Source organism: Hyperolius riggenbachi, chromosome 6 (assembly GCF_040937935.1).
Source record: "Hyperolius riggenbachi isolate aHypRig1 chromosome 6, aHypRig1.pri, whole genome shotgun sequence".
Classification (NCBI taxonomy): domain Eukaryota; kingdom Metazoa; phylum Chordata; class Amphibia; order Anura; family Hyperoliidae; genus Hyperolius; species Hyperolius riggenbachi.
Window position 1 is genome coordinate 157,257,034 of NC_090651.1, and position 72,089 is coordinate 157,329,122.

Sequence of the window (72,089 nt, forward strand, 5' to 3'; positions counted from 1 at the left end):
CAGATTTGGGGAGGGGAGCTGCCTTTTGTCACCCACCCTCTAGTTGTTGCCTCCCTGAAGCATGTGATTATTGTTGCTTCATGGAAGTACCACCCCTGCCCATACCACTCTAGATACTAACAAAATACCCTCTGAAACCTTAGTGACAGATACCAATTTCAATAACTCCTAATTGTAATTTTGACACATTTCTTCACTTCTATCATTCACTGCTAGAGTAAATGTAGATATGAATCACTTGTTCAAAAAATGTCAAAGTACCTGAAGTAAGAGGGGTTTGCAAGCTGACCTATTTATTTTCTTTTAAATAATGCAAATTAACTAGCTGTCCTACTGTTCCACTACCTCTACTACTTTTATCAACGGACCCAGAACGAGTATGCAGGTCAGATGCCTGTGACTGAAATCTGATTGGATAAGTCGCATGCTTTTTTCAGGTGTGTTATTCAGATGGTTATAAATGGTGAATTAAAAAATCACATCAATCATAACACAGATTTTCAATGGACCAAAGTGATGTAAATCTATACCCTGTTTTGATGGTTACCTAGCTGGCAGGGCATAGATTTCAATCACCGCCGCAGTGCGCATCCGCCATTTTCGTCACTCCAACTGACCTCGCAGCTGTCTCCCCACCATGTCCCGTCGCAGCTCATTTGCTCTGCCTGTCTTTATTGTGGCAGAGCTCTTTGAGCCGGTCAGGAGCTGATTTCATTGGCCCCCAGCCGTGTCTACCAATGTAAGCAACTCCTATAGGCTTACATTGATAGACACGGTCAGGAGTCTAACCGTGAATGACTCTGCCGTCATAGAGACGGCGGAGTGGCTGTCATGAGGATCCCGGTGTGCGTCGGTGATGGTGGTTGCGGTGGGTATATGCGCCGATTTGTCGGTATTCCGTCGTTATTGTACCAGCGGTCTCTGGTCCATAAGGGGGCAGAGACCGCTTCTACATAAGTGGTTAAGGCTGGCTTCTAACTAACAGCAAAATCAGTTAACCATTTGCACACTTGCATACAAAAGCTTTCATGCAAATCAATCATCCAGGAACCTGGGGTCATAGTTACAAAATAATTCATATTTTTGCATAGTCATATGCACCGTGCAGAGGTTCCCTAGAATTCATATGTGTCCCAACTGTAGCCCTATAACATGTATAGTGCAAACATGCACAAATTAGTACATCAAACCAATTTAAAGATTAGGGCCCGTATGCAATTCATTTTTTCTCTTGAGTTTTCTCCTAAGTGATATTTTCAAACATGTCAATAAAATGCCTTTTAAATCACCAGCAGGCAAGGAAATTCTTAAAATAGTTTTATAGTACTTTCTTTCCACCTACTTTTTAGTACCTTTTCATTTGCAAAGTGCAGATAAGTTATTCTAAATATAATATAAAAAATTATGCCCTAGCAGAAACCTTTAATTATATATAGGCCTAGGAGCACACATCCTGACATCTTCTCCTGCGACAGATAGTGCAACAGACTAAACTCACAAGGGAGCTAATAAAATACACCCATGCGCACCATACACACACCAGCATAAGCTGTGTGCATGCTTAACATGGTCACAGACCATACAGCTATACATTGTCAGTGCATACCTTGCTCAATCACTCCCCCTTCCCTTTAATGTAATACTAGGTGCCCTAAGCCTGTTTAAAAATGTAACAATCCAAAAACAGTGAGATGATATTAAGAGTAGGTATGACCCGATTGAGCAAAAATCACACAAAGTAATTATTTCTGTTTAAAAATGGGCTCTAGGTCTGTCACTGCTGCATGTCAGCGCGCATGTGCTTCCTGCGCGTGCACATGTCTGCTGCGCATGCCCTTCCCGTGCATGCACACGCCCGCCCCTTGGCCCCGTTCTCCCCTGCAAGCCGTGCGTCACTTCCCCTCAGTGTCTCTGCATCCCTGCACATGCGCAGAGAGAAAATACACACACACACACAGGGACATGGGACGCAGAGACACTTAGGTTTTAATAGGTAGGATACCTATTCTTCTCTATTTAGTAGGAGGTGTTTGTGAAGGACATAACAAATTTAAAGACAAAGATCCATTAGTGTCGTATGTCTGGGTACCAGGTAAGTGTTAGTATGTTTATGGGTACACACACACCCTGGTTATTAAATAGCCTTTCTCAGCTACAGTATTTGATTTACTTGCTTTACTTGCTGAAAGGAAGTTCAAGCTCAGTTTATGACCCTTCATCCCAGCAGAAATGCTTTGATTCAAATGTATCAGAGAGTGTTTCTATCCTGGGGGAATGAGCTTAATTATTGGACTGTTTCATCAACCTCCTACTATGCTGCTGCCAAGTGAAACTGGGCTGAATTGAGTTCGCATGAAATATAGCGATATCATTTTTGTTAATTACCATTTTTTTTATGAAATGAAAGGAGGCATTGTACCCCATGTAACCCTTTTTCTGCTCAAAGTTGGGGGGGGGGGGGGTTACTTAACCTTGCTGTCACTAAATTATTGACAAACACAGTTGAATTATTAGGAACATGCTTTATGGTTCACTTATAAATGGAACATAATTATTTAAATTGTCATGGCATTCTAAAACACAAGCCTAAATACAGAACTGCACTAATAACTGACAGAAAAATCTTTTTTTTTTTTGGCTCATTCAATCTCATACAATGGTAAAACAGTAAACATATGAATAATATGTATAGGACCTAGCAACAACAATTAAAGTATGATTGTTTTCAGTAGAAAACCTTTTGCTAAATGTATGTGAAAGTCTATCTTGAAACACAACCCTGACAGAAACTGAAATCTTCAGTGCCTTTGCTATTTAGCCTCTATAATTACCATAGCACTGCTCTTTCAGATATATTGATTAATAAAGCAAATCAGGAAAAGCAAGGCTCAGCTAAATTATGCTCCAGGAGCTGTGGTGTGAATTTTAATTGAACATTGATATTTTTGTTTTGTGCTGGAAGCCAGATGATCTGCCAGAGGGCTGAGGTATGTTTGCCTTGTTCAGAAAGGTCTCAAATGTGAGGCATAGCAAAAGGTTACCCAGCACAAGCCAGTCTTATGAGACCAACAGTATAGATAAGGAAAGAGCGACGCTAATCTCTTTGGAAGATTCCTACAGAGACTTTGCAAGCATAGCTTTGCAGTATTACCTAGAAAAGCCATCAGCATTTGCTATATTAAGGGAATACTATCACAAAAAAAACTGTAACATTTAAAATACATGTGCACCTATACTTATAAAGTACATTTATCCCAGATAAACATGCACTATAAATTACTGTTCATCAGAAAAGAGAAAATAATGGATCATCAGCATTGCCTGTTGTATAAATGTAAAACAATATATGTTAACAAAATCAAACACATAAAATCACTTCAAATGTCAATAAACCATATCCTCCCCTGATATATAATGTGTATAATTTAATAGCAAGTAAGGACCTCTATAAAATTATATACAAAGAAGTTGCAGTGCATGCTGGGTTGTCCTTTTTTGCTTCTGTACTTCCCCTCAGACTTAACTAATGCAGCCTGATTGACTAAAGCTTCTTTCCTTCCTGTTTTCCCCTCACACACCTCTGTTCCTCTCTGATTGGCCAATATTTCTCATGCTGAGACAATGCACTTTCTATAGTGAAGGGCAGGCAAATCAGACAGATGAGACTAAGGGAGAAAATGACATCAGAATTGGCTTCAAAATAGCCACACTTAAAATGGGAAATGCTAAAAAGGATTTTCTTTTACTGTAGAAAAATCACTAAAATCAAAACACAGACAGTGCAATACATATGTTAATGTAATTAGAGCAAGTATTTTTCTACTTATATGTGTTTTTTTCTGAGACAGTATGGCTGACCGCTCCTCTTTATAGGATTTTATGATAGGTTTGCCTATATACCGCATTTTTTGGACCATAGGACACACATTTTTTACCCCAAAAGCGTGTGTTTGTGTGTGTGTGTGGGGGGGGGGGGGGGGGTCGTCAGTGCATCTTATGGTCCAGATACTACAATTTGGCCGCTCCATCCACATTGCAATCCCTGCTGTAACTGCTGCAGTGGCCCCCATCCTCTCTTATAACTCACCAAAAAGCACAATTTTCACCTGCTCCTCCATGTTATATTTACTAATAACTAAAAGCAAAGCCCTCACCTAATTCTCCCATCACGCTCCTCAGACTTCTGTACCCTTTTGCTGGTATTATATACTCGTTGCTACGCATGTGCATCCTCACAGCATGACCCCAGCACATGTGTGGTGCACAGGTCACGCAGGAGAGAATCAGGTGCGTGCAGTGCTTTTACCAGTAGTTATATAGGAGACCGGGCCACTGCAGCAGCTAAAAATTGCAATGTGGGGCAGTGGCAGTATATCCAGGGCTGTATTGTGTATGTCCAACAATGTAGAAAAAGGCACTCCACAGGCTTCAAACTATTAGGCATGGTCACATACATGTTACGGGTCACTTGACCCTTCCTCAAGTGTACCACCACCCACAACTCCACCCCATATATAGGACTGCCCAGACAGGAAGTCCTGCCCAAGTGTATGACATTACATCAATAACATACAAAAATAAACAGTATATACAATTCCTGTACAGGGAAACTACTATACCGTCTATCCTGCAACAGTGGAGGGGTCATCAATATTTCCCACGGCAATTGCCATCCCACCAATTATTCTTTCCTGTAATAAATCACAGAAAACACACAACTTACATGTTCATTCAAACCCCTAGGGTTAACACAATCAAGTTTTCTTATCCACTCCACTTCTTTGCGGAGCAGCACCTATTCTCTATCGCCTTCCCTTTGCAGAGGGGGGACAGAATCCAACACCATCCATCTCAATTGAGATGCAGTATGTCCAGCCTGGAAAAAATGTCAGCCCACAGGGACATTCTGTTTCTCAAGATTTTTTTTCAAGATTTTCTTGAACATCTGCAATGCTTTGTTTATGTCCCTGGATGCAGACCTTCACATTGCGAGTTGTCTCACCCACTGGATTGTACCATTGTAGTCCCTTACACACTCCAATAAGTTCTGGTTCACCATGAGCTTTCTGGTTAGTCTGTACCACTGGATTGTGTATGCTAGGACTGATGACAGACCCAATCCCCCCCAGTATGGACAATTGATCCTTGTGCACTACTGATGGTGGTGGCCAGTGCCGCAGAGTCACGCAAGGTCACACAGGAGAGCAGGAGAGGATACAAAACAGAGGATCAGGTGACGTGAGGGGTGTGCTTTTTGTGGGACGTATAGGAGAGGGGGCACCACCAGCATAGCAATAGGGGCTGCAGAGGTTGCAAATGCATCAGGGCCCTTGGGAGAGAGGACCCCAGTGCTCAACCACAGTATTAGCTATTTATTGGTCTTGTGTTGATAATAATCACTTCTATAGATGCTTTGGATAATAGTAATCATTGGCAATTTCCCATCCCCTTCTTGCACCTCTGACATTGTGGTTGTCCTTGGCAGGTCTTGGTGGGCCATATAAATTGTAATGTACAGAGTGCTGGGGGGGGGGGGCGGGGGCCCAATGTAAAACTTGCACTGGGGACCAGCGCTCCTTAGCTACAGTACACCACTGGGCACCACAGCAGCTATATTGGGGATTGCAATGTGGGGAGAGGAGCAGTTAGTATAGCCATGGCTGAATTGGGTATGGTTGGGCTTTGTATACCCCCAATCTACCCCGGGATGGACATATGATCTTTGGGTACTTCTGATGCTGGTGAAGGCAGCCTGTACTGCGGGTCAAACTCACCTTCAGATATATCCAGCCATGGCCAGCCAGCCTGTGCCAGCCAGTCTCTTCAGCCACCCCAAAGGATTAACCTAATTAATCTTGCATAAAATGTTTCAAAATAGGGCCTTGTCAAGTGTGCAACACGTTATACTTACATTATTGATTTTAGTCTATTTTAGTATATTTACCTAGGCCTTGAAACTTAAATAGAGACAGCATGGGGGGAATCAAGCTCCACAAGACACTCCAGCATCATGGATGCACCAGGTTTAGTATGTTTTTTTATTCCCTGTTTTTTGTCCTCTAAACCTAAGTGTGTCTTGTGGTCAGGAGCGTCTTATGGTCCAAAAGTACAATATTTATCTCGAGCTGAAGTTTGGGTAAAAGATAAGGCTTACCTGTCCTGATGTAAGGTACATGTTGTGGATCAGTATTGCATTACTTATCAAGCACTAGGCCGGCTGGGATCCTGATGTGGCTTACATCTGGGGAGAGTCCCCAGTGTGGGGGTGTGCAGTGTGGGGTACAATGAGTTATGTACTTTTTTTTACACTACAATGCTTTTTTCTGGCTATGAACTTTTAAAGATATATTAACAGTGTTTCACCATACATAGCTTTTGTTTCTACATGCAGAATTTACTGCAGTGGTGAGTGCAAATGAGATTTGACTATGAATAGCCATTTGCAGACAAATAACAAAGGCCTCAATTCATAAAAGGCTGTGCAATAAAATATTCTGGTTGTTAAAATACAGCAGTCGGTATTTTAGACCCTTGTGTGCTAATTCATTAACATTTTCCCAGCTGCCTTTGAAGTTCGGTAAATTACCGCAGCCCACTGAGCGGTACAGCAGAAGTGTGACATTATCTCGCTTTTGTTACAAGCTGTAATTACTTGCAGTGAGGATGTTACAAAAGATGCATCCCCGACATCCCTTTAGAATGCTTTCGAATGTTTGTTTGTTATACTGCCACTGCTCCCTTTGAATTTCTGTCCATTAGTCTTTCCTAACACTGGTCCACATGACAGCCCAGGGGCCCCAGGTCTCTCTCACTCACTGGGACCCCCAAACCACCATGCGACACCTAGAGGGAAGTGCGGGCAAGCCCTGGACCTCTCACCTCCAGGGAACTCACCCCACCACCTCTAAACTGAATGCCAACTGCAACAAACACAATTGCTAACTTCCAGTCAGAGCAATATCCTGCCTCTATCTGGCCAGCAGACGCTAGTCAGCCAATCAGGTGCACTGTCATACACCCTTTGCCTGCTGTACCATACCTAGCAGGAGTTACATAGATTAGCATTCAGGTGGGAGGCTTCGGTTGGACGCAATCGTGAATTGCGTCATTTACAGGGATGACCCGTGTAGGCACATCTCCCACACGGTCCCCTCCCTAACCACTCACCTGTCAACCACATCCTAGAAGCTGCAAAAAATAAATATAAAATCACAAACACTGGTCCACATGACAGCCCAGGGGCCCCAGGTCCCCAGGATATTTTATATTTATTTTTTGCAGCTTCTAGGATGCGGTTGACAGGTGAGTGGTTAGGGAGGGGACCGTGTGGGAGATGTGCCTACACGGGGCATCCCTGTAAACGACGCAATTCACGATTGCGTCCAACCGAAGCCTCCCACCTGAATGCTAATCTATGTAATTCCTGCTAGGTATGGTACAGCAGGCAAAGGGTGTATGACAGTGCACCTGATTGGCTGACTAGCGTCTGCTGGCCAGATAGAGGCAGGATATTGCTCTGACTGGAAGTTAGCAATTGTGTTTGTGTCATTAGTCTTTCCTAACATTTTATTTAATTGCCACAGCTTAGATGTACTCCAAGAGACTTTTACATATGTCATAATTATGTGATTTTACCCACTAGTTCCTCGCATATTCAATCAGGAACTGAATGGGTTACACCACTGAAGGGATTCTGGGGAAAATTTGTTTTGTTCTGGCTTGTGTGAGTCATGCTTCCCTGCACAGACTCACAGAGACTTCGCAAAGAGATCCAGAGACTAACTAACAGTTTTGTACATACCTTGGGCTTTCTCCAGACCCATCATGCTGGATCGCTCCCACGCCACCGTCCTCCGCTGCCTCTATCCGCCGGTACCGGGTCCCAACATTTCGGCCAGTCGGGCCAGTTGACGCAAGCGCATTGCGCTCCCTCCATACTGTATCACACTTCTGCTGTTTTCAGCACTACCTTATGTGGTAATGCTTTATGAATTGAGGCCAAAATACAGTGCTCAGCACCGTACAGTCCCAAATAGGGCTCAAAGATACTGGTCCTGTTACCCACTTCATCCTGAGCAACTTTCATCTCCCATTCATTCACCAATAACTTTATCACTACTTATCACAATTAACTGATCTATATCTTTTTTATCCCGCCACCAATTAGACTTTCTTTGGGTGGTACATTTTGCTAAGAATTATTTTTTTCTAAATGCATTTTAACAAGAATATTAAGAAAAAAATGGAAACAATTCATTATTTCTTAGTTTTCCGCGATTATAGCTTTAAAATAATACATGTTACCATAATTAAACCCATGTATTTTATTTGCCCATTTGTCCCGGTTATTACACCATTTAAATTATGTCCCTATAACAATGTATGGTGTCAAAGCTGCATGTTTTATCAATTTGCATCCATCACTATTTACAAGCTTATAATTTAAACAATTATAGTAATATACTCTCTTGACATGAATATTAAAAAAGTTCAGACCCTTAGGTAACTGTTTATGTTGTTTTTTTTAATTGTAAGTTTTTTTTTATTTGGGGATTTTTTTGGAGTGGGGAGGTAATTTTAACAGGTAATTTTAACCACTTTGTCCTCCTTGACGTATAAAAACGTCAAGGAGGACAGGCGTGTTCCCGAGCGCTCCCGTGGCCGATCGCGCGTGTGCATGCGCACTCCCGGATGCGGATTCGGTAGCCCAGGAATCAATGTATCGGGCTATGGTGCCCGATCACTGATTCCTCTCCCCCGCTGAAAAAGCGACAGCTTCTCTCCGAAGCTACGCTTTTTCTGAGACGATGTCCCTCTAAGCGTACATTGTACGCTTAGAGTGACGTCATGTAAACAAACTCAAGCCATCTTGTGGCCAAAGAGTAAAACTACATCTAAAAGTAAAAAAAATTACATTACACACACTTTTCCCTAAATAAAACACTATTTACTTTCCCCCCTCCCAAAAATACCCACATAAAATGTTTAATAAAAAAAAAAAAAACATTACAATTTAAAAAAAAACACATATTTACCTAAGGGTTTAAACTATTTAAATATCTATGTAAAGATGAAATATTTCTATATATTTTTTTTTTATAAGCTTGCAAATAGTTTTGAGGGTCTTGGGATTCCCTCTTTGGAACTTGCAGCTTAGGTGTTCTAGTCTCCTTAGCGCCAACTTCTGCTAACAAAGCTTGCAAATAGTGATGGATGCAAAATGGGAAAAATGCTCTTTTATTTCCAAATAAAATATTGTCGCCATACATTGTGATAGGGACATAATTTAAATGGTGAAATAACCATGACAAATGGGCAATTACAATACGTGGGTTTTAATTATGGAGGCATGTATTATTTTAAAACTATAATGGCCGAAAACTAAGAAATAATGAATTGTTTCTGTTTTTTTCTTATTCTTACTGTCAAAATGCATTTACAGTAAGGTAGCTCTTAGCAAAATGTACCCCCCAAAGAAAGCCTAATTGGTGGTGGAAAAAACAAGATATAGATCAGTTCATTGTGATAAGTAGTGATAAAGTTATAGACGAATGAATGGGAGGTGAACATTGCTCGGATGCATAAAGTGAAAACGACTGAGAGCTTAAGTGGTTAAAGGTAATTGATTGTGTATATTTAAAAAAAAAATGTATATAGATGTAGTTTTACTCTTTGGCCACAAGATGGCCACAGTCATTTTTTTTTCTTTTTGTTTTTCATCCTGTAAGAGAGATCTCGCTTATAGGAACTGAAGAGATGATGTGATACTTAGAAAAATCGTGGCTTTTCATACAGCTTTTCGAACTATGTTCCCATTCATTGATCTCTGGGGCAGCGGAAGGCAGCGGAAGGCAGTGAGAGCGTGCCCGCAGGCTATCTGGATGGGTATATCCATCCAGATAGACCTAAGTGGTTAATAAGGGCAATTTTCACTATAAACAGGTTTGCAGCAATTCATTGCATGCGAGAGCGAGGGGGGGCGCTGCCTATGTTTTCAATTGAGTTGCTCAGTACAAATCTGGACAGCATGATGTGGACATCTGCAGCCAAATTCCTCAGATGTGCATAGCATAGCTTGGAGATTCAGGCTGCATCTTCATACCACAACGGGAGCCATGGGCAAGTTGGAGACAGCTGTGGATTCTAATGGAATGGGACCCTAAAGTGCATTCACGTCACGTGTGACAGCAAAATAGCAAATTTAATAGAAATAATAAAAATATAAAAATGAATCTAGGCTGCACATTCAATCTAGGACACAGTGTTGAAAGTGTAAAAACTGAACAAGCTAGGACTAGCAATGAAATATTACTAAACACGAGAAATGTCTGCTGGAGTGAGAAGAGCTCAAAGAGCAGATCAGAGTGAGCAGAGATCAAAGAGCAGATCAGGTCAATTATCGGTGAGAGACTGACTCATTGATGGCTTACCCTGAGAGTGCCTGTGTTATCTGTGCAGAGTGCAGAAGCTGTAGATCCAAGGAGTAACAGGGCAATCATGAGTGGGAGAGGAGCAGCTTCCTGTCCAATGATCATCATCATCATCTGGGAACTGCCAGGCCAGCAGAGGAGGTCAGGTGACAGTTACACAGACTGAGCAGACCCATGCCTGTCCCAATCACATCTACAGCAGCAGCACTCAGCCACAGTCTGATGCAGGCTGTGTGTGTAGTGTACAGGGGTGGCTGCAGACTGGAGACATGTGACCACTACCATATGCCTCCTAGCCATCCCTGCTCTTTCTCCGCCCTAGCCCTGGGTCTTTACGGATCTTCCCACAAACCAAGCCCTGGTTACCACACCAGTCTGCTGCATATTCATGTGATGCAGATCAGTCTTATCCACAACACAGGTAGCTCCAGCACTCTGACTGTGCATAGAATGCATACCAGGCACTTTCTGATTGTGGGGGTGATGTGAATAACGTCACTTCCATGCATCGTCCTCTGCCAGCCCTCCCTGACCATTTAAATAGATGCTGTTCAGCACATTTTATTCAAATTCAGAGTAAGCAGGACACATTGCAAGGTGTAGCCTGTCATAGGGTTTTCTTACCTCCCTGTTCCTCCCCTGCTCTGCGGACCTCAGAATTTGTGCTTGGTGTAGTATCTCCTTGCACGTTAGTTTGCACCTTATGCACCTGCATTCCATTCCATTGTAGTCAGCACTAGTTGTTGCACATGGTTTTTGAGATTTATAGATGTGTTGATGTCAAATGTTTCAGGTGGTCTTTATTTGCTATTTTTGCAGTCAATGTAAAATAATTTGATTAGATGGTCTACAGCACAAGCATGAACACTTTCTTGAGCCTGGTTTCAGTACTAGGGGGATTCAGTATTGAACCTATCCAAAGTTATAATTATACAGAGGTCTTTACTTGCTAATTGCTATTCATTTATACACATTATATATCAGGGGAGGATACAGCTTATCATCATTTTAAGTGAAGAGAATGGTGATACCGCTCAGACCCCTGGTATAGGACAGTGCTGGACCCTGGAGACTCCAATCCAAACGAAACTGTATAAAGACAAAAGGTCTGCAACTTGTTCACTGATGTGTAGACTTTATTATCGACGTATCCAGCAGCACTGCGTCCATGATAAAGTCTACACATCAGTGAACAAGTTGCGGACCATTTGTCTTTATACAATAATTTTAAGTGGCTTTGTATATGTTTGATTTTGTTGTCTTAATAAATATAAAAACAAACAAACAAACAAAAGTTCACCTTCTTAAAGGTATTTGCGATAATTCAGGTTGAAGTGAGCATAGGATGTCTCCCACGATGCATAACTGATGAATATGCAAATCATCCTTTGTGGACTCTAGGAGATCGACCCCTGGCAACATTTGCAGCTTATAGAGTTCAGCCTTTTTCCAAGAGAAAACTGTACCTGAGTGGGGATGGTTATTCTCCAAAATTGAGTTTAGTTTGTTGCCCTCTAATGCAGTCTTATCATGTGAGTACCCTACATTGTACTTTACATGTCTGAAAATACTACACTGCTGGTATCCTGCTGTCTCTGTGCTTCGTTTTTTTAAGATAGTCAATCCCTATCTATGCAGTCTAAATAGGAGGGCTGGCCAACATTTTTGCATAGATCCATTCCATAGAGTACATTTTTTTAAAGAATAAAGGAGATACTGAGAATCCCCATGAGGAGATGGAGTAGTCCAAAACATGCCAGCTCTATAAGATTTTTACTACTTACTGTAAGCAACAGCAATGCAGGAAAAAAGCAATTCATATTGCATTTCAATGTGAGAAAAATGTACTTCTTACAAGTATGTACATGTATTTTAAATTTTACATTTTTTTTACGATAGTGGTCCTTTAATGAAGCAAAAACGGATGGCTTTTTTATGTAATACTGCAAAGCTATTCTCTGTGGTAATCTTTCAAAGAGATTAGCATTACTCTTTTCTTATCCATACTGTTGGTTGCAATATTTCACGATCCCGCCCGGTTCTTTAAACTGATACAACTGTATATCAATATTGTTCTTGTATAGTTTTCTAAAATATTATCCTACTTTTATACTAGAGTATACTAACTAGAGTAAGCATACATGTTTTATATTTTTACATAGGACTTTGCATAGTAAATATATTTTCAAAAAATGAATTTTATTGTTCATAATCTAAACAAAATAATAGACTGAATGTTGTTTATTACACATTAACATTTTTCAGTACCACACAATTTAAAGATTTTGCATTTTTTTACACACGGCAAAGCAACTAAAAATAATATTCTAAGCATTATCAGTTTAAAAACATGTAGCATAGAAAAGAGACAAGGGTATGTGAATGCAAATATCCCTAGAGTGTAAATAATGTATAGGTAGCTGGTAAGCTACCCACATTTTCAGCTAAATTAGATCCCTGTGAAGTCTAGCCTCGGGTGTAAATCTTAAGATATTTCATCTTCTCCAGAAAATGTTTTCTGGGCATGGATAATAACTACAAGAAAATTCAATGTAGATAAAGGGATTCTTGAGATTTGTGACCAGGCTGATAAAGCCCCTACTTGCAAATGCACAGAGAAATAAATGTGTCAGACTGCTCAAAGCCAGGAACTTTAAATGAGCTCAGACACGGGTAGAAAATTGTAAATATTTTAAACAGTGTATAGTTGAAAATTAGTTGCAATGGTTATAATAATAAAATGTGATATTAGGTAGAAAGAATATGTGCATTATTTCAAGAACTAATAATGTGCTGTGTTTTTATTACTCAGAATCTGAGAATGTAGCATTTAGCATTGATATTTACATTATTAATCTAGGTAGCATCACTGTCCCACTCGATACAAGAGGCAGTCTTTAAATCAGATGACTAGGTATTCATTTAAACCAGGTATGTCAAACCGGCCCTACGAGGGCCGAGATCCTCACACATTTTTGATACAGCTCAAATGAATTGATGGCTCTGAATCAGGAAAGGTGTGGTCCATCAGGTAGAACACATTCCTTTCTTTCTCAGTCCATCCTCAACACTGGCATGGATCCGGCCCTCCAGGCCTGGAGTTCGACACATGTGATTTAAATAGTTACAAATCATATATTTTGTTTTATGTATATAGCGCCAACATCTTCCATAGCGCTGTACATAATACAAAACAAATATTGGGGAACATATATACATGAGAAGTTCAAGGCACTGTACATCCAGTAATTAAAGTACAAATACATACATAGTTAATGTGTGGATCAGTGATGCTCGGATACCCATTTTTATTATTCGAGTTTGGTCGAATTCGAATAGTAAATTATTCGAATTCGATCGAATATTTGAGTCGAATATTTTTTACTATTCGATTCGACCTCGGACTTCGAGCTCACTATTCGAGTCGGTATTCGAGCTCATTATTCGAGCTGACTATTCGAATTGGCCTTAAATAGCTTCCAACACTTGTTTTGAGGGTGAATGATGCAAGAAACATCTTTTTTTCCAAGTAACAACAGCAAGTGATTACGTGGGGATGTTCCTTTAAAAAAAAAAGGTGGAAAGAGAAGAGAAGTTGTGTCCAAAATTCTGTTCAGTAGTGTATATACTTCTTCTTCTTTATCTTCTATATCTTCTTCTTCTTCTATATCTTCTTCTTCTTCTTCTTCATTTTCTTCTTCTTCTTCTATATCTTCTTCTTCTATATCTTCTTCTTCTATATCTTCTTCTTCTTCTTCTTCTTCTTCTTCAATATCTTCTTCTTCTTCTTCTTCTTCTTCTTCTTCTTCTTCTTCTTCTTCTTCTTCTTCTTCTTCTTCATCTTCTTCTTCTTCATCTTCTTCTTCATCTTCTTCTTCTTCATCTTCTTCTTCTTCTTCTTCTTCTTCTTCTTCATCTTCTTTTTCTTCATCTTCTTCATCTTCTTCATCTTCATCTTCTTCATCATCTTCTTCTTCATCGTCTTCTTCTTCTTCATCTTCATCTTCTTCATCTTCTTTTTCATCTTATTTTTCTTCATCTTCTTCTTCTTCATCTTCTTCTTCTATATCTTCTTTTTCTATATCCTCTTCTTATTATTATTTTTCTATTTCGTCTTCTTCTTTTTCTATATCTTCTTCTTCTTCTCCTTCTTCTTCTTCTTTTTCTATATCTTCTTCTTCTTCTATATCGTCTTCTTCTTCTTCACTTATTTCTCTTTTATATATTTTTTTTAAAGAAATGCAGCTATTTTTGAGCGTAATAAATAGCTGGTGGCGCACGCATGTTGGAAGCGCCATTGTATGTGCTCCCTGGCAGTGGAAACACACAGACAGCAGGAGGTAAATTCAGCAGCAGCAGCAGGAGGAGGAGGATGATTGTGTGGCAGCAGGCAGTCAATGAGGCAGGCAGCGAGACATAATAGGCTGTGTGGTACCTAGCGGTGGTACCAGGCCGTAAATACACAGCATGAGGTTCCAGACAGCGGTCGTGAAGCCCGCATCATGTCCAATACACAACTGGGACAACACAGTTTTCAACCCGGACACCTCTAAAAATAATATCACAAAGTATTAATAAAAAGAATATATATTTTTTTTGTTTTTTTAAAGAAATGCAGCTATTTTTGAGCGTAACAAATAGCTGGTGGCGCATGGTGGAAGCGCCATTGTATGTGCTCCCTGGCAGTGGAAACACACAGACAGCAGGAGGTAAATTCAGCAGCAGGAGGAGGAGGATGAGTGTGTGGCAGCAGGCAGTCAGGTAGGTAGACAGCGTGACATAATAGCCCTGGTACCTAGCGGTGATACCAGGGCTGTAAATAAACACAACAGGAGGTCCCAGACAGCGGTCGTGCAGCCCACATTGTGTCCAATACACAACTGGGACAACACAGTTTTCAACCCGGGCACCTCAGAAAAATTAAACCTTTTTTTTTTTTAATGGTTTTTTTGTTTTGTTTTCACAGCAAATTACACAGATATAGCTATTGTTGGACGTAATAGCTGGTGGCAGAGTGGCAGCAGAAGGTAATTCTGTGTACCCTGGCAGTGGGAAACACAGACAGACAGCAGCAGCAGCTGGAGGAATGGAGGGGGAATGAGAGTAGCTATTGTTGGACGTAATAGCTGGTGGCAGAGTGGCAGCAGAAGGTAATTCTGTGTACCCTGGCAGTGGGAAACACAGACAGATAGCAGCAGCAGCAGGAGGAATGGAGGAGTAATGAGAGTAGCTATTGTTGGACGTAATAGCTGGTGGCAGAGTGGCAGCAGAAGGTAAATCTGTGTACCCTTGGCAGTGGGAAACACAGACAGACAGCAGCAGCAGCAGGAGGAATGGAGGAGTAGTGTGAGTGTGGCAGCAGGTAGGTAGGCAGCGTGACATAATAGCCCTGGTACCTAGCGTTGATACCAGGGCTGTAAATAAACACAACAGGAGGTCCCAGACAGCGGTCGTGCAGCCCACATCGTGTCCAATACACAACTGGGACAACACAGTTTTCAACCCGGGCACCTCAGAAAAATTAAACCTTTTTTTTTTTTTTTTTAATGGTTTACTTTTTTTTTTTTTTTTTTTACAGCAAATTACACAGATATAGCTATTGTTTGACGTAATAGCTGGTGGCAGAGTGGCAGCAGAAGGTAAAATCTGTGTACCCTTGGCAGTGGGAAACACAGACAGGCAGCAGCAGCAGCAGGAGGAATGGAGGAATAGTGTGAGTGTGGCAGCAGGTAGGTAGGCAGCGTGACATAATAGCCCTGGTACCTAGCGTTGATACCAGGGCTGTAAATAAACACAACAGAAGGTCCCAGACAGCGGTCGTGCAGCCCACATCGTGTCCAATACACAACTGGGACAACACAGTTTTCAACCCGGGCACCTCAGAAAAATTAAACCTTTTTTTACAGATATAGCTATTGTTTGACGTAATAGCTGGTGGCAGAGTGGCAGCAGAAGGTAAATCTGTGTACCCTTGGCAGTGGGAAACACAGACAGAAAGCAGCAGCAGCAGGAGGAATGGAGGAGTAATGAGAGTAGCTATTGTTGGACGTAATAGCTGGTGGCAGAGTGGCAGCAGAAGGTAAATCTGTGTACCCTGGCAGTTGGAAACACAGACAGACAGCAGCAGCAGCAGGAGGAATGGAGGAGTAGTGTGAGTGTGGCAGCAGGTAGCAGGCGCGGAGCTAGGGGGGGTCGGGGTAGGACAAGTGCCCCGGGGCGCCTGGTCCCCAAGGGCGCCCTCCGCCTGGCTGAGCTGCGGGTTTTTTTTTTTTTTTTTGGCGGGTGAGGGGAGCAGCGCAGAGAAGAGGGAGAGCTGTGCGGACGGTGGGGAAGGGGGGCCATATCCCCCCTCCTTCCCTCACCTTAGGTGCTCTCTCCCTCCCTCGCTGTCCCCTCCAATGTCCGGGTGGCTCTTGGCTGGCAGCGGCGGGCGGAACTCACCTCCGTCTCGCTCCAGCGCCGGGCGGAAGTTCGGGTGTGCAGCCGCTGCTCTGGTCTGGACCAGACCAGAGTAGTGGCAGATCCATCCGGCGCTGCGACGAGACGGAGGTAAGTTCCGCCCGCCACTGCCAGCCACCCGGACATTGGAGGGGACAGCGAGGAAGGGAGAGCAGCTCTTCTCTGCGCTGCTCCCCTCCTGCTGGGGAGGGGGACACCTGACCTGGCTACCTACTCTGGGCACATATACCCCTGCCTACATATACTGGACATATATCCCTGGCTACCTACTCTGGGCACATATACCCCTGGCTACCTACTCTGGGCACATATACCCCTGGCTACATATACTGGGGACACATACCCCTGCCTACATATACTGGGCACATATACCCCTGGCTACCTGTTCTGTGGACATCTCTACCCCTGGCTACCTGTTCTGGGGACATCTATACTGCTGGCCACCTATTCTGGGGACACCTTTAGACCTGGGGCTACCTATTTTTGGGGAAGCACTGCTGTCAGATTGAGTGTATTTTGGGGAACTGCTGTCAGGTGAGAGGTGTCTACCATATTAAGGGGGCATTCTGCCTATTTATGTGAAATGCTGTCTATTTATGTGCCTCATGACTGCTGAATTTGTCTTGTTGGGGGCCTCATGGTTACTGAATTTGTCTTGTTGGGGGCCTCAAGATCGCTGAATTTGTCTTGTTAGGGGCCTCATGATTGCTGAATTTGTCTTGTTGGGGGCCTCAGGATTGCTAAATTTGTCTTGTTGGGGGCCTCATGATTGCTGAGTTGGTCATGTTGGGGGCCTCATGTTTACTCATGATTGCGGAATTTGTCTTGATGGGGGGGGCTCATGATTGCTGAATTTGTCTTGGAACATGCTGGAAGGTACATACTGAGGGAGGGTGGGTGAGCGTGAGCCTGCTAACCTCCATGTACATTTGAAGGGGCGTGACCAAATGTGGAGCACCCATAACCACGCCCGCATTTGGTCACGACCCTTCACCTTAGGGGGCGCATTAATAGTCTTTGTCCCCGGGCGCTGAAAACCCTAGCTACGCCTCTGGCAGGTAGGTAGGCAGCGTGACATAATAGCCCTGGTACCTAGCGTTGATACCAGGGCTGTAAATAAACACAACAGGAGGTCCCAGACAGCGGTCGTGCAGTCCACATCATGTCCAATACACAACTGGGACAACACAGTTTTCAACCCGGGCACCTCAGAAAAATTAAACCTTTTTTTTTTTTTTAAAGGTAAATACAGGCAGCAGGGGCAGCTATTGTTTGACGTAATAGCTGGTGGCAGAGCGGCAGCAGAAGGTAAATCTGTGTACCCTGGCAGTGGGAAACACAGACAGACAGACAGCAGAAGGGCAGTACACAGCAGACCACTGTAGATGTAAAATGTGTGGCTGCAGGCGACGTAATAGTCAAAGTGAACCAGGCTGGCTTAGTGAGCAGGAGCCAGGAGGTGGTAAAGGGTGGTAAGGCACATTAACGATGGTTCTTCCGGCAGCCAGTTCATGTCCCCCTCTCGCCGACAACAGGGGCCAGGAACTCGCCTTCCACCCACGCCTGGTTCATCTTGAGAAACGTCAGTCTGTCCACAGACTTGTGAGACAGACGTGAGCGTTTCTCGGTGACCACGCCACCAGCTGCACTGAAGCAGCGCTCGGACAGCACGCTGGAAGGGGGGCAGGACAGCACTTCCAGGGCGTACTGCGCCAGCTCGCTCCAGATCTCCAGGCGCTTGACCCAATACTCCATGGGATCAACAGGGGCATCGCTGTCAAGCCCACTGTAGGACCCCATGTAGTCAGCCACCATTCGGGTCAGGCGCTGGCTGTGACCGGAGGAGGATGCTGCTGCATGCACCTCCTCTCTAGTCACTGCTGCCGGAGCCTCTACAGTCCTGTAAAGCTCATTGATGAGAGACAGCAGGTCTGTGGGGCGCTTGCTGCTGGATGCAGGCACCTGCTGCTGCCTCTGTGCTGGCTGGACAGTGGGGGTGGAAGGCTGGGGGAAGGCTTCCTCCAAGCGCTCAACAAGGGCCTGCTGCAAGCTCCTTATTTGTTGTGCTGGGTCTCCTCCTGCAAGCGGCAGGAACTGGCTCAACTTCCCCTTGAGGCGTGGGTCCAACATCATGCTGATCCAGATGTCCTCCCTCTGCTTCATCTGGATCACCCTGGGGTCCTTGCGCAGGCACGTCAGCATGTGCGTTGCCATTGGGAAGAGGCGGGCCACGTGTGCTGGCACATCGACGGCAGTGCTGTCCTCATCCTCCTCCTCTGCCTCCTCAGCCTCATCCTCTATCCACCCCCCCACCAACTCAGCTGCGCTGTGCTGATCCCCCTCATCAGCAGCAAGGTCAGGGACCTCCACCAAGTCCTCCTCCTCCTCCCCCTCAGAGGTGGACTGTGCAGCTGCTTGCCGCTCCTGCTGGTCCAAGGCTGCCGCTCCCTGTTCCAGCAAAGCATCGAGGGCCCTGTTCAGCAGACAAACCAGGGGCACCCACTCGCAGACCATAGCATGGTCCCTGCTCACCATGTTAGTGGCCTGCAGAAAGGGAGCCAGCACAAAGCACACCTGCTGCATGTGCCTCCAGTCATCATCGGGGACGATGGACGGGATGTTGCTGGTCTTGTCCCTTCTCTGAGCGGCGGAAACAGTGGCCAGGGCAAGGTACTGGTTGACAGCGTGCTTCTGTTCAACCAGACGCTCCAACATTGCCAGGATGGAGTTCCAGCGAGTTGGAACGTCAAGGATCAGCCGATGGCATGGCAGCTCCAGCTCCTTTTGCACGTCTTCCAGGCTCGCACAGGCTGCAGCCCAGCAGTTCGCCCATCCCCTGGTAGGTGCGCAAGAACTTCTGCACCACCAGGTTCAGCACGTGGGCAAGACAGGGGATGTGGGTCAGGTTTCCCCTGTCAATTGCGGCAACCAGATTGGCCCCATTGTCGGCCACCACCTTTCCGACTCTGAGGCCTCTGGGGGTCAGCCAAATCCTCTCCTGCTCCTGGAGTTTGGCCAACACATGGGTTGCCGTCAGTTTGGTCTTCCCAAGGCTGACCAACTGCAGCAGCGCTTGGCAGTGGCGGGCCTTCACGCTGCTGCTGAGGTGGGGGGTTTGGCCAGGTGTGCCGGAGGATGGCAGAGGATCGGAGGAACCTGCTGCAGTTCCCCTGACCCTGCGGGGTGGCACCACCCACTGTGTTGCTGCTGCTGCTGTGCCCGCTGCTGCTCTCCCATCCTCACCCCCTTCCACCAAGCTGACCCAGTGGACAGTGAAGGACAGGTAGCGGCCTGTCCCGAAGCGGCTGCTCCAGGAGTCCATGGTGACGTGGACCCTTTCACCAACCGTGTGCTCCAGCCCTCGCTCCACATTGGCCATCACAAAGCGGTGCAGTGCCGGAATGGCCTTGCGGGCGAAAAAGTGTCTGCTGGGGAGCTGCCAGTCTGGGGCTGCACAAGCAAGCAGCGCACGCATGTCGCTCCCCTCCTGCACGAGCGTGTACGGCAGGAGTTGGGAGCACATGGCCCATGCCAGCAAGCCGTTCAGCTGACGCACGCGACGGCTGCTGGGAGGCAGAGCCCTAACCACTCCCTGGAAGGACTCGCTCAAAAGGCTCTGGCGTGGCCTTTTGCTGGCACGGGAATCAGCGGACACAGCAGAGGAGGCCACTGAGGACTGGCTGCCAGAACAGGCCTCAGTGTCGGCGGCAGGAGTTGCAGAGGGGGGAGGAGCAGTGCGTTTCCGCACTCCTGCTGGTGCTGCTGGAGGAGCAGGAGGGCGGGTGGCTGCTGTTGCTGCTGCTGCTGCTGAAGGCTGTGCAGTGATGGGTGTGGTGCCACTGCCAGCTCCAGATGCCTTCAGCCTCTGGAACTCCTCATGCTGGTGGAAATGTTTCGCAGCAAGGTGGTTGATGAGCGAGCTGGTGCTGAACTTTAAGGGGTCTGCACCTCTGCTCAACTTCCACTGACAGTGGTTGCAAGTGGCGTACTTGCTGTACACTGTGGGCATGGTGAAAAATCGACAGATTGGTGACAAAAACAACCCCCTATGGCCTGGAGCCGCTGCTGCCTGTCTCCCTGTGGTGGTTGGGGCGGGGGCTTGGGTGCGGCTGGTGGTGGTACTGGCAGATGCTGCTGCTCCTGCTGCTGAGCCTGAGACACCAGCAGGCTGTGGGACCTGCCTACTGCTGCCAATGCTTGCAATGATGCGCCTCCTTGCAAGGCCCACAAGCGCATCCTCCTCCTCCTCCTCAGAGCTGCTGATGATGACATCCCCAGGTGCTGGTGGTGGCGACACCCAGTCTTTGTCTGTCACCACGTCATCATCATCATCATCATCCTCCCCCTCCTGAAACATGTCCTGCTGGGATGATGACCCCCCAAACTCCTCTCCTGATGCATGGATGGGCTGCTTGACTGTCGCCACAGTCTTGCTGTCCAATCCCTCATCCCCCAAAGTGCCCATCAGCATCTCCTCCTCCAAATCGCCAACAACAGCAGACAATACCCTGATGGTGCCTGGGGTAAAAATACTGCTGAGTGACAGGTCGCCAACTTGTGACGGTGAACTGGCCTCCTCCCCAGGCCCTGCTGGGCGGCTGCTCCGAACAGGGGTGGTGGTGGTGGTGAGGGTGGAGGCCTCGGATGCAGAGCTGATGGCGGGCTGCTCATCCTCCGTCATCAGTTGCACCACAGTGTCTGCATCCTTTTCCTCAATGGGGCGTTTCCGACCCGGCTGGAGGATAATAGGAGCAGGTACTACACGCTGCTGCTGCTGCTGCTGTGTCTCTGCAGCGTGAGTTGCTCCTGCTGGGCGGCGCCCAAGGCGTCCACGGCCAGTGGCTATAGGAGGAATGTTAGCCACTGACACAGCTGCTGCTGCTGCGGAACTGTGCATGGTGGCGCGGCCGCGGCTTGCCACAATGCTGCTCCCTCTCCTCTTGCTGCCCTTCCCCTTGCCCAAACCGCGCTGGCTGCCACTTCCAGACATCTTTGATGTTTTGGGCGTAAACAAAAAAGTTTTTTAAAAGGGTGGGTGAAAAAGTGGGGTACTTTAATGGAGTGGGTTGGTGGGTGAGGTGACACTAATCACTAAGTGATTAGATCGCTAAGTGATTACTAGTACAGTACTAATTCAAAATACAATAATTCAGTAATCAGTATAAGTGTGAACAGTGAACAGTGAGTGTGTCCCCTAGTACACTAACTAGAAAATACAATAATCAGTAGTAATCAGATTAAGTAGAAGGAAATAGAGTGTGTGTGTGTACTGAGTGCACGCACACACACACAGGAGCTAGCCTATGAACAGTGACTGAGTGTCCCTAGTAGTAAGTAGTAAGTAAGTGTACAACTAGAAATTACAATAATCAGTAGTAATCAGAAGGAAATAGAGTGTGTGTACTGACAGTGCACGCACACACACACGCAGCGCAGGAGCTAGCCTATGAACAGTGACTGAGTGTCCCTAGTAGTAAGTAGTTAGTAAGTACAACTAGAAATTACAATAATCAATAGTAATCATCAGAAGGAAATAGAGTGTGTGTACTGTGCACGCACACACGCAGGAGCTATGAACAAACAGTGACAGTGAGTGTCCTAGTACAGTTACTACAAAATACAATCACTCAGTAGTAAAGGACAGCAGAAACACTGGTATAATAAACTAACAGAGGACAGGAGGACAGCTGCCCACACAGGCAAGGCCCTGAGGCCTAAAGCAGTGTAAGCTTGCCTGCAGCAGCTGTGTCTGTCTCTATGTAACACACAAGCTACTAACTAAAATACAATCTCTATCTAACTAACAACAATATAGGTGTGTATAGGAGGTGTATGTGAGCAAAAACGCTAAGTAGTTGACCACAATAAAGCTCTTGCTAAGCCAAAGCACAAAGGAGCAGATCTCTCTCTGTACAAAGTCAGGCAAGGACGGAAAAACGGAACATGGCGGCCGCTATTTATAGGGTAGGGGCTGGCCAGGGTCCCCCTCTGTGATTGGCTGCCGTCAGAGGGCCTGGGAGCCCTCTGATTGGCTCTAAAGACATCAATCTGGGCTATGACGCCATTCAAGCTCGGTATTCGAGCTCGAATAGTGCTGGTTTGATCGAATAGCTCGAATAGTGAATGGGCTATTCGAGTTCACTCGAATAGCCCATTCGAATAGCTGCAGCTATTCGAGCTCGGTATTCGAGCTCAAATAGCTGAAAAAGAGCTCGAATATTCGAGCTACTCGAATATTCGAGCTCTGCTGAGCACCACTGGTGTGGATTGAGATATCACTAAAATTGGTACCCGTTTATATGGTAAATTGCAACAAAATAAAAAACAATAGGAGGGCCCAGCCCTTGCAAGCTTACAATCTAGAGCTGGCTTTTTTGAACTCAGTTGATAAGACTAAATTATCATAATGTAGATGCTCTCTAAAAAAATCTTGGTTAGCAGGAGGGGGATTAGTAATTTATCAGTTAGTATGAGAAGCCTACATTTTGTTTATTTTACTTGACACTAAATGCGCCTATTTATGCAGAATGCTAGAATCAATTGGCATGCTGGGGTCTACCGTTCTCACTCAATTTATTAAAAGTTGTTTTCACTTAACCACTTGAGGACCTAGGGCTTTCTACCCCTTAAGGACCGGCCACTTTTTTTCCATTCAGACCACTGCAGCTTTCACGATTTATTGCTCGCTCATACAACCTACCACCTAAATGAATCTTGGCTCCTTTTCTTGTCACTAATAAAGCTTTCTTTTGGTGCTATTTGATTGCTCCTGCGATTTTTACTTTTTATTATATTCATCAAAAAAGACATGAATTTTGGCAAAAAAAATGATTTTTTTAACTTTCTGTGCTGACATTTTTCAAATAAAGTAAAATTTCTGTATACATGCAGCGCGAAAAATGTGGACAAACATGTTTTTGATTAAAAAAAACCCATTCAGTGTATATTTATTGGTTTGGGTAAAAGTTATAGCGTTTACAAACTATGGTGCAAAAAGTGAATTTTCCCATTTTCAAGCATCTCTGACTTTTCTGACCCCCTGTCATGTTTCATGAGGGGCTAGAATTCCAGGATAGTATAAATACCCCCCAAATGACCCCATTTTGGAAAGAAGACATCCCAAAGTATTCACTGAGAGGCATAGTGAGTTCATAGAAGATATTATTTTTTGTCACAAGTAAGCGGAAAATGACACTTTGTGAGAAAAAAAAAAAAGTTTCCATTTCTTCTAACTTGCGACAAAAAAAAATGAAATCTGCCACGGACTCACCATGCCCCTCTCTGAATACCTTGAAGGGTCTACTTTCTAAAATGGGGTCATTTGTGGGGTGTGTTTACTGTCCTGACATTTTGGGGGGTGCTAAATTGTAAGCACCCCTGTAAAGCCTAAAGGTGCTCATTGGACTTTGGACCCCTTAGCGCAGTTAGGCTGCAAAAAAGTGCCACACATGTGGTATTGCCGTACTCAGGAGAAGTAGTATAATGTGTTTTGGGGTGTATTTTTACACATACCCATGCTGGGTGGGAGAAATATCTCTGTAAATGACAATTTGTTAATTTTTTTTACACACAATTGTCCATTTACAGAGATCTTTCTCCCACTCAGCATGGGTATGTGTAAAAATACACCACAAAACACATTATACTACTTCTCCTGAGTACGGCGATACCACATGTGTGGCACTTTTTTGCACCCTAACTGCGCTAAAGGGCCCAAAGTCCAATGAGTACCTTTAGGATTTCACAGGTCATTTTGAGAAATTTCGTTTCAAGACTACTCCTCACGGTTTAGGGCCCCTAAAATGCCAGGGCAGTATAGGAACCCCACAAATGACCCCATTTTAGAAAGAAGATACCCCAAGGTATTCCGTTAGGAGTATGGTGAGTTCATAGAAGATTTTATTTTTTGTCAAAAGTTAGCGGAAAATGACACTTTGTGAAAAAACACAATTAAAATCAATTTCCGCTAACTTGTGACAAAAAATAAAATCTTCTATGAACTCGCCATACTACTAACGGAATACCTTGGGGTGTCTTCTTTCTAAAATGGGGTCATTTGTGGGGTTCCTATACTGCCCTGGCATTTTAGGGGCCCTAAACCGTGAGGAGTAGTCTTGAAACGAAATTTCTCAAAATGACCTGTGAAATCCTAAAGGTACTCATTGGACTTTGGGCCCTTTAGCGCAGTTAGGGTGCAAAAAAGTGCCACACATGTGGTATCGCCATACTCGGGAGAAGTAGTACAATGTGTTTTGAGGTGTATTTTTACACATACCCATGCTGGGTGGGAGAAATACCTCTGTAAATGGACAATTGTGTGTAAAAAAATCAAAAGATTGTCATTTACAGAGGTATTTCTCCCACCCAGCATGGGTATGTGTAAAAATACACCCCAAAACACATTATACTACTTCTCCCGAGTACGGCGATACCACATGTGTGGCACTTTTTTGCACCCTAACTGCACTAAGGGGCCCAAAGTCCAATGAGTACCTTTAGGATTTCACAGGTCATTTTTGTTTCAAGACTACTCCTCGCGGTTTAGGGCCCCTAAAATGCCAGGGCAGTATAGGAACCCCACTAATGACCCCATTTTAGAAAGAAGACACCCCAAGGTATTCCGTTAGGAGTATGGTGAGTTCATAGAAGTTTTTATTTTTTTGTCACAAGTTAGCGGAAATTGATTTTAATAGTTTTTTTTCACAAAGTGTCATTTTCCGCTAACTTGTGACAAAAAATAAAATCTTCTATGAACTCACCATACTCCGTACGGAATACCTTTGGGTGTCTTCTTTCTAGAATGGGGTCATTTGTGGGGTTCCTATACTGCCCTGGCATTTTAGGGGCCCTAAACCGTGAGGAGTAGTCTTGAAACCAAATGTCGCAAAATGACCTGTGAAATCCTAAAGGTACTCATTGGACTTTGGGCCCCTTAGCGTACTTAGGGTGTAAAAAAGTGCCACACATGTGGTACCGCCGTACTCAGGAGAAGTAGTATAATGCGTTTTGGGGTGTATTTTTACACATACCCATGCTAAGTGGTAGAAATATCTCTGTAAATGACAATTGTTTGATTTTTTTACACACAATTGTCCATTTACATAGAAATTTCTCCCACCCAGCATGGGTATGTGTAAAAATACACCCCAAAACACATTATACTACTTTTCCTGAGTACGGCGGTACCACATGTGTGACACTTTTTGCAGCCTAGGTGCGCTAAGGGGCCCAACGTCCTATTCACAGATCATTTTGAAGCATTTGTTTTCTAGACTACTCCTCGCGGTTTAGGGCCCCTAAAATGCCAGGGCAGTATAGGAACCCCACAAGTGACCCCATTTTAGAAAGAAGACACCCCAAGGTATTCCGTTAGGTGTATGGTGAGTTCATAGAAGATTTTATTTTTTGTCACAAGTTAGTGAAAAATGACACTTTGTGAAAAAAAAAACAATAAAAATTAATTTCCGCTAACTTTTGACAAAAAATAAAATCTTCTATGAACTCGTCATACACCTAACAGAATACCTTGGGGTGTCTTTTTTTCTAAAATGGGGTCACTTGTGGGGTTCCTATACCGCCCTGGCATTTTACAGGCCCAAAACCGTGAGTAGTCTGGAAACCAAATGTCTCAAAATGACTGTTCAGGGGTATAAGCATCTGCAAATTTTGATGACAGGTGGTCTATGAGGGGACGAATTTTGTGGAACCGGTCATAAGCAGGGTGGCCTTTTAGATGACAGGTTGTATTGGGCCTGATCTGATGGATAGGAGTGCTAGGGGGGTGACAGGAGGTGATTGATGGGTGTCTCAGGGGGTGGTTAGAGGGGAAAATAGATGCAATCAATGCACTGGGGAGGTGATCGGAAGGGGGTCTGAGGGGGATCTGAGGGTTTGGCCGAGTGATCAGGAGCCCATACGGGGCAAATTGGGGCCTGATCTGATGGGTAGGTGTGCTAGGGGGTGACAGGAGGTGATTGATGGGTGTCTCAAGGTGTGATTAGAGGGGGGAATAGATGCAAGCAATGCACTGGCGAGGTGATCAGGGCTGGGGTCTGAGGGCATTCTGAGGGTGTGGGCGGGTGATTGAGTGCCCTAGGGGCAGATAGGGGTCTAATCTGAAAGGTAGCAGTGACAGGGGGTGATTGATGGGTAATTAGTGGGTGTTTAGGGTAGAGAATAGATGGAAACACTGCGCTTGGGTGGTGATCTGATGTCGGATCTGCGGGTGATCTATTGGTGTGGGTGGGTGATCAGTTTGCCCGCAAGGGGCAGGTTAGGGGCTGATTGATGGGTGGCAGTGACAGCGGGTGATTGATGGGTGGCAGTGACAGGGGGTGATTGATGGGTGGCAGTGACAGGGGTGATTGATGGGTGATAGGTGATTGGCAGGTGATTGACAGGTGATCAGTGGGTTATTACAGGGAAGGACAGATGTAAATATTGCACTGGCGAATTGATAAGGGGGGGTCTGAGGGCAATCTGAGTGTGTAGGCGGGTGATTGGATGCCCGCAAGGGGCAGATTAGGGTCTGATCTGATGGGTAACAGTGACAGGTGGTGATAGGGGGTGATTGATGGGTAATTAGTGGTTGTTTAGAGGAGAGAATAGATGTAAACGCTGCGCTTGGGTGGTGATCTGATGTCGGATCTGCGGGCGATCTATTGGTGTGGGTGGGTGATCAGATTGCCCGCAAGGGGCAGGTTAGGGGCTGATTGTTGGGTGGCAGTGACAGGGGGTGATTGATGGGTGATAGGTGATTGGCAGGTGATTGACAGGTGATCAGTGGGTTATTACAGGGAAGGACAGATGTAATTAATGCACTGGCAAATTGATAAGGGGGCAGGGGTCTGAGGGCAATCTGAGCGTGTGGGCGGGTGATTGGGTGCCCGCAAGGGGCAGATTAGGGTCTGATCTGATAGGTAACAGTGACAGGTGGTGATAGGGGGTGATTGATGGGTGATTGATGGGTAATTAGTGGGTGTTTAGAGAAGATAACAGATGTAAGCGATACATTTGGGAGGTAATCTGACGGCGGGTTTGCGGGCGATCTAATGGTGTGGGTGGGTGATCAGATTGCCCGCAAGGGGCAGGTTAGGGGCTGATTGATGGGTGGCAGTGACAGGGGGTGACAGGGGGTGATTGATGGGTGATAGGTGATTGGCAGGTGATTGACAGCTGATCAGTGGGTTATTACAGGGAAGAACAGATGTAATTAATGCACTGGTGAATTGATAAGGGGGGGTCAGAGGGCAATCTGAGCGTGTGGGCGGTTGATTGGGTGCCCGCAAGGGGCAGATTAGGGTCTGATCTGATAGGTAAAAGTGACAGGTGGTGATAGGGGGTGATTGATGGGTGATTGATGGGTAATTAGTGGGTGTTTAGAGGAGAGAATAGATGTAAACAATGGATTTGGGAGGTGATCTGATGTCGGATCTGTGGGCGATCTATTGGTGTGGGGGGGTGATCAGATTGCCCGCAAGGGGCAGGTTAGGGGCTGATTGATGGGTGGCAGTGACAGGGGGTGATTGACGGGTGATTGACGGGTGATTGACAGGTGATTGACAGGTGATTGACAGGTGATTGACAGGTGATCAGGGGGATAGATGCATACAGTAAACAGGGGGGGGGGTGGTCTGGGGGGGGGTCTGGGGAGAATCTGAGGGGTGGGGGGTGATCAGGAGGGGGCAGGGAGCAGGGGGGGGGGATAAAAAAAAATAGCTTTGACAGATAGTGACAGGGAGTGATTGATGGGTGATTAGGGGGGTGATTGGGTGCAAACAGGGGTCTGGGGGGTGGGCAGGGGGGGGGTCTGATGGGTGCTGTGGGCGATCTGGGGCAGGGGGGGGAGAAATCAGTGTGCTTGGGTGCAGACTAGGGTGGCTGCAGCCTGCCCTGGTGGTCCCTCGGACACTGGGACCACCAGGGCAGGAGGCAGCCTGTATAATACACTTTGTAAACATTACAAAGTGTATTATACACTTTGTATGCGGCGATCGCGGGGTTAACATCCCGCCGGCGCTTCCGTATAGCCGGCGGGATGTTGCGGCGGGCGAGCGGTGACAGGCGCCGGCGGAGGATCGCGTCACGGATGACGCGATCGCTCCGCCCATGCCCTTAGAAGGACCGCCGCCTCTGTGGGTGAGCCGGTGCTTCAGGGCTCCACTTCCCGGCCGCCTCTGTGCGTTAGGCGGTCGGGAAGTGGTTAAATAGCTATTACTGCTACTACTACTACCACCACCTACTACTACTGAACAAAAAATGAGGCCAGCATTGCCCTTTGCTTTCAGCTTAACCTTAAAGTGAACGTAAAGTGGGCCGAGAATAAAAAAAAGCCAGTTAACTTATGTTTATGTTTTAGGATGAGGGAGGAAACCCACACAGACAAATGAAGAACATACAAACTCTATGCAGATAGTGCCCTAGCAGGGATTCTAACCAGGGACCCAGTGCTGCAAGGCGAACATGCTATCCACTATGTCACCGTGCTTCCCGTAGTCCAGGTTCAAGTCACCCTGCATTATACACTCAGCTCTAGCATTCTCTTCATAAAACACAATACAACTCTCCTTGGGTGAGTTATAGCCTAGGAATCCCCCTCTCTGTAATTATGACAGAAGGTGATTGGACAACCAGAGGTCAATCTGCATGGTTTTGCATTTCTTCAATTAAGAAAGGTGAAAACTGTGCTTTATGGTGGTTAAACTCCTGCTCTTTCATGGTTAGTTGTGATCTGGCTTGAGTTTGAGTTTCATGGTTGACTAGTGAGGTTGTCTATCATAATGATTTCAATAGTGATGCTTAAAGAGACACTGAAGCGAAAAAAAAATATATGATATAATGAATTGGTTGTGTACTATGAATAATTACTAGAAGATTAGCAGCAAAGAAAATATTCTCATATTTTTATTTTCAGGTATATAGTGTTTTTTCTAACATTGCATTATTCTATAATATGTGCAGATTACACAACACTCAGCATTCAAAATGAGTCTTTCAGGGCAGTCTGTGTAGTAATGAACTCTCCTCTAGCAGAGGAAAAGTAAACAGTTCAATTACAGTTGAGATAATAAAAGTCAGATAACAGCCCTCTCCACGACTAAGTTAGTCTGAGAGCTTAATAGCTTTTTTGCATAGAGATAACAACTGGAGTTTCTCAACTCTTCCTGTACTGGAAACAATTAGACTGATGTATCTGATCTTAATGTTTTTTTTTCTTAGCTGTACTACACATACAAATCATAATATCATCATTTTTTTTCGCTTCAGTGTCTCTTTAAGAAGGCAGAATAGGATGTGCAGTAGCTAACTATAGGAGGAACATGATAAATGCCACTTTAAAGGAAACCAGAGATGAACACTTTGTCACAAAATAAACATATCCCTCAATAGATTTTACAAAATAAATACAATACCTGGTATTTTTGCCGCTCTGGGGTGCCGTTTTTGTGGGTTTTTTTGTTTTGTTTTGTTTTTTACTAAAACTCCATGCGAAACACAGTTAATCAGAAAAGCATATTATTTAGTAGGCTGTGTGCAAAATGAAATCACCATTTCTAAAAACCTCTTATGACTAACAAATACAGATATAAAAAATAGCTCCTTTCTCGGCACCAGCAGCTCCTCCCATCTCATCACAACTCTCTGTGATGCTCATGGGCATCCGCACATATGGCAAAACCGGGCATCTGCCCGACCCTGGCCGCCCGCAGCCCCCCCTACTGGCCGCATGCCCGTGCAGCCAGCAGGAGGGGAACAGCGCAGAGGGAAAGCTATGGGCACAGTGGGAAAGGGCGGACATCTCCCCTCCCTTTCCTCACCTTAGGGGGCTTTCCCTCCCTCGCTCTCCCCTCCGGAGTCCGGAACGAAGTGTGCAGCGGCTGGGCAGTGGGCGGGACTTACCTCGTCTCGCTCCTGCGCCGGAAGTTCTGGTGCCGAACTCTGGTCTGGACCAGACCAGAGTAGCGGCCAATCCATCCGGCGCCTGCGACGAGATGAGGTAAGTTCCGCCCGCTGCCCAGCCGCTGCACACTTCGGACATATACCCCTGCCTACATATACTGGGACATATACCTCTGCCTAGATATACTGGGGCATATACACCTGGCTACTTATTCTGGGGACATATACCCCTTCCTACATATACTGGGCACATATACCCCTGACTACATATACTGGGCACATATAACCCTGCCTACATATACTGGGCACATATACCCCTGACTACATATACTGGGCACATATACCCCTGCTTACATATACTGGGCACATATACCTCTGCCTACATATACTGGGACATATACACCTGGCTACTTATTCTGGGCACATGTACCCCTGCCTACATATACTGGGCACATATACCCCTGCCTACATATACTGGGCACATATACCCCTGCCTACATATACTGGGCATATATACCCCTGGTTACATATACTGGCACATATACCCCTGCCTACATATACTGGGCACATATACCACTGACTACATATACTGGGCACATATACCCCTGGCTATATATACTGGGATATATACCCCTGCCTACATATACTGGGACATATACACCTGCCTACATATACTGGGACATATACACCTGCATACTGGGACATATACACCTGCCTACATATACTGGGGACATATACACCTGCCTACATATACTGGGACATATACACCTGACTACATATACTGGGCACATATACCCCTGCCTACATATACTGGGCACATATACCTCTGCCTACATATACTGGGCACATATACCCTTGACTACATATACTGGGCACATATACCCCTGGCTACATATACTGAGGTCATCTATACCTCTGGCTACATATACTGGGGACATATACCCCTGGCTACATACACTGGGGACATATACCCCTGACTACATATACTGGGCACATATACCCCTGACTACATATACTGGGCACATATACCCCTGACTACATATACTGGGCACATATACCCCTGACTACATATACTGGACACATATACCCCTGTCTACATATACTGGGCACATATACCCCTGCCTACCTGTTCTGGGGACATCTCTACTCCTGGCTACCAGTTCTGGGGACATCTATACCGCTGGCCACCTATTCTGGGGACACCGATAGACCTGGGGCTACCTATTTTTGGGGAACCACTGCTGTCAGATTGAGTGTTATTATGGTATTATGCTACCATATTAAGGGGGCATTCTGCCTATTTATGTGAAATGCTGTTTATTTATGTGCCTCATGACTGCTGAATTTGTCTTGTTGGGGGCCTTATGATTTTTTGGGGGCCTCAAGATTGCTGAATTTCTCTTGTTGGGGGTCCTCATGATTGCTGAATTTGTCTTGTTGGGGCCTCATGATTGCTGAATTTGTCTTGTTGGGGGCCTCATGATTGCTGAATTTGTCTTGTTGGGGGGGGGGGGCTCATGATTGCTGAATTTGTCTTGATGGGGGGGCCTCATGATTGCTGAATTTGTCTTGTTGGGGGTCCCATGATTGCTAACTGCGAGACTATGGAAAAAGCTGAATCATCATCATATGAGACAATAGCATTAAACCTACTTTTTCCGCTTTTTAAAACAGAAAATTAAACTGTGAGGTTCTAAAAAAATGAATACATTTTTCAGAAGTAGGATGTATGAAATTGTTAATCTTCACAGTTTATTTTCAACTTGGATTTTCCATAATGTTCATGTATGAGTTAAAACGTTTATATTTAGTTTAAATTGCTGTTGGCACTTTGTGATAGTAAAGTGACTTTGCAGTTTGGACACTCGACCTCCAAAAGGTTCGCCACCACTGTCCTAATCTAATGTCCCACCATTGCTTAGTTCATGTAAACTTGTCTCCACCCATGACCACACCCACATTTTGGTTCATGACCACACCCATTTTTCGGTAGCCCCATTCACAACACCACCCCAAATTTTTGGCGCTTTTTCCTCCCCCCCTTTTTGCCCCCCCCCCCCGGAAAATCTTCTGCGGACGCCCATGGTGATGCTGCAGTATACAGAACAGGAAAGCATAGCCATAGGGGGCAGGCTTGGGTTTGAAAAGACATCAGAAATGACCGACTCAGCTACAATGATTCCTGAGCAAAGCCAGACTGAATGCTCAGTCAGCGATTTTATCAGAGTTGAAAACAAGCAGGCTGAGCAGTGAAGGATGAAACTGAGAGCAGGTGTTTTCTCGAATGTTCCCACTGATATATATGGTAAATATAAGAGGGTGCTTTGTCTCTGGTACACTTTAAGGGAGAATAAAGATTTTCCTATTGTACAGTACATTCTGGAAGGTATGTAACCGGGATTGCAAACAACTCTGTCTCTCTGCATAACAATAAATCTTGAAGTTTTTATAGTAAAAGTTAAACAAAGCTGAAACATTGTATTGCTTTCACTTTTTTTAATATCATATGATAATATTGCCATTTTAAAATGGACAAGCAAAACATTGCTAACTTGGAATTTTCATGTAATTAAATAGTTATATTATAATAAATCTGATAAACTCATTGTCTTATTGTCATAGTAATAAGAATCAAAAGAATGATTTTTTTAATCAGTTTGTTGGATTTTAACTCATCTTGAACTAAAATAAAATGAGAGGAAACAAAGATTTGGTTTAGCACAAACTCACTGAGCAGATCAGTTTTCCTGGCAGTGAATAGGGGATCCAAAGTGCAAATCCGTCCATTGTGGATGAGCTCAGTCTGCCGTGAATTCCACTTGCAGCGAACCAATCCTCTCATCCTTTTGCCTTTGCCAAATTTAATTTAGACTCTTAAAAAGAAAAGAGACTTGAGTTATATTTCTTGTTGAGGTAGAATTCAACGATGGTTATCTCTGTAAAACCTCCTTGTTCCTCCGTGAAAGATTTCAGAACAATTTTAATAATGCCATATTCAATTCACTGTTGCAGAAAAAGCTGTCAGAGGACTCTGGGTGTTTCTGGCTGGCATAGAAGATAACCCAATGAATTATCACATCAGACTTACTGCCATTCTACTGTTAAATCCATTGATTTTAGATGACTGAGGCTTAAAGTAAACTTCATGAAAACAAAAAGTTACCTTAGCTCAAAATCCTGCCAAGGCTTCAGAAAATGCCTGTTTCTAAAATGAAATATAACAGTGATACTAGGTGCATGTATCTGCAAAAATCAATACGATTTCTTTAAAGGGAACCCAAGGTAAGAGTGATATGGAGGCTGTCATATTTATTTCCTTTAAAACAATACCAGTTGCCTGGCAGTCCTGATGATCTTTTTGACATCAGCAGTGTCTGAATCACAACAAGCATGCGGCTAATCTAGTCAAACTTCAGTCAGTAACACCTGATCTGCATGCTTCTTAGGGTCTAAAGCTAAAAAGTATTAGAGGAACAGGGTCATCAAGAGAGCCAGGCAATTTGTTTTGTTTAAAAGAAAATAAATATGGCATCCTCCATATCCCTCTCACCTCAGATTCCTTTCAAGTAAAGTCCTCTTCTACAATTAAAATATTCAAAATTTGATGTAAATTGTGGTAAACAAATACTAGAAGCTCCTCTTCACGTGTAAAGATAATTACCAACTATTTCTGAACAACTTCCAATTACCTTGCTACTACTACATCCATTCCTGAATCTGCATAAAGTATAACATCTGAGCCAGCGTCATTTATGTCTTAAATTAACGAGAACTGTATATACAATGTGTAAGAAAGGTCTACATTGCTTAGAGCATAGTAATTACAGCACATACACCAAATATATCTTCATTTTAATATAAGCATTCATGACATTTCCTTTCATTATGCAATGCATGAAAGTGACTATTAGTGGTCAAATCTACTACTGTACTAGTGTGCTTTCAAATCCTGCGTTTGGTTCCTGGGATTTTGCATTCGGAAACCCTGATAATGCCAAACACTGTACTAATTTCACCACCCAAGCTAGTGGATATATTCATGGTGAGGTCACTTTCATATGGTTCACACTGCACAATACTCTGATCAGTGGCGTAGCTAAGGAGCTGTGGGCCCCGATGCAGGTTTTACAATGGGGCCCCCAAGCATTCTTTACATAGCAATTGATACGGCGCACCAAATCCAGCCAATGGCAACTACAGTTTCTGAGGTGCAAGAGGGGGATGGGAAACAGTTTGTTAATAATTACCATTATTCAAAGTATCTATAGAAGTAATTATTATCAGCACAGGACCAATAGAAAGTTAATACTGTAGTTGAGAGAGGGCCCTTTAGGGCCCCTCTAGCCCCAGGGCCCTGATGCGGTGGCTACCTCTGTACCCCCTATTGCTACGCCCCTGACTCTGATGCTTCCTCCTTCTGGCTTGAAAGCAGGATGAAGCATGAAAGTCACACTGTTACGAGGCGTGAACGGAGGAACAGGTGATGACCACAATGTGCAGCGATACAGACATTAAGACCAGAACATAATGTGCAAAGTAAGGTTTGAGTGTGAGCACACAGTATATAATATAATGCAAATAAATGCAACCACATGCACAGCATGCTATGTACAAAGCAGCCAGGAAATGCAGTGATACATATATACAATGATGCAACCACATGCACAGCAAGCTAAGCTATTTACTGACAACCAGGGACTGCAATGACAATAATGCAATTCAAAAATATGCAAACACTATACATATACATATATATATCCCAGACAAACAGTGTGCACACATAAAACCCCAACCCTGACTATCTGACTAACTACTTAAAAGCAAATATACAGGGGATAATATATATATATATATATATACTAGCTGGACGCCCGGCGTTGCCCGGGTATGTATTTGGCTGGTGTTGGCCCCTCCCCCTTTTCCTAACCCTAGCACACAATTACTTAATTACTTAATAACCAAGTTTGTGAGCTTTGCGGTTTTTGGCATCAATAATTTGCATTGAAATAAAATACATCTGATTGGCTGTGGCTCCACCCCTTTTCTGAATTTGAAGCCACATCACCCAATGGCCAAGTGTACCAGGTACAGGTGATTAACAATGCAAGAGGCTTGTGCCGTTAACAGTGCAAGAATGGCAGCAATTAAATATTCCCCTTAAAAATCAATAGGTGGATTTTGATTGGCTTTTGTATGCTCCACCCACCTTTTTGAATATTAATCCCAGTCACCCAGTGACCAACTGTGCAAAGTTTGAGAACCCTACCATTAACAGTGTAAGAATGGCTGCAGTTTACATTTTCCCAATGAAATTTGTATTTTTCTCCACCCACTGATTTCCTGACATTGTTCGGGTATGTATTTGGCTGGTGTTGGCTCCGCCTACTTTTTCTAACCCTAACACACAATTACTCAATGACCAAATTTGTGCGCTTTGCGGTCTTTGGCATCAATAATTTGCATTGAGATTAAACAAATCTGATTGGCTGTTTGTGGCTCCACCCCTTTGTCTAAATTTTAACCCCAGTCACCCAATAACCAACTGTACAAGGTTTAAGGCTTGTGCCATTAACAGCGCAAGAATGGCAGCAATTACATATTCCCCTTGAAAATCAATAGGTGAATTTTGATTAGCTTTTGTAGGCGCCTCCCACTTTTCTGAATATTAATCCCAGTCACCCAGTGACCAATTGTGCAAAGTTTGAGAACCCTACCATTAACAGTGTAAGAATAACTGCAGTTTACATTTTCTCAGTGAAATGTGTAATTGTCTCCGCCCACTGATGACCTGGTATTGCCCGATTATGTATTTGGATGGTGTTGGCTGCGCCCACTTTTCCTAACCCTAACACACAATTACCCAATTACTCAATGACCAAGTTTGTGAGCTTTGCGTTTTTTGGCATCCATAACCTGCATTAAAATAAAACAAATAAGATTGTTTGTTTGTGACTCCACCCCCTTTTATCAATTTAAACCCCAGTCACCCAATGATCAACTGTACCCGGTTTAAGGCTTGTGCCATTAACAGTGCAAGAATGGCAGCAATTAAATATTCCCCTGAAAAATCAATAGGTAATTTTTGATTGGCTTTTGTAGGCTCCACCCACTTTTCTGAATATTAATTCCAGTCACCCACTAACCAACTGTGCAAAGTTTGAGAACCCTACAATTAATAGTGTAGTTGCGGTTTACATTTTCCCAGTAAAATTTGTATTTGTCTCCGCCCCCTTATGACCCCATGTTGCCCGCTTATGTACTTGGCTGGTGTTGGCTGTGCCCACTTTTCTAACCCTCACACACAATTAATCAATTACTCAATTACCAAGTTTGTGAGCTTTGCGGTGTTTGGCATCAATAATTTGCATTGGAATGAAACAAATCTAATTGGCTGTTTGTGGCTCCACCCCCCTTTCTCAAATTGAACCCCAGTCACTCAATGATCAACTGTACCAGGTTTGAGGCTTGTGCCATTAACAGTGCAAGAATGGCAGCAATGTAAATATTACCCTTGAAAATCAATAGGTGAATTATGATTGGCTTTTGTAGGCTCCTCCCACCTTTCTGAATATTAATCCCAGTCACCCAACGGCCAACTGTGCAAAGTTTGAGAACCCTACCATTAACAGTGTAAGAATGGCTGCAGTTTACATTTTCTCAGTGAAATGTGTATTTGTCTCCGCCCCTTTTTGGTTAGGGGAATAAAAAGCATCCTATACTTTATTCCAGGTAATGCCAAATTATATTCAAACCAATCAGCCATTTTTGCGTGATCGAGTAACAAACATCCAAACATCCAAACATCCGACCTTTCCCATTTATTATACTAGTAGGATATATATATATATATATATATATATATATATATATATATATATATATATATATATATATATATATATATATATATATATATATATATTAGCGTGGTATCACAGGGAGCAGGCAAAGACAAGTCAAGACAGAGTATCAGGGTCAGCAGCGGTAAATCAGATATAAACAAGGTACAAAGGAATGACCAAAGACAGGACTGGCAAGGTTCAGCAACAGGTAATCAGATCAAGCAAACAGGTTACATGGATCAGGAATCAGGTAACATGAGTGACCAGGAACTCAGACCTACTTGGAACAACGTTCTGGCAATTTCTTGGAGGAAAAGGCAGTCTTAAACAGTCCATGAAACAGGAAGCAGCTGGTGGTAATTGGTCAAGGTCCCAACAGAGGCCTCTGCAGGCCAGACCAAGAATTGCAAGTCCTTTGCACAGGAAGCATAAAGCCCTCTGCTGGTGGCACAGCGAAAGTCCGGGATAGACCAAGTAAATACCGCCACCAGCAGGCAGCAGAAGGTAATGCATGATTCCTAACACACATAAAGCATGATGTTGGCCAGTACCCTGTGACCCTGTCCACTAGTTTTGGTGCTGAAGTGCAGTGTTTGCCTTTTTTCTGATTTCTGAATGCAGGATCCCAAATTCAAACACCAACACTAGTGACTACTTATTTAGCTTTTGCTTTATGAAGTAGGTCCTACCCTTTTCCGCCTCTATTCTTCACACAAGTCTTTGCAGGAATGGACAGGAAATTCTCACAGAATTCATTTTTGCGGCAAAACATTATTTCAGTTGACAGAACATTTTCACTGAAACCCTGCGATGCTCTTTTGTGTCACTTCATTCAGTGCTAGAGAGTATCTGGTTAATGCAAATGAAGGTCACCAGGAATATGTTACTGTATATAGTGGGCATAAATTAACCCAAAGTCCCATACTGAAAATGTCACTACAGATGTTAAATATCTGTAGAGTGCGGATGTGTGCTATTTATTCCCAGAACATTTTTTATTATTCTTATATTACCTTAGAAAAAATGGTATTCACCGGGAAACACGTGCTGTATATACTCATGTATAATCTATCCCATATATAGGCCAACTTACTACCAAATTTTGCCCCTGAAAAATACCTAATAATGTATGATCCGGGGATATGTCGTTTCCCCTATTTCACCCCCAGTCTCCACCTGTATTTGGGGGTGAGTGCCTCCCCCTGTATGTGTTGCAGTGTTGCAGAGTGTGGTGCATGAGATGCTTGCAGAGTGTATTCATGTGATGCAGAGTGTTGTGAAGAGTAAATATAGCTACCTCTCCTTGTTGGCCATCTTCTTATCTCCCTTGCAGCTCTGTGCTTGCTAGAGATCCAGGCTTTAGTGTCTTCTGGCACCTGGGCAGACATCTTCTTGTCTCCCTTGCAGGTTTGTACTCGCTGCTGACATCTAGTAGCCAAGTGCAGAACTGAAAGGGAAACAGGAAGTGGACTAGAAGAAAGTGAAAGCTGATCATCCAAAAAGCAGAGCTGCATGGAGATGCTGCAGGAAATGGGGAGAGGTAACTATCCCCACACACCCCACACATGACTCACATATAAGCAGCCCAAACACACACACACATATACGCTTTTGGGACTCCTTTTTTGTCCCCAAATTTAGCTTATATGCGAGTATATACGGTTTGTCAAATCTTCTCTATATTTAAATGTTTACTAATTTAGATCATGTATTATATATACAAAAATAGCCTTCCCTCTCTTTTTTTATTGAAGAATATACAAAGATTTTGTGCTTTGTATCTTGCCTGGGAGAAAAGGCCTGGTCCCCCATACATAACTGCAATGGCTTGTAATACATTTTGTTGTAAAATTGTGAATTCTACTTCTATGATATCCAACTTTGTATAACCAGGCTTACATGGCCATATGTTTATACTTGTCATACAATACTTTTGTTGAATAATACAATTAATAAAATAAGGCTTTTTTTTCTAAAATTGTATATTGTACCTATCACAGACTTACTTGGGAAAAGAAGAGATGGCGCCTTGATAAGGGGACCCTGCAAGACCCCAAAACAATTGTCAGCTTTTCTTTGTGGAAACATATGGCTCAATAAAAAGTGTGCTTTCTGAAAAGGGAGTGCTGATACATGTGTCTGCTGTATATAGAGGTGGCTTTGCCTATGCTGCAGTATCAGGCACCCAGACTTTACCACATGGAGTGCCCATCCACAACCTTTGGATTATATTAATCTGAGAAATGTCTGAGCATAAATAACATTACTCAGGTAAATAGTAGCTATTTGTTTGAGCAATGCTTCCATATGTCGGGTAATGGGGAACAATGACTTGTGCCGTGGGGCTGTCTTTCAGCACCATGGCACTGCTGCATTGCTCTCCTGGGAGATACACACACAATGTCTCTGTCACCTGTTGTTTGCCGCTAGTGCTACAAAGTTCCCTGCCACTCACCTGATGCTCACAGCTGCATCCTGGCCCTGTCACTCCAAGCTTGCTTCAACTGAACTGCCAGACCCACCGAGTTCACTGCGGAATCTCTCCTCCACTTCTGACTGGTAATAGAGTACTTCATAGCATCTTCCTAACTCCCGCCAAGGTTCCCCATTGGTCCACTAGGTAGACCAAGGAAAATCATCATAAGAATGCCTAGAATGGAGTACTTCATAGCATCTTTATAGCTCCCCACCGAGTCTCCCTATTGGTCCAATAGTGGGAACCTTTTTTTTTAAAGGTACAGGTAAGTATTTGTGGTTAATTAAGGATATTAAAGGACTTTTTGTTGTTGTGTTTTTATTTCATTTAACCCTTTGTCGGAATGGGTAAGGGATACTATGTACCCCTATACGCATTTCTCCTCAGGGGGGGGCAGACATCTGGGGGTACCCTGCTTAAATGGGATTCCCAGATGCCACCATGAACCCCCCAGGGCGTCGTTGATCCCCACTTCCTCCTGGGGCTCCGTAGGTTGAGAAGAGCCCCTTGTCCATGGATTAGAGAAGGGCTCCAGGGGAGAGGGGAAAGCTTGGCCACCCCTCTCTCTCAAAGCCTCCCCTACCATGGACCATGTGGGCTGGAATAGTTCAGGGTGCGAAGCCCCACTCATCCTGGGGTTAACAAGGGGTTAAAGAGGCTCGGACGGGGGACCCCACATCATTTTATTTTTATTTCCGACACTGAACATTAAAAAAAATGCCAAAAATAGGTAAAGTTGCCAGGGATCTGCCATATTGCATCTGTATAGCAATCCCTGGCCAAAGCTTTTCCACTTCCACAGGGTTTCCAGGAAGTCTGCACTGCGTACGGACCCCTGGAAACCCAGTCATAAAATTCATTGCTCTTTCTTTTGACATATGTAAATTTACACTACCATTAGGTTTGCTACATCATCTGTCATTTACCACATTTAAATATATTCTTTTTCCTATAAAATTTTAAAATCGATTTTCTCAAAAACTACAAGGTCTTTTTGAAAAAAAATATTTTTTTTCCTCATGTACCCACTATCCTCCTCCACATTTCCAGAAAATATGGTGTTTCATACACGTAAGGCAGCTTTGCTATTAACCGCTAAAATCCATGTGCCTGCATTTATGTCTATGGAGCCCATTGCGAATAGCAGGATCACACATTTTTGCAGAAATCGCATTTGGAATTTTCGAACCTAAAACTTGATATTTGGCCCATCACTAGATTCATAATCTATCATACGATTTCTGAACATGATTATCTAATTCCCTTCTTTTCTGAGACAAATGACCTGTACCTTCCTCTTTCAGTATTTACAATAACGAAATAAACTAGTTTCAAAAATGTTTCACTAGGGGCAGGGCTGGCACTGAGTAAATGGGTTGCTAGCTTGCCGGCTAGTGACATATTTTTTTGCAATGCAGGGGGAGGCGGGTCAATGGAGCGGTGCGCAAGTGATTTCATGCGTGAGAACAAAACTTTTGGCCATCGCTTGGCTGAAGTGATCTGCTGGTCAGATTGCTGGACAGCATTGTCAGTAGTCAGGGACTGCTGTACTCATGCTGGATTCTCGGCATAGGTGGTCATTATCAGCCTCCTCGGCTGAGTTCTATCTAGCTTGTGTATAAGCCTATAGTCACTTATCCTTCTCTGAAATGTTTTCCTCTTCTCAAAATATGAAACTTTGTATCTCTTTTACAGATAACTGATAGGAAACACTTTGCTGTAACTTAAACTAAGCTGAAAGCAGGTAAAAACGATGCAAATCTGCTCCTGTCAATATGGATGCAGAATGCCGATATAATCTGCTATTTAATCAGTCACTATAGGGGAGCAAAGGGTTTAATTTAGGCCCCTGTTATAAGCTGCTATCTAATTAGTACTGCTGCTGGCAAGGGAGCAGAGTGCTTCAACTGGATGCTTACAGAACCACTATTGCGAAAATCGTAAAAGAAAATCGTAAGCTTTGGGAGAGGAGCGATACCTGCTTGTCTCCCTGAAGCTCATGGCACATGGATAGTACAAGATAAGTACATTTACCGATATTCTACAATCAGAAATACCCCGCAAGCCTTTTTTTAAATGTACTCACATACGCTATACAATTTAATCAGGTGAGCAATCATTGTCTTCCAGATATGAACGGTTTGCCTGGTTAATTAAAGCTTGTACAACTAGCTATTAGTCAACATTTCAGCAGATGTCTTGTTGAATACGGCCGTAATGTATACATGTAATGCGCAGTAGAATATCAGTAATTTTGCAAATACAGGCCCGGATTTACCTTACAGAAGCCTTTAGGCACAGATGTCCTTGCACCTTAGATTTCGCCCCTCCATGAACCTATAAACACCCATCAAACTGCACTGCAAGTGTGCTGGCTGTCCCAGCTGCCTCTTAATATTAGGTAGCCAGAAGTACCCTCAGCTTTAAGCAGCTAGAGGTGCCCCTTAGTATTAGGCAGCTAGAAGAACCTCAGAGGTGCCCCTGACTGAAGGGAGATCTCATCAGTGGAATGCAGAGAGCAGGGTGAGTAACCTCTAATTTACACTCTCATCAGGACTTTCCATAGGGAAGCAAGGAGGCAGTCAGGGAGGGGAGTGAGCCATCTTTTCATCATCAGGTGCCTGTAGGCATGTGCCTACAATGCCTTATGGTAAATCTGGCACGGTGTAAATATATTACTGTTCCTGATTCCCGATAGTAGAATATAGGTAAATATACTGATATTCTACTATCCTCCTCTGTAACCTAATTATCTCACTAAGCTTCCTCTATCTATGTCTAATGCTGGGAACACACAATACATTTTTTGCGGTCGATTCTCCGCGCAATCGTATTACTATTCGATTCTTGAGATTCTAGGAATCTCTTATCTTTTGCTAGTTTTTCTTATCTTTTTTCCATTCACTTCTGTGAGAAATCGAGCAGAAAACAATCGAGTGGAGAATCGGACATGACGGAATCTTATCAATCGAAGGCATCTATCAGAACGATCGTACAGCAAAAAACGAAACATGTGTTCCCAGCATTACACTAACCTTCCCACCTACTCCTAACACTAACTCCCCTTCCATATATGCCCAACACTAACCTACCTCCCCCTCATGAACCCCAATAGCCCAGCACCTAAAGACCCCACCTTCCCCAATGCTCATCTATACTATAGTCAAGCACAATTATGGAAACCTGGGTACCTAAATCCTCCCTCCCCACTCAGCTATACTATAGCAAAGCTAAGCAACCAAATATAAAAATGCATTAACTCATAACCTATATGATAACCTACTACCGAAATTAAATCCCCCCACCCTGCTGCTCTGCTGATAGCCAACATTTGCCTACATTATACATGCACTCTACGCTGCTATAGCTTTGCACATCAGTCTATTGTGGCACTGATTTGTAACTGCTTTAACCCAGACTACCTGGGTTGAGATGAAAATAAGATCCAGATATCATTATTATATTTTTTTGGGCTATTATCTAATGGCCACCATAACTTAAGCGAAACGTTTTTTTAGGATTTATTGTCACAAGCAGGTTACTAACACTGTAGCTACATGTCCCAGGTAGACATCATGGTAAGGATTATTGGTGTATCATTGGATACATTTTATTGGATACATTATTGACCTATTGTCTGTCTGTCAGGTTTTTGTAAGGGCTCTTTCACATCAGAGCTTGCGTTGGAGAACGCTCAAAGCATACGTTTTGTTGTATGCCTTTTACTGCGTTTTGATATGCGTTGCACTGCAGTGAGTGTGCGTTTTTAATCCGTTTTCAATGCGTTACTGCACATAGAAAAACGCAGGTAATTTTTTTTTCTTTTAGTTGTCAACTTTCTACATTGTTCCTCTGTTGCATTCTGGGACTGATTGCCTGCGTTAACGGATTAAAAACGCGCATAGTGTGCGTTTTACATTGACTAACATTGTAACGCATAAAGCTAGCGTTGGCCAAAAAACTGCGCCTGGGTGCAGTGGAACGCAACGCACAAAAAGGCTGCGTTATATGTGAAAGCTAAAATGAAAGTCTATGGACTTTCATTTCACCTTGGGTAACGCAAACTTTATCCTTTGCGTTGAAACGCAGAAAATCTGCCCTAATGTGAAAGAGCCCTAATGAAAGCATTACATTTTATACATGCTGCTGATTAAGAATGAGTGAGAATTATTTTTTTTTAAAAAAAGAAAAATTGTGCCAGAGTATGGGGGGGGGGGGGGGGGGGGTGTGGAGCGATGGCTCTGAATGCAAGATTAACTCACCTAAGCCACTGTGTCCCTTCCAATGTACCCCATGCTACATTCCATCTCCTTGCACTTCCACCTACAGACCAGACCATACCTCCCTACTGATGGAGCATATTGGTAGGGAGGCAGTGGCTAATGGTGCCCACTAACGATCCAATCTTATTCATCCACTCTTACCATTTCTATGCAATATAAGGGACTGCCTTAAGCACCCATTCCATATATTTACTCAGTTTACCATTCTACTACATAGATTTGGTAAGATTGGATAAAAAATATTAGATCATTAATGGCCAGATTTAGGTGCATTAATCCTTGCATTCACAGACACAGCCCACGCCACCCGGAACATTCTGTGATGATTTCAATTTTTGTAAAATCCTTCTCATCCATCCTTTCTGCTGATGGTGTCTTTGTTAGATCTGCTTAAATGTATGACAAATACCTCTGCTTATTTTCAGGTTATTATGTAAAATTCAAGGGAGAAGAGAGGGGGTTGAGGGGTTTATGCAACAGATCTAATCAAAACCGTTTTCAATGTGAAAAATATATATACAAAATCTTTATTAATTATATATTCATAAATAACAACATTAAAAACACAGAGAAAGCCTCATGAAAAGGTTATTAACCACTCAACCGCAGTGATCTCTTTGTTAGATCTGCTTAAATGTATGACAAACACCTCTGTTTATTTTCATGTTACTTACCAGATACCAATAATGTTAGATGTTTTGAATAGACTGGAGACTAGAGTTTAAAATATATTGAATCTAAGGAAAATCATTTGGTTTACCATTGAATCTAATGAAAATCATTTGTTTAACCACTTGAGGACCACAGTCTTTCTACCCCTTAAGGACCGGCCACTTTTTTTCCATTCAGACCACTGCAGCTTTCACGGTTTATTGCTCGCTCATACAACCTACCACCTAAATGAATTTTGGCTCCTTTTCTTGTCACTAATAAAGCTTTCTTTTGGTGCTATTTGATTGCTCCTGCGATTTTTACTTTTTATTATATTCATCAAAAAAGACATGAATTTTGGCAAAAAAATGATTTTTTTAACTTTCTGTGCTGACAATTTTCAAATAAAGTAAAATTTCTGTATACATGCAGCGCGAAAAATGTGGACAAACATGTTTTTGATAAAAAAAAACCCATTCAGTGTATATTTATTGGTTTGGGTAAAAGTTATAGCGTTTACAAACTATGGTGCAAAAAGTGAATTTTGCCATTTTCAAGCATCTATGACTTTTCTGACCCCCTGTCATGTTTCATGAGGGGCTAGAATTCCAGGATAGTATAAATACCCCCCAAATGACCCCATTTTGGAAAGAAGACATCCCAAAGTATTCACTGAGAGGCATAGTGAGTTCATAGAAGATATTATTTTTTGTCACAAGTAAGCGGAAAATGACACTTTGTGACAAAAAAAAAGAAAAAAAAAAGAATCCATTTCTTCTAACTTGCGACAAAAAAAAATGAAATCTGCCACGGACTCACCATGCCCCTCTCTGAATACCTTGAAGTGTCTACTTTCCAAAATGGGGTCATTTGTGGGGTGTGTTTACTGTCCTCGCATTTTGGGGGGTGCTAATTTGTAAGCACCCCTGTAAAGCCTAAAGGTGCTCATTGGACTTTGGGCCCCTTAGCGCAGTTAGGCTGCAAAAAAGTGCCACACATGTGGTATTGCCGTACTCAAGAGAAGTAGTAGAATGTGTTTTGGGGTGTATTTTTACACATACCCATGCTGGGTGGGAGAAATATCTCTGTAAATGACAATTTTTTCATTTTTTTTACACACAATTGTCCATTTACAGAGTTATTTCTCCCACCCAGCATGGGTATGTGTAAAAATACACCCCAAAACACATTGTACTACTTCTCCCGAGTACGGCGATACCACATGTGTGGCACTTTTTTGCACCCTAACTGCGCTAAAGGGCCCAAAGTCCAATGAGTACCTTTAGGATTTCACAAGTCATTTTGCGGAATTTGATTTCCAGACTACTCCTCACGGTTTAGGGCCCCTAAAATGGCAGGGCAGTATAGGAACCCCACAATTGACCCCATTTTAGAAAGAAGACACCCCAAGGTATTCCGTTAGGAGTATGGTGAGTTCATAAAAGATTTTATTTTTTGTCAAAAGTTAGCGGAAAATTGATTTTTATTGTTTTTTTCACAAAGTGTCATTTTCCACTAACTTGTGACAAAAAATAAAATCTTCTATGAACTCACCATACTCCTAACGGAATACCTTGAGGTGTCTTCTTTCTAAAATGGGGTCATTTGAGGGGTTCCTATACTGCCCTGGCATTTTAGGGGCCCTAAACCGTGAGGAGTAGTCTGGAAATCAAATTCCGCAAAATGACCTGTGAAATCCTAAAGGTACTCATTGGACTTTGGGCCCTTTAGCGCAGTTAGGGTGCAAAAAAGTGCCACACATGTGGTATTGACGTACTCGGGAGAAGTAGTACAATGTGTTTTGGGGTGTATTTTTACACATACCCATGCTGGGTGGGAGAAATAACTCTGTAAATGGACAATTGTGTGTAAAAAAATCAAAAGATTGTCATTTACAGAGGTATTTCTCCCACCCAGCATGGGTATGTGTAAAAATACACCCCAAAACACATTGTACTACTTCTCCCGAGTATGGCAATACCACATGTGTGGCACTTTTTTGCACCCTAACTGCGCTAAAGGGCCCAAAGTCCAATGAGTACCTTTAGGATTTCACAGGTCATTTTGCGAAATTTGATTTCCAGACTACTCCTCACGGTTTAGGGCCCCTAAAATGCCAGTTCAGTATAGGAACCCCACAAATGACCCCATTTTAGAAAGAAGACACCCCAAGGTATTCCGTTAGGAGTATGGTGAGTTCATAGAAGATTTTATTTTTTGTCACAAGTTAGTGGAAAATGACACTTTGTGAAAAAAACAATAAAAATCAATTTTCCGCTAACTTTTGACAAAAAATAAAATCTTCTATGAACTCACCATACTCCTAACGGAATACCTTTGGGTGTCTTCTTTCTAGAATGGGGTCATTTGTGGGGTTACTATACTGCCCTGGCATTTTAGGGGCCCTAAACCGTGAGGAGTAGTCTTGAAACCAAATGTCGCAAAATGACCTGTGAAATCCTAAAGGTACTCATTGGACTTTGGGCCCCTTAGCGTACTTAGGGTGTAAAAAAGTGCCACACATGTGGTACTGCCGTACTCAGGAGAAGTAGTATAATGTGTTTTGGGGTGTATTTTTACACATACCCATGCTAAGTGGGAGAAATATCTCTGTAAATGACAATTGTTTGATTTGTTTTACACACAATTGACCATTTACATAGAAATTTCTCCCACCCAGCAAGGGTATGTGTAAAAATACACCCCAAAACACATTATACTACTTTTCCTGAGTACGGCGGTACCACATGTGTGACACTTTTTTGCAGCCTAGGTGCGCTAAGGGGCCCAACGTCCTATTCACGGGTCATTTTGAGGCATTTGTTTTCTAGACTACTCCTCGCGGTTTAGGGCCCCTAAAATGCCAGGGCAGTATAGGAACCCCACAAGTGACCCCATTTTAGAAAGAAGACACCCCAAGGTATTCCGTTAGGTGTATGGCGAGTTCATAGAATTTATTTTTTGTCACAAGTTAGTGAAAAATGACACTTTGTGAAAAAAAACCAATAAAAATCAATTTCCGCTAACTTTTGACAAAAAATAAAATCTTCTATGAACTCGTCATACACCTAACAGAATACCTTGGGGTGTCTTTTTTTCTAAAATGGGGTCACTTGTGGGGTTCCTATACCGCCCTGGCATTTTACGGGCCCAAAACCGTGAGTAGTCTGGAAACCAAATGTCTCAAAATGACTGTTCAGGGGTATAAGCATCTGCAAATTTTGATGACAGGTGGTCTATGAGGGGGCGAATTTTGTGGAACCGGTCATAAGCAGGCAGGGCCGGCCCTAGACTTTTTGCCACCTGAGGCAAATTTAGAAAAAAATTGCCGCCGGTCGGACCCCCCCTCCCTCGCCTCGGTCCCCCGATCTGCGCTCCCCTCCAGCTGTAAATAGGAAGTAGCCGATGCCCGATAGTAAGAGGAACGGGCGGGGAGGACTCACCTTTTCCGCATACCAGTGTGCGCTCCACTGACGTCACTTCCTGCATCGCCGCCCACTGTATTGTAAGTGGACGGCGATGCAGGAAGTGACGTCAGTGGAGCGCACGCTGGAACGCGGAAAAGGTGAGTCCTCCCCGCCCGTTCCTCTTACTATCGGGCATCGGCTACTTCCTATTTACAGCTGGAGGGGAGCGCAGATCGGGGGACCCAGGCGAGGGAGGGGGGGTCCGACCCCCCTCCCCACCGCTAGGCCCAATACCCCCGTCCTGCCCGCTACCCCTCCGGCTCGGCGCCCCCCCCCCCCCCCCCGCACCCACGGATGGGCGGGTGCCGCCCCTAGAAGTTTGCCGCCTGAGGCAAATGTTTCACCCCGCCTCATGAGCGGGCCGGCCCTGTAAGCAGGGTGGCCTTTTAGATGACAGGTTGTATTGGGCCTGATCTGATGGATAGGAGTGCTAGGGGGGTGAAAGGAGGTGATTGATGGGTGTCTCAGGGGGTGGTTAGAGGGGAAAATAGATGCAATCAATGCACTGGGGAGGTGATCGGAAGGGGGTCTGAGGGGGATCTGAGGGTTTGGCCGAGTGATCAGGAGCCCACACGGGGCAAATTAGGGCCTGATCTGATGGGTAGGTGTGCTAGGGGGTGACAGGAGGTGATTGATGGGTGTCTCAAGGTGTGATTAGAGGGGGGAATAGATGCAAGCAATGCACTGGCGAGGTGATCAGGGCTGGGGTCTGAGGGCATTCTGAGGGTGTGGGCGGGTGATTGAGTGCCCTAGGGGCAGATAGGGGTCTAATCTGATAGGTAGCAGTGACAGGGGGTGATTGATGGGTAATTAGTGGGTGTTTAGGGTAGAGAACAGATGTGAACACTGCACTTGGGAGGTGATCGGACGTCGGATCTGCGGGCGATCTATTGGTGTGGGTGGGTGATCAGATTGCCCGCAAGGGGCAGGTTAGGGGCTGATTGATGGGTGGCAGTGACAGCGGGTGATTGATGGGTGGCAGTGACAGGGGGTGATTGATGGGTGATTGATAGGTGATTGACAGGTGATCAGTGGGTTATTACAGGGAAGGACAGATGTAAATAATGCCCTGGCGAATTGATAAGGGGGGGTCTGAGGGCAATCTGAGCGTGTAGGCGGGTGATTGGGTGCCCGCAAGGGGCAGATTAGGGTCTGATCTGATGGGTAACAGTGACAGGTGGTGATAGGGGGTGATTGATGGGTGATTGATGGGTAATTAGTGAGTGTTTAGAGGAGAGAATAGATGGAAACACTGCGCTTGGGTGGTGATCTGATGTCGGATCTGCGGGCGATCTATTGGTGTGGGTGGGTGATCAGTTTGCCCGCAAGGGGCAGGTTAGGGGCTGATTGTTGGGTGGCAGTGACAGGGGGTGATTGATGGGTGATAGGTGATTGGCAGGTGATTGACAGGTGATCAGTGGGTTATTACAGGGAAGGACAGATGTAATTAATGCACTGGTGAATTGATAAGGTGGGGGGGTCTGAGGGCAATCTGAGCGTGTGGGCGGGTGATTGGGTGCCCGCAAGGGGCAGCTTAGGGTCTGATCTGATAGGTAACAGTGACAGGTGGTGATAGGGGGTGATTGATGGGTGATTGATGGGTAATTAGTGGGTGTTTAGAGAAGATAACAGATGTAAACAATACATTTGGGAGGTAATCTGACGGCGCGTTTGCGGGCGATCTAATGGTGTGGGTGGGTGATCAGATTGCCCGCAAGGGGCAGGTTAGGGGCTGATTGATGGGTGGCAGTGACAGGGGGTGACAGGGGGTGATTGATGGGTGATAGGTGATTGGCAGGTGATTGACAGGTGATCAGTGGGTTATTACAGGGAAGAACAGATGTAATTAATGCACTGGCGAATTGATAAGGGGGGTCAGAGGGCAATCTGAGCGTGTTGGCGGGTGATTGGGTGCCCACAAGGGGCAGATTAGGGTCTGATCTGATAGGTAAAAGTGACAGGTGGTGATAGGGGGTGATTGATGGGTGATTGATGGGTAATTAGTGGGTGTTTAGAGGAGAGAATAGATGTAAACAATGGATTTGGGAGGTGATCTGATGTCGGATCTGCGGGCGATCTATTGGTGTGGGTGGGTGATCAGATTGCCCGCACGGGGCAGGTTAGGGGCTGATTGTTGGGTGGCAGTGACAGGGGGTGATTGATGGGTGATTGATGGGTGATTGATGGGTGATTGACGGGTGATTGACAGGTTATCAGGGAAGATAGATGCATACAGTACACAGGGGGGGGGGGGGGGTCTGGGGGGGGGTCTGGGGACAACCTGAGGGGTGGGGGGGTGATCAGGAGGGGGCAGGGGGCAGGGGGGGGGATAAAAAAAAAAATAGCGTTGACAGATAGTGACAGGGAGTGATTGATGGGTTATTAGGGGGGTGATTGGGTGCAAACAGGGGTCTGGGGGGTGGGCAGGGGGGGGTCTGAGGGGTGCTGTGGGCGATCAGTGGGCAGGGGGGGCAGATCAGTGTGTTTGGGTGCAGACTAGGGTGGCTGCAGCCTGCCCTGGTGGTCCCTCGGACACTGGGACCACCAGGGCAGGAGGCAGCCTGTATAATACACTTTGTATACATTACAAAGTGTATTATACACTTTGTATGCGGCGATCGCGGGGTTAACATCCCGCCGGCGCTTCCGTATGGCCGGCGGGATGTTACGGCGGGTGGGCGGAGCCAGTTGCCGGGGGAAGCGCGCGTCATCAATGACGCGATCGCTCCCCCGGCATGCCTAAAGGACGCGCCGCCTGAAGGCGTATTGCGGTCCTTTAGGCGTCCACTTTGCCGCCGCCCATGGGCTGTGGGCGGTCGGCAAGTGGTTAAACATTGATCTGGATACATGATACATCTAACCTTTACACAAAATCACTCAATATCCAAGTTTGTGAGCTTTGGGGTCCTTGGCATGAACCATTTAAATTTCCCCACTTAAATGAAACAAATCTAATTTGGGCTGTTGTCGGCTCTGCCCCCTTTTGTAAATTTGAACCCCAGTCACCCAATGACAGACTATACCAGGTTTGAGGCCTCTGCCATTAACAGTGTCAGAATGGCAGCAATTTAAATATTCTTGTTGAAAATCAATAAGTGAATTCTGATTGGCTATTGAAGGCTCCACCCACTTCCCTGAATACAAATCCCAGTCATCCAGTGACCAACTGCGCCAAGTTTGAGTCCCCTGAGATTAACAGACTAAGAATGGCTGCAGTTTACATATTCCCATTTAAAATGAATGTCTGAAATTTGATTGGCTGTTTTATGCTCCACCCATTTTCCCTGAATTTTTCACCCTATTTACCAAGTGACCAGCTGTGCCAAGTTTGGAGACTCTGAGAGAATGCCAGCTTTTTCCATTTTTTCCATTGACATTAACCTCCTTGCCGTTCTAAAAAATCCGGCAAGGAGGCAGCGCCGCACTTTTTTTTTTTTAAATCATGTAGCGAGCCCAGGGCTCGCTACATGATAGCCGCTGAGTGGCGGCATCTCCCCACCCACTCCGATCGCCTTCGGCGATCAGAGTATGCAGGAAATCCCGTTGAGAACGGGATTTCCTGCAGGGCTTCCTCGGTCACCATGGCGACCGGGCGGGATGACGTCACCAACGTCATGGACATCGTGACGTCAGAGGGAATCCCGATCCGCCCCAGGCTGCGCAGAAGTCTGGGGCGGGGGGGGGGGGGGCGGCTCGGCGCGGCGGGTGGCGGCGAGTGGCGGCGATCGCGTACTACACGCAGCTAGCAAAGTGCTAGCTGCGTGTAGGAAAAAAAAATTATGCAAATCGGCCGAGCGGGGCCTGAGAAATCCTCCTGCGCAGGTTACCCCGAACTGTGTTCGGGATAACCGGCAAGGAGGTTAATGGGTGAAATGATTGGCTGTTTGTGGTTCCACCCAGATGTACAGGGAGGACATGAGACCTCCAGAACACATCTTCCCAGGCAGTAAGGAATCTGTATACCAAGTTTCATTGAAATCGGTCACATCTTATTTTATATATATAGATTGTCTCGTACTGTATTGAGAATCTCAACAAATGTAAGTGAATGTAAGTTTTTTCATTTTTCTTACCACTCGGTCTTTGCGTGAGTACCAGCCAGAGTTGTACTTCAGCTTTTTATACTGAGGTATGTCTACCCCAAAACCCTGTTATTAAGTCCAGTACACTAGCATGATCTATTGTTGTTATGGGGTTTGGGCTACCAGGCTTCTTGATTTTACTTTTGGCAGAGCTGGCACTACTACTGGTGCAAAGGAGGCAATAGCCCCAGGCCTCCCGAGTGCTGCCAGGTCCCACCAGGTTTGCGTATGCCCCGATACAAAAATATCCCCCAGACAGACCCTTAGATCTCAGCAGCCACACAGCATCAGTTAGCAGAGGAGAAACAAGTGTGCAGTGCACATGTCATCAGCACGACTTTCCCCAGTAAGTGCCTTCCATCCTTTACTTGCTCGCTTAGTATCAGACCTTTTGATCCCCATCACAACTGGCATCAGAGGGCAGTGGAGAAAAAATGAGCAGCTCCATCAACCACCTGTCACCAGTGGCGGCTCTTCACTGGGGCTTACTGGGGCTCAAGCCCCAGCAGACATGTAGTCAGCCCCTCTGAAAGCCTCCCCCCTGGCCCCCATACTTGCAGACAGCCACAGTAGGACGAAATTCAGCCTGAAGAACGGGCAGAGATGGATCCCCGACCACTGAGCCGTAAGGGTGCTTAAGATAAGCGCTGTCCCCGCTGCCTTCCTGTCAACAGTGTCATTGACCACTTGCATTGGGTGCAGGGGACGCACCACTTTTACCAGCCGGGAGGGGGGGGGGGGGGGAGCTGCAACAAGCTGCTACTTCTGAAAATAAATATACTTTTAGATCAATTTGGATTCAATTTAAAAGCACTACACAGTCCTGTTACTGAAGGAGGAATACCTCTCTCTCATATAAAGTTCTTCTATATTGTGATTGCAGACTTGATTCTCACAACCACCACACCAAATATTGGAAAGGGAATCACCCTCTTCCAAGACCCCCAATTAGGTCTTAATCACGCCTTGGGGTTATTCCCAGGTCACCCCCGACCTTATTGATCTGTGTCTTTAATGTTCTGGATTATGCCACTTCTTGGTACTATCCCAAGACTGCTGACATTTTACCTCCAAATAAAAAATCTCTCATAGTGTAATACTTTATGAACTTTAAAAGCTTTAAAAATTTATTGCACTTACAATTTTCTCCATAAAAGAACAGCATGAGTTTTTTTCCAACGGGCTCTCCCCCGTATTGGTGGCCTCCGGAGGGCTCTCCAAATGTTGTGTTGCTACCCGGCTTGGCTGCCGCACGGTCAGCCTTCCGTGTGGTTTCCGCGTTGCCCTGCTCTTTGCCGTGCACTCCACGCCGTCTAGGGTCCCGCCCCCGTATTGGTGGCCTCCGGAGGGCTCTCCAAATGTTGCGTTGCTACCCGGCTTGGCTGCCGCGCGGTCAGCCTTCCGTGTGGTTTCCGCGTTGCCCCGCTCTTTGCCGTGAACTCCACGCCATCTAGGGTCCCGCCCTTCCCGTATTGGTGGCCTCCGGAGGGTTCTCCAAATGTTGCGTTGCTACCCGGCTTGGCTGCCGCGCGGTCAGCCTTCCGTGTGGTTTCCGCGTTGCCCCGCTCTTTGCCGTGCACTCCACGCCGTCTAGGGTCCTGCCCCGTATTGGTGGCCTCCGGAGGGCTCTCCAAATGTTGTGTTGCTACCCGGCTTGGCTGCCGCGAAGTCAGCCTTCCGTGTGGTTTCCGCGTTGCCCCGCTCTTTGCCGTGCCCTAGACGGCGTGGAGTGCACGGCAAAGAGCGGGGCAAAGCAGAAACCACACGGAAGGCTGACCGCGCGGCAGCCAAGCCGGGTAGCAACACAACATTTGGAGAGCCCTCCGGAGGCCGCCAATACGGGGGAGAGCCCGTTGGAAAAAAACTCATGCTGTTCTTTTATGGAGAAAAGTGCAATACATTTTTAAAGCTTTTAAAGTTCATACAGCATTACACTATGAGAGATTTTTTATTTGGAGGTAAAATGTCAGCAGTCTTGGGATAGTATCAAGAAGTGGCATAATCCAGAACATTAAAGACACAGATCGATAAGGTCGGGGGTGACCTGGGAATAACCCCAAGGCGTGATTAAGACCTAATTGGGGGTCTTGGAAGAGGGTGAGTCCCTTTCCAATATTTGGTGTGGTGGTGGTGAGAATCAAGTCTGCAATCACAATATAGAAGAACTTTATATGAGAGAGAGGTATTCCTCCTTCAGTAACAGGACTGTGTAGCGCTTTTATATTGAATCCAAATTGAACTGTCCTTTAAAATATTGGCGCACTGCCTGATACGTTTATATACACTTGCGCATCTCAATTGTGTTGTATACTTTTAGATAAGGCTGGACTTGGGAGCCTGATCTACATTTTCCTCCTGTTCGGAATTGCAGCTCCAGCTCTGCGCACTGCTGAGCTGTTAACACAGATGAGAGGAACAGGGGGAATTTAAACCTGTCCAGCTCCCCCCCTCCCTTGGGAAAATGAGGACGCTAGGAGAAGAGCAGAGAGACACACAGAAACATGAGCACGGGAGACAGCAGCGTGACAGAGTGCAGTGAGATGGAGGTGCTTCTTTTATGTATGCATTGTGTGCTGTATGTGTATGTGTATGTGTGTGCATGTGTATGATCTGTGTGTAAATGGCTGCTTGTATGGGTGTGCATGTGTATGATCTGTATGTAAATGGCTGCTTGTATGTGCGTGCATGTGTATGATCTGTGTGTAAATGGCTGCTTGTATGTGTGTGACAAGACAAGACAAATAACATTTATATTGCGCTTTTCTCCTTGCGGACTCAAAGCGCCAGAGCAGAGCAGCAGCCACTAGGGCGCGCTCTATTGGCAGTAGCAGTGTAAGGGAGACTTGCCAAAGGTCTCCTACTGAATTAGTGCTGGCTTACTGAACAGGCAGAGCCGAGATTCGAACCCTGGTCTCCTGTGTCAGTGGCAGAGCCCTTAACCATTACACCTTCAGCCAACTGCCAACTGTGTGTGCATGTGTATGGATCTGTGTGTAAATGGCTGCTTGTATGTGCGTGCATGTGTATGGATCTGTGTGTAAATGGCTGCTTGTACAGTATGTGTGTGCAAGTGTATGGATCTGTGTTTAAATAGCTGTTTGTATGTGTGTGCATGTGTATGATCTGTGTGTAAATGGCTGCTTGTATGTGTGTGCATGTGTATGATCTGTGTGTATATGGCTGCTTGTATGTGTGTGCATGTGTAAATAGCTGCTTGTATGTGTGTGCATGTTTGTGTGGATCTGTGTCTAAATGGCTGCTTGTATGTGTGTGCATGTGTATGATCTGTGTGTAAATGGCTGCTTGTATGTGTATGCTGTATGTATGTGTGCATGTGTATGGATCTGTGTATAAATGGCTGCTTGTATCTGTGTGCTGTATGTGTGGAGTATCTGACTGTGCGTAGTATAAATCTATGGTGTGTGTCTTTGTGTAAATGTATGTGTGTCTTTGTGATGTGTAAGTACACAAATTATATATATTTTATATACTTATATAGAGACGTTTTGCCCCTTCATGCCCCCCCCCCCTCCTCCCTTGTATCCAGTATCGCACCCCTCCTTTACCCCTTATAGCTTGGGCAATAAACCCCCATCCTCCCCTTCAATAGCAAAGTGTGATTCATATAATCTCAGAAGTGGGCTCCCATGTGCCTATACTGTACTGATAGTAAGCTAGCTGCAGTGTGCGCTGATCTCTGCTACCTCCAGGTTTGAGGCCTGCTACCAGTACATGGCACCCTTATTTTTTCTGACATTGTTTGAGCACTTTATATGACCTGAGGAAGCGACTATTGTCATGAAACGCGTTGTCAAGGTGCTAAATAAATCATTATATAATTCTATTGTCTTGAGTCTCCATAGCAGGTAAGATTTTCTCTCTCTTACCTGGTCATATAGTATATATTGAATACATAGCATATTAGATCTATATACATCATATGAGCGCCTCCTATTGCTTTACTGGATAACCTGTGACCCTGGTGTACCAACTAGGGGCAGCGTCTCTACGGATACGTAGAACGCTTTTCTTCAGGAGTAGCGACCAAAAAGGCCGAGTGGGGATGGTACTTCTCCACATGCATTGAAGGTGGTTGCTCGTTACAAGCAACCCATATTTGTGAGTATAACATTTTTAAACATCGGCCATATTGAGTGATGTTATTACACGATACTGGGCTCCTGGTGTCCCTGTGTTTTTTTGTTTTCTTCTACCAGCTATGTACAGTATAAGCTGTTACTTTGTGCCTGTACTGATAGTAAACTAGCTGCAGTGTGTGCTGATCTCTGCTGCCTCTAGTATGTACAGTATAAGCTGTTACTCTGTGCCTGTACTGATAGTAATCTATCTGCAGTGTGTGCTTATCTCTGCTAACTCCAGTAGGTACAGTATAAGCTGTTACTTTTTGCCTCTACTGATAGTAAACCAGCTGTAATTTGGTCTGATCTCTTCTACCCCCAGTATGTATAGTATAAGTTGTTACTCAGTGCCTGTATTGATCGTAAACCAGCTGCAGTGTGTGCTAATCTCTGTGCCCCAGTGTGTATAAGCTGTTACTTAATCAGACAACAATAAATGTGAGAAAGGATGCTGTTTTTACGGGGGAAGGGGGCTCTGACCGTGTGTGTGAGTGAGGGCGCAATCACAATTTCAGTGTTTGCAACAGGTGTTTTATTGCCCAGATATGCCTCTGCCTCCTCTAAAAAAAGGTCATTACAAACCCCTCCCACTTTGAAGCTCCGCCCCACCTGCAAGCCCCACCTGCCAGCTATTGTGCCCATTTTGAGCCCCCTTAAAAATCTGAAGCTGGAGCCGCCACTGCCTGTCACGGAAATTGACTGTCTGAAAGTAAATGTAGGAGCTGCTCTCTCTGGTGTCGGGCACCACGGGGATTAAAAGGTCTAAAGAGAAGTGAGAAAGTGAATAATGGAAGGCACTTACTGGGGAAAGTTGTGCTGCTGACATGTGCACTGCACACTTGCTTCTCCTCTGCAAGCTAATGCTGGGTTGGCTGTTAAGATCTGAAGGTCTGTATGGCTGCTGCTCTCCTACACCTGCTCACATTTCTCTACCCACCCCTCAATATGGGTCCCCTCATCTTGATAGGGGGTTAGGAGGGCCCTAGGCTACTTTTGCCGTGGAGCCTGAAGTGCATACACGTCAATACCACCAGAGAGGTTAAATATAGTACTTTGGCAGGCTTTGTTTGTTGGCTTGGTATATGTTTAGTCTCAGTTCCTTGATACATTTTGATAATGTTTTTACATTATTATTATTTATTTGTATGTTTGTATTTTCTGTGCCAAATTGATTTATTAGTAATCAAAAGCTGGAAGTCAATAATTCATACTTTCCCATTTTAACATGAGTCCTCTATTAAAAAATAAGAAAAAAAAAGAAAAAGAAATCCTGTTATGGATTGACTCTAGGATGTTTTAGAGCTGTAAAGCCATAACCTAATTATTTTCAAAAGCCATTTATTGTGAGAGTGATAATTCCTATTAATAAAACAATATATTGATTTAGGTTTACTTTCTGTTACATTCATCTGCATCATATTTCCTTGAATGTCCTTCAGTTAGCAAGCCATTACATTTTTTTTCAAAACTTGTGCATCAATACAGTGTAAAAAGAATATCAGAATGGCAGAATAGAAAACTCTATGAGGTAGAAGGTCATATGTCAAGGTTCCATTGAGGACTGCTGAAGAAACAAAGTATATAAGCTATGTTAATGCTTGCTAAATGTGTACTTATTACTGGAAATGCATTGCAGCTTTTCTTAATGAATATTAATGTTCAGTAGCCTTTGTACAGGATGCATTCTCTTTTAAGATGAACACATTAACTCCAGGAACTTTTGTATGCCTTGTAGAATAAAGAAACAATCCAATTGCATAATATTTTAAAATTATTAGATTGAATTATTATGATTATTTCACATGCTACAAAAATAGTGCTGATAAAAATGGCTGAATCTTTTCCCCCATTTGGTGGGTCATATGTATATTCAAATACTCTAAGGAGGTCAGTGAAGTTTTATCCACGGTAATTGTGTGACATTGCTTTTAACTCCTTTGCTTGCAATCTGCAGAATAACATGAAGTAATGAAGACAGGGTCATCACAAAAAAAAATTCTAGCAGTAGGAGAACAGAGGCGCCAGCAGGATAAAAGTGGATAAAAACTTTAAAATTTGCTGGGAGGAAGCGGTGGACTTACCTCCATAAAGCAGACACGAAAGACTGTCTGAATAGTAGTCACATTTATTACTTAGTACCCCAAAACAGTGCAACGCGTTTCGCAGGCCCAGCCCGCTTCATCAGGCAATAAAAATGGGGACAAGACAGAATTTCAGCAATAGCAGGTGTTGCGCCTCTATTCAGACAGTCTTTCGTGTCTGCTTTATGGAGGTAAGTCCACCGCTTCCTCCCAGCAAATTTTAAAGTTTTTATCCACTTTTATCCTGCTGGCGCCTCTGTTCTCTTACTGCTATACCGTGTCCACCCCTGGTGGAGGGGTGATCTACCCCCTTTCGCATCTACAGAGAGTGACTTCTTATCCCTGAGTGAGGACAGGTCTAATCTCCTCACCTGCCTATACAGTGGTTGCCTGTGTGGTAACCCATGTTTGTGAGTATAATTTTCTCACGATAACCTTTACTTCATTTATGCTTAACATACTACACTATATTGGGCTCTCGGTTTCTCTACACTTTATACAAAAAAAAATTCTGGGCCCCATACTAAGCAAACCCACTCCCCTCTTCTCTGCTCCTATCCACACTCTTTGACAACCCCCCCCCCCCCCCCTCGCATAAAATAAACATATTTAGGCCACACATTTCCCAGACATGAGAAGGCAGCACTTTTCCCAACATATTTAGGGGTAAGATTATTGATACAGAATGCAGAGAAACTTACAAGTCATTGGAATATTTGTGAGATACAAGTGATGGAAGAGCTTCCAATCTCTTATGGCATGTGGAAGGAGATGTTACCTCTTGCCAAAAGCCAAGTACAAACTTTATACTTTGGTGATTGTTTCAGGTGACAAGTACCCATACAAACATGCAGCATAGCTCCCACTAAGCAACTTGTTTGGCCCTAGACGAGACAGAGGTGCAGTTTTAAGAAAGCCTATCTGAACAGCCATTCAGTGAATGTAAGGGGAAATTTTAAAGGTGCCCATACATCAGGAGATTATGGGCAGATTCAACAAAGAGATACATTTATCTCCAATCGGATTCGATTGTCTGTTCCTTGAAGCTTCGCTTATACCGCAGGCCAATTCTCACCCTATTAAGAGAATTGGCTGTGCCCACCCCGCCACTGCCCCCAATGTATAAATGTGCCTCCCTTGTTTTTGCATTTATACATTACCTGTCCTGTGTCCTGTGTCAGCCTGCAATGCGGTGTCCGTAACTTCCGGGCTACTCTCTGTACATGCTACTTACGCATAGCGTCTGACGTCAGATGATGTGCACCAACGTTAGATGCTATGCGCAAGTGGCGTGTGCGGAGACCGCCCGGAGATTACCAACACTGCGTGGAGGCTGACACATTACAGGTAATGTATAATACACATGGAGGAGGGGGCACATTTATACATTACAGCAGCAGCGGCAGGGATTCCATCGTTTCATTGCTCGTTCCGAAATCGGGCGCTGTACTGCCGCACACCTGAGCAATCAACTTCGGGCCGACATCTTGCACCAGACGCGATTGACTAACATGACAAATTTCGCCCTGAAATTGGTTGTATCATTGGTTGGGCCTGGACTTGGCAGCACCGATTTTCAGCCAATTCGATAATAATCAAATTAGTTGATCGGTCAGCTGCCAAAGTCGTCTGATGTATGGACACCTTTACACACACTTTACACACACTGGAAAAAGGTGCCCAGAACAATAACAATCATTGTGGGCAGGAGCATAACAATAGACCCTGCAAGGGATGCAGTCACAGGAGGGCCCAGAAGCCGAAGGAGGGGAGACGTTTATTTTCCCTGTCCTGAGAGACTGACAACTAAGGGCATGGAGAGAAACCATGTGTGTCTGTATGTGTGAAAACATGAATGTTTTATCACAGAAGCTAATGTACTTGATAGAGAAAATGCGTGCAGTGCTTCACTGCTGTCTGTTTTTATCTGCATGGGGAAAACACATTCAAGTGTGCACTAACCAGTTGAATAACATTGATTCTCAGTTTACCTGTGCAGAAAGCAAGGGGGAAAGAGCTCCATCCAAAGTTTTGCAGGGGGCCCCAGTGATTTCTAGTTATGCCCCTGATTCTGGGCTACTAATGTTGCAAGAGTATTTTCACTTGAACCGTGCTAACAGAAAGGTAGAGGGGTTTGCAGTTCATTAGGCTACCAGGACAGAGGAGTGATAATAATTACCGTATACATTAGAGAGTGCTTGCCGAAGAACGCTGTTGTAACTAAATACTGCACTGAAATTGCTTTAAAGAGACACTGAAGCGAAAAAAAAACAATACAAAATATGATATAATTGTTTAATTGGTTGTGTAGAACGGATAATTACTAGAACAGTAGTAACAAAGAAAATATTCTAAATAATTTTACAGAGCAGGCCAGTGATCTTTTGAACTGTTACATAGTTACATAGTTACTTTGGTTGAAAAAAGACATACGTCCATCGAGTTCAACCAGTACAAAGTACAACTCCAGCCTGCTCCCTCACATATCCCTGTTGATCATAAAATCCCTGGATTAACATCATTGGCATTACCTAGTAATTGTAGCCATGGATGTCATTCAACGCAAGGAAAGCATCTAAGCCCCCTTTAAATGCAGGTATAGAGTTTGCCATAACGACTTCCTGTGGCAATGCATTCCACATCTTAATCACTCTTACTGTAAAGAACCCTTTCCTAAATAAATGGCTAAAACGTTTTTCCTCCATGCGCAGATCATGTCCTCTAGTCCTTTGAGAAGGCCTAGGGACAAAAAGCTCATCCGCCAAGCTATTATATTGCCCTCTGATGTATTTATACATGTTAATTAGATCTCCTCTAAGGCGTCTTTTCTCTAGACTAAATAAACCCAGTTTATCTAACCTTTCTTGGTAAGTGAGACCTTCCATCCCACGTATCAATTTTGTTGCTCGTCTCTGCACCTGCTCTAAAACTGCAATATCTTTTTTGTAATGTGGTGCCCAGAACTGAATTCCATATTCCAGATGTGGCCTTACTAGAGAGTTAAACAGGGGCAATATTATGCTAGCATCTCGAGTTTTTATTTCCCTTTTAATGCATCCCAAAATTTTGTTAGCTTTAGCTGCAGCGGCTTGGCATTGAGTACGATTATTTAACTTGTTGTCGATGAGTACTCCTAAGTCCTTCTCCAAGTTTGATGTCCCCAACTGTATCCCATTTATTTTGTATGGTGTTAGACCATTGGTACGACCAAAATGCATGACTTTACATTTGTCAACATTGAATTTCATCTGCCATGTATGTGCCCATATAGCCATCCTATCCAGATCCTGTTGCAATATAACACTATCTTCCTTAGAGTTGATGATTCTGCACAATTTTGTATCATCTGCAAAAATAGCAACATTGCTCACTACTGTATCCACTAGGTCATTAATAAATAAATTGAAGAGCACTGGACCCAGTACAGACCCCTGTGGGACCCCACTGCTAACAGTCTCCCATTTTGAGTATGATCCATTGACCACAACTCTTTGTTTTCTGTCCATTAGCCAGTTCCCTATCCAAGCACACAGACTCTTCCCCAGTCCTTGCATCCTCATCTTTTGCACCAGACTTTTGTGGGGAACAGTGTCGAATGCCTTAGCAAAGTCTAAGTATATCACATCTACAGCATTCCCAATATCCATATTAGCATTCACTACCTCATAAAAGCTGAGCATGTTAGTCAAACAGGACCTGTCTTTAGTAAACCCATGTTGATGCTGAGAAATAAGATTATTTTCTACTATGAAATCATGTATAGTATCTCTTAGTAACCCCTCAAATAGTTTGCATACAACTGATGTTAAGCTTACAGGTCTATAATTTCCTGGATCTGATTTTTTGCCCTTCTTAAATAATGGGAAAACGTGGGCTGTACGCCAATCCACTGGGACTCTGCCAGTTGCAAGAGAGTCACAAAAGATAAGATAAAGGGGTTTATCTATAACTGAACTTAATTCCCTTAGGACCCGAGGATGCATGCCATCCGGGCCAGGTGCCTTGTCTATTTTTAATTTATTTAGTCTTGCCTTTACTTCTTCCTGCGTTAAGTATTTAATATTACAGTTAGAAGATTGAGACTCTTCCGCCTCTGTAATTTGCAACAGTGCTGTTTCCTTTGTAAAGACAGAAGCAAAGAAAGCATTTAATAACTCTGCCTTACCTTGGTCATCCACCATTGAGTTCCCACCCTCATCCTTTAGGAGTCCTATACAGTCAACCTTTCTTTTTTTAGAGTTGATGTACTTGTAAAACTTTTTTGGGTTAGATTTGATATCCCTAGCGATTTGATTTTCAGCTTCGATCTTTGCCAGCCTAATTTCTTTTTTACAATTTTTATTGCACTCCTTATAATTGCTTAGTGCAGCCTCGGTCCCCTCCTGTTTTAGGACCTTATAGGCATTCTTTTTCCTCTTCATTTTATCTTTAACCTTTCTATTCATCCATAGAGGCCTTTTTTTATTCCTAGACATTTTGTTTCCATATGGGATATACATACTACAATATTGATTGAGAATACGTTTAAAAGCTTGCCATTTCCCTTCAGTGTCCTCCCCTTGTAGTATATTATCCCAGTTCACCAAACTTAGTGCCTGCCTGATTTGATTGAACTTTGCTTTTCTAAAATTCATAGTTTTAGTGGTCCCGCTGCCCCGTGGCCTATCAGTCACCAGATCAAACGTTATCATGTTGTGATCACTATTTCCCAAATGTTCTTGAACCTGCACATTTGATACATTATCTGGTCTATTCGAAATGATCAGATCCAGTAACGCATTCCCCCTAGTTGGTTCCGTTACCATTTGAGTCAAGTAATTGTCCTGTAGTGCTGCCAGAAATCTGCTGCTGTTCTCTGCAGGAAAAAAAAATAATACAGTGCCAGACACTTGAGACAATAAGCTTCAGAAGACAGAGCTCTCTGTGGCTTTGAAAGTCGTGGAGCTCAATGACTCTTTTGCATACAGTAGATAACAACTGAAGTTTCTTAACTCTTCCTGTACTGGAAAAAATATTAGACTTATGTCTCTGCTCCTAATATGTTATATCTTAGCTGTACTGCACATACAAATCATTATATAATAATTTTTTTTTTCGCTTAAAGTGAACCTCCAGACTAAAAATCGACTGGCCTGGTGTTTCTTTAACAGTTTCACAGCATCAGAACTTTGTTTCTCTTATACAAGCCTCATTTTTAGCTGCACAGAAGAAAACTGCCCGGGCATTTTTCCCCTGATGCTGTGCAAAGCATGATGGGATTTTTCTTTACATTTTGAATTTGACATTTGAAGCCTAGCGCGTGCAGCTGGGAGGGGTTATCAGGACACAGGACAGTTGGAACTGTGTCTCATGCTCCCTGTCACCTCCTTTCAACCAAAAAGATGGCTGCCCCCATGACAAAGATGGCACCCCCCATGACAAACATGGCAGCTCCCATGAATCACAAACATTTGCCAGTTCTTTTAAAACAGGGTGGGTAAAAGATTATATTACCTATCTATTCTAATTAACATAACTAATGTAACTTAATGACAGTATGTTTGTTTAGGCTGAAGTTCCCTTTTAAGTGTCTTTTTAAGCGTATCTGAGATGGTACATCCTGCTGTATTTATACTTACCTGGGGCTTCCTCCAGTCCCATGTGGTCCGTGGCCCCTTGTCTTTCTCCTGCCCGCTCTGTTGTCCGGTGGCAGCCTCCGATATTTTCTCCGGTTGGGGTCAGTCATGTTCTTCTGCATATATGCCAGCCATGTGTGTGCCCCATTGTGCTCCCATGGACAGGCTGCATGTGGGGGCATGTGTGTGGCCACAATTGACAGTTGCATAGTTTTGAACTGTATCAAGCAGTACAAAGCTAGTGATGCCATGGTATGATCAATATTCCTTTTCCTTCAATCTGATGCAACACTGGCTGATGCATTTCGGTTACCAAATAAACAATTGACCAGTCATATATAGATTACGTGCCCTACTGTGAATTGGAGCCTTTAAAGGGAGCCAAGGCCCACCACACAGTCCACAATATTCAAGAACACAGGAATGTTTTTTATATATTTTGGCTAAATAGGTGCTTAAGGGGTTCTTCCGCGAATGAGAAAAAAAATAAAAAAGTGGTTTATGCATAAACTATTAAACATCCTTCTAAAATAGTGTAAAAGTTTTTTTTTAAAAAAATGAATGGTTTCATCAATACAACATGTAATGTAATCAGTGACGGATGACGGACTGGGAGGCTAATCCATTTGTTAGGGGTGGTTTTTTTTTTTACACAAACATAACTCCTGCCTAAGTAGTTTTCAGTGGTATAACCCACTTCTTGCAGGAATCGCAGTTATAGCCCTAATGGCTGAGCTGAGCGGAGCTGCTGAATATGTGTTTACATTGCTGCTAGGAACCAAAGAGAGCAGAGACTCGTTTGTGAAAAGAGTGACAAAGCTGCTGGGAGAATAAATCAGTCCCATCTACACCATATGATTCTTTGTCAGATTCTATTCAATTTGATTTGATTCATTGATTTGATTTGATTCAATCTGACATGTCCGATTCATGATTCGATTCAATTTGAATTTAATTGAATCGAATCATGAATCTGACATGTCAGATTGAATCAAATCAATGAATCAAATCGTAACAAATCTGACAAAGAATCATATGGTGTAGATGGGACTGATTAATTCTCCCAGCAGCTTATGACTCTTTTTTCACAAACGAGTCTCTGCACAGCCTCTGGTTGCCTAGCAACAATGTAAACACATATTCAGCAGCCCTGCTGAGCTCAGCCGTTAGGGCTGTAAGGGCGATTCCTGCTAGAAGTGGGTTATACCACTGAAAACTACTTAGGCAGGAGTTATGGTTGTGAAAAGAAAGTAAAAAAAAAACACCCCTAACAAATGGATTAGACTCCCAGTCCGGCATCCGTCACTGATTACATTACATGTTGTATTGATGAAACCATTCATTTAAAAAAAAAAAAAAACTGTTTACACTATTTTAGAAGGATGTTTAACCACTTCACCACTGAGGGGTTTTACCCCCTGACCACCAGAGCAATTTTCACCTTTCAGCGCTCCTTCCATTCATTCGTCTATAACTTTATCATTACTTATCACAATTAAACGAACAATATCTTGTTTTTTCCACCACAAATTAGGCTTTCTTTAGGTGGGACATTATGCCAAGAATTATTTTATTCTAAATGTGTTTTAATGGCAAAATAGGAAAAATGTGGGAAAAAAATTCATTATTTTTCAGTTTTCGGCCATTATAGTTTTTAAATAATGCATGCTACTGTAATTAAAACCCATGAAATGTATTTGCCCTTTTGTCCCGGTTATAAAACCGTTTAAATTATGTCCCTATCACAATGTTTGGCGCCAATATTTTATTTGGAAATAAAGGTGCTTTTTTTTTCAGTTTTGCGTCTATCCCTAATTACAAGCCCATAGTTTATAAAGTAACAGTGTTGTACCCTCCTGACATAAATATTTAAAAAGTTCAGTCCCTAAGGTAACTATTTATGTATTTTTTTTATTGTACATTTTTTAATTTTTTTTAATTACAAAAAAAAAAATTGGGAGTGTGGGAGAGAATGAGTTAATTTTTTGTGTAAAAGTAATGTATTTGTATGTGAAAAATGTTTAGGGTGTAGTTTTACTATTTGGCCACAAGATGGCCACAGTAACTTTTTGTTTAATGCGACCTCCAAGCATCCTTCCGGACTCTTGGAGGAAGTACTAGGAGGCTGGGTAAGTGGTTTTTTTTTCACAATGATCGTGCTGCTCATCGGAGAGCAGCGGATCATTGCGGGGCTTAGATCAACGAACGGGAATGGATTTTCCAATTCATTGATCTCCGGGCGTGCGGCAGGCGGCGTGTTTACGAGCGGCCGGCGGCGTGTTTACGAGTGAGAGCGCAGGCAGCGGCGGGAGTGCGGAAAGTACGGATTTCTCCGTCCCTGGGGGTTAAAGGATGGAAAAAGGGACGGAGAAATTCGTACGGACGGGGTAAAGTGGTTAATAGTTTATGCATAAACCACTTTTTTTTTTTTTCCCCATTTGTGGAAGAACCCCTTTAATTATCTTCACTATTCAGAGGGTCTGTAAGGGTTAAAGACAAAATAAACAAACAGCTAGATTAATTTTCTCCCTCTAAAAATTGACCTTAGGCTGTAATAGAAACATAAGACAATAACTGGCTATGGTAGAGTTAGCTCGTGAGCTCTTCTGAGGGACAGCTGGTGACAAGATTCTGCATTCTATGGAAAGGGCCCTCCAGAGATAGAAGAGAGAATTAGATCAGTTCAAACTACCCAGTAGTAAAAGTTAAGAGAACACTTTTATTCCTCTTTTTTTTTTCTTTTTTTCTTTTTTTATGTACTTGTCAAAAGTGAGCTGTTACATGCTGGGGAAGGGCATAGGTAAATAAACAGGTAGCTGAAGTACTTGTCAAAAATGAGATTTAAACTCACAACCTTCTGCTCGATGGGCAGTATCTATTATGATCATACTGGATGGAAGATATTGATTGATCAGTGGAGGGTCAGGAGTCACAACAGATCCATGGCTGCAAAAACACACAACTTGTTTAAATTTCTCCACTGCATAGAACAGTACAACACTGCAGTTTGATAGATCTTTAATAGATTTACTGGTCAAATATATTAAAAGTCTATGACCCATATGCAATTTACTTTTTCTCTTGTGTTTTCTCCTAGTTGATACCTTGTCAATATAATTCCCTTTAAAGGGATACTGTAGGGGGGTCAGGGGAAAATGAGTTGAACTTACCCGGGGCTTCTAACGGTCCCCCGCAGACATCCTGTAATGGCGCAGCCACTCACCGATGCTCCGGCCCCGCCTCCGGTTCACTTCTGGAATTTCAGACTTTAAAGTCTGAAAACCACTGCGCTTGCGTTGCCGTGTCCTCGATCCCGCTGATGTCATCAAGAGCGCACAGTGCAGGCCCAGTATGGTCTGTGTCTGCGCAGTACACTCCTGGTGACATCAGCGGGAGCGAGGACATGGGCGAGCAGGCGCAGTGGTTTTCTGACTTTAAAGTCAGAAATTCCAGAAGTGAACTGGAGGCGGGGCCGGAGCATCGGTGAGCGGCTGCGCCAACACAGGATGTCTGCGGGGGACCATTAGAAGCCCCGGGTAAATTCAGCTCATTTTCCCCCGACCCCCTACAGTATCCCTTTAAACCATCAGCAAACAAGAAAATTACTCAAAATATGATATGATATGATAGTACTATTTCACCTACTTTTTGGTACTTTTTCAATTGCAAAGTGAAGAACGGTTATTTAAAAAAGAAGTTGATATATTATCTCCTAGGAGAAAACTCAGGAGAAAAAGTTAATTGCATTGTCAAGTAAAATCCATTGTCAATAAAATGCGTTATAAACCGCCAATGAAAGGGAAGATACTCAAATTATTTTTGATAGTACCTGTTTACCTACTTTTTGGAACTTTTTCAATTGCAAAGTATTCACAAGTTATTTTAACCACTTAAGCCTATCTGGACGAACATTCTCATCCAGGTAGGATGAACGCACTCCCGCCGCTGGCCGTTAGCCCAGCAATCAATGAATGGGATTATAGCTCCCATTCATTGATCGAAGTCCCTCGCAGAAAAACCGACAGCCTCTTACCAGAGGCTGTGTTTTTTTGAGTTAAAAAAGTTTCCTGTCCTCATTCATGTTCCTGGAAGCGTGATCGAGGACTCTTTGACTGTGACCATGTTGTGGCCAAATAGTAAAACTACACCCAAATCCATTTTTTATTAAATGAATATATTATTTTACATTTAAAATTAGCTGTTTACCTCCCACACCACAAATTACCCAAATAAAATTTTTAATAAAAAAAAATAAAAAAAATTGCAATAAAAAAAAACATAAATAGTTACCTAAGGGTCTGAACTTTTTAAATATGCATGCCAAAGGAGTATATTAATATAATTTTTTAAAATATGGGCTTGTAAATAGTGATGGACGCAAATTGAAAAAATGCACCTTTATTTCCAAATAAAATATCAGCGCCATACATTGTGATTAGTGTTGGGCGAACAGTGTTCGCCACTGTTCGGGTTCGCCCGGATTTCGGGCTGTTCGAGTTCGATTCGGGCTTCGCCGGACACCTCGTGGTGTTCGGCCATGTGTTCGGCCCTGCGGTCGAACGTATGTTCGGCCTGACAGCGCATGGCCGAACGTTCCCCGAACGTTTGGTTCGCGCTGTGATTGGCCGAGCGGGTCACGTGGTTCGGGTAAATCAATACACGAACCGCGTCATTTCTCCGCCACTTGCGTTTGGGTTTAGCTTTGGGTAGGCAGGCAGGTTAGACTCTCTCTCACCAGCTAGGCTAGCCAGGGCCCCCCAGCCTCCTATACTATATTTGCCACTGCACTGTAGTGCCAGTCAGCTCAGCGTGCGTTTACTGCTGGGATCAGTAGTACTTCCATCCATCACCAGTATATAGCATAGTATATAGCATTGTCTTCTATTGCCACTGTACTGCCGGTCAGCGTGTACTGCTGGGATCAGTAGTACATCCGTCCATCACCAGTGTATAATATAGTATATAGCACTGTCTTCTATTGCCACTGTACTGCTGGGATCAGTAGTACTTCCGTCCATCACCAGTGTATAACATAGTATATAGCATTGTCTTCTATTGCCACTGTACTGCCAGTCAGCTTGTACTGCTGGGATCAGTAGTACTTCCGTCCATCACCAGTGTATAATATAGTATATAGCATTGTCTTCTATTGCCACTGTACTGCTGGGATCAGTAGTACATCCGTCCATCACCAGTGTATAATATAGTATATAGCACTGTCTTCTATTGCCACTGTACTGCTGGGATCAGTAGTACTTCCGTCCATCACCAGTGTATAACATAGTATATAGCATTGTCTTCTATTGCCACTGTACTGTCAGTCAGCTTGTACTGCTGGGATCAGTAGTACTTCCGTCCATCACCAGTGTATAATATAGTATATAGCATTGTCTTCTATTGCCACTGTACTGCTGGGATCAGTAGTACTTCCGTCCATCACTAGTGTATAACATAGTATATAGCACTGTCTTCTATTGCCACTGTACTGCTGGAATCAGTAGTACTTCCGTCCATCACCAGTGTATAACATAGTATATAGCACTGTCTTCTATTGCCACTGTACTGCTGGGATCAGTAGTACTTCCGTCCATCACCAGTGTATAACATAGTATATAGCATTGTCTTCTATTGCCACTGTACTGCCAGTCAGCTTGTACTGCTGGGATCAGTAGTACTTCCGTCCATCACCAGTGTATAATATAGTATATAGCATTGTCTTCTATTGCCACTGTACTGCTGGGATCAGTAGCAGGGCCGGGCCGAGACATAGGCTGGAGAGGCTCCAGCCTCAGGGCGCAGTGTAGGAGGGGGCGCACAATTCATTCAGCTGTCATTCCTAACTGTGTTTGAAGCAGAAAGAAATAAGAAAAGGGGATACATAGCAGTGACTGCAAGCCAGATAACTAGATATTAAGGTGTTGGGGAGGGTGTGGGCCCTGTGGCACCTCTTAGTCTAATAGCAATCAGTGTGTGACGGCTGGGGTGGGAGGGATGGAGGGGCGCACTTTGGTGTCTCAGCCTTGGGTGCTGGAGGACCTTGTCCCACCTCTGATCAGTAGTACTTCCGTCCATCACTAGTGTATAACATAGTATATAGCATTGTCTTCTATTGCCACTGTACTGCTGGGATCAGTAGTACTTCCGTCCATCACCAGTTTATAACATACTATATAGCATTGTCTATTGCCACTGTACTGCCAGTCAGTGTGCGTGTACTGCTGGGATCAGTACAACCATAATGAAGAAATCCAGTGAAAGAGGGAGGGGCAAGGGAAGAGGTGTTTCCCCTGACGGTTCACGTAGAGGCCGCAGCGGAGCACCTAAGAAAACCCACTCAATACCACCCATGTGTGCCAGACAAACAACCCTCACTGATCCACAAGAGCAGGAACGGATAATGAATTGGATGACCTCTCAAGCGTCCAGCAGCGGGTTAAGCAGCAGCAGCACCAGCACATCCTTGTTGTCACGCACGAGGTCCTCTGCCAGTTACAAGGAGCCAGTGGGCACAACGGTGACACAACCAGCAGCTACACCATGCACACAATGGCCGAATAACCAGTCCGAACAATTATTTCCGGACACAATGGCCTCTTCGGAGGAGCTATTCCCACTCCTACCCCCAGAAACAATGGAACAGCAAGATTCACAACCATTGTGCGAGGTAAATGCACCACGCACTGAAATGCAAGGCGAGGACGAAGACACCCAAATCCCTGAGCAATGTGCGCAGGAATTTGAATTGCAGGAGGTCCACCAAGAACATCTTGAAGACATGGGAGTAAGGTGCACAGAGGGTGTTCTGGGGAGCTCTAGTCCACTGCACACACACACAGTCACAGATGAGGAGATGGAAGAGGAGGTTTTGGACGATGTGGACACAGACCCGGATTATCGAGTACAACCTCGCTGTCGGGCTAGCAGCAGTACAGATGAGTCTGCTGCACAACCCACTGCTGCAAGAGTTCGCCGTGTGCCACAAAGTAGGCGGGGGCGGGGTATTTCGGACACAACAGGCATAGCCGTAGAAGTGAGACGCCAAAGAGGCACGAAAGAAACTCGCCAGCAAAGCAGGAGCTCAAAAGTATGGGCTTTCTTCGACGACTGCAGGGAGGATGTTACCATGGTGATTTGCAAGGTGTGCAGGACCCGACTGAGCAGGGGGAAAAATATCAACAACCTATCCACCACCAGCATGCGCCACCACATGGTAGCCAAACATAGCACTCTGTGGTCAAACACGCAAGGCCAGGGTAGCGGCTCGCTTCCAGCCCCCAGCAACACTGCCTCCGTTGTCACCAGACCCTCCTCTGCAGCAGCCCAGCCATTACGTGGTACACAAACATCCGTAGTAGATTGTTTCCGCAACAGTCCTCTTGACGTTTCCCTGTCTTCAACGACCACGACAACAACAACCAACTGTCCTTCGGTGTGCGATCCTACGGTTCAGTTGTCTGTCCTGGAGATGTTAGAGCGCAAGAGAAAATTGCCAGCAAATGACCCCCGGGCCGTGGCACTAACAGCCAGCATAGCCAAGTTTGTGGCCTGCGAAATGCTGCCATATCGCGTGGTGGAGACAAACAGCTTCAAGCGCATGATGGCGCTGGCCATCCCACGTTACGTGGTTCACAGCCGATACTATTTTGCGCGGTCTGCAGTGCCAGC